This window comes from Gigantopelta aegis, chromosome 4, assembly GCF_016097555.1.
Source record: "Gigantopelta aegis isolate Gae_Host chromosome 4, Gae_host_genome, whole genome shotgun sequence".
NCBI classification, from domain to species: Eukaryota; Metazoa; Mollusca; class Gastropoda; order Neomphalida; family Peltospiridae; genus Gigantopelta; species Gigantopelta aegis.
In genome coordinates this window covers 50,727,552-50,779,851 of record NC_054702.1, presented here as the reverse complement: position 1 = coordinate 50,779,851, position 52,300 = coordinate 50,727,552, and the positions used below count along the sequence as shown (strand labels likewise).

Here is a 52,300-nt window from a genome sequence, read left to right as displayed (position 1 = left end):
ACTGGTACGACAGTCAATCCAATAAAAAAAGAGAAAGAGATCGTCCGTAGGACTGGTAGTTTCATTTTGTAGCTCGTCCGTCAGAATTTTCTCTCGCATTTGGCGAGCAAGCGAGTACTTTCTGCACCTCTGCACACTGACGCTGGGTCTGGGTCTGGGTCTGGGTCTGGTGAGTGTGGCAAAGACAGTGATAGTATCCACATTGATTATTGCCTTTCCTGTTGTTTATTAAGAAAAATTAAAAAGTAAGACTCTAGCAGTGTGTAGCCTGCCAATCTCGCAGGTGAAAATATAACGCATGTTCTATGTCGTCTGTTGCCAAATTTGTAGTTTGCGCAAGATTGCGGTGTGTTTTGTCAATTTCAATTTAGTGGGGTTTTTTTTTCAATACTCGCCAGATCTAACTTCGTGTGTTTTGGACCTAACAAGACACAGTATAATTACATAAATGTGTGGCATTTGGCTAGGTGTTGGGGGAGCTACGCTTTTGAATGGTTTCAAGTAAATTTTAGAGCACCCCTCTTCACCATCTCAGAAAACCCTTTGCTCTTTGTCAATACTTATTCACAAATATACTAGTATTGGTCTATTATGAAGGGGGGGGGGGGTAGTACATATCCTTACGTCAATTATGGAGTGTCACCCAAGTACGTTTGCTTAAATGTCAATAAACCTAGTGACGTGACCTCGATTAATTTACATCTAATTTGCAAAGTTATCAAATTCTTAAAGAATGTGATCTGAAAAATATCACATACTTTGATTGCACTGTTATATATATACAAGTATCGTTAGTCTTTAGTTTTGGTAAGTCAGCACACCTTTAATCTTCTGACTATTGAAGGCTACACAGATGTTTGAATAAGGGTATTTGGCGGCAATCGGTAGATCAGTGTAGTGACTAGTGCATGTTGGCATTTGATAATTACTAGGCGTTTTACCGTGTGGTTATTAAAACAGGAGATATAATCGGCGGTAATCATTAAAATCAGTTGTTGAAAGAGTCGTATTTCTTAAACCAACTGAGGGGCGGGACGTAGCCCAGTGGTAAAGCTCTCGCTTGATGCTTGGTCGGCTTGGGATTGATCCCCGTCTGTCAGAAATTCAGAAGATGCTTTGTATGTGGGAGATCTGTATCAAGTGCCAATCAAGATCCTGCTCACCTGATGAGGTGAGGAGGATTTATTATACCTGATACAAGATGCACCAACTTTCAACGGACTGCTGGCAAGGTAGTAGATGGTATCTTGTGTACATACGCAAGGTAAGAACATACCATTAGTAATGTAAACGTCTTTAGAAATCCGTGTAAAATGCCTATAATCATGATGATCGATCCAAATTTTCCTATAAAACTCCTATATTTGACCTCAAAATTCCTATAAAACTCCTATATTTTGGTATGCAAATTCCTATATTTTAATATGTACAAGTGACTAGGAGGCCTGGTTTGCGCACTGGGCTTGTTTTCGTTCCAGCCAGTGCACTGTCTGTGGGAAGGTGTATATAAAAGATCCATTTCTGCATTATGAAAAGAATACCGTTCCGAGTACACAATTGCAATGAACCCGGGGGAAACTGAACAAAAGAATATCGGCCTCCCCCAAACAAACCCCCAATACTTGCTGCTGGTAATAACTTGGTACTTAGTGATGCCTCGACCAAAAGTGGTCAGGCCCTTATAAGGGCCTTATGGGCAACACCACAGCATCGTAAAGGTCTAAAATTAACGAGCTACTCTCGATTCCCTAATATCAAAACCTATATTAGCTCGGCCATTTACCTTTCGACCGAACGTTCAAAATTGCGCCAAATTCCCTCAATCAAAATTGCGCACCCTTTTCTCCTTGGCATTTAACTGCTCCATTCAAATTCCATAGCACCACCACCACCCCCACCCGCCTGCTGCCGATTTGATCGGGCTGCTGGTGCTCCCTTGCACCTGCCAGTGCAGGCGGTCCCTCCTCTCCCCCCCCCCCCCCCCACACCTTTCCTGTCATGGACGGAGGAGCCGGCTCTTGTGCCCACGACAGGCGTGCGCTACAACAGCTTGTTCTGAATGTGCACGTAAAACCCTATGACATGACATTACATTATGAAATATGTAGCGGTTTACCTCTGATGACTACGTGCCAGAATTACCAAATGTTTGACATCCAATAGCTGATGATTAATTAATCAATGTGCTCCAGTGGTGTCGTTAAACTATTTTTTTTAAACCAACTGGAGTTAACTATTGAGCAAGATGACTTCTTTAGCAAATGAACAGTAAATGTTGACCAGTGACTTTAATTTGCAGAACAGTGGTCCGTTATTTTAATTGTGTTATGAAACTCCTTTTTTTTTTCTCCATATAATAAAATTAAAATTGGTTGTAGATAGGTATTTGTTTTTATTTTTCTTATTGAGAAACAGTTCTAGCATAACGATGAAATCTTATGATATGACGGCCACCTCTCTATGACAACCACTTTTGCGTGATGCCTTGAATGGCCGCCATAGACAGGTTCGACTGTGAAATGCCTGACGTAGATGTTTGTGTGTGAATGAACTTTCTACTTTCAGCCAAGTATTCTTAAGAAAAGCCATGCGTGTTTACGACAAGACATCATATTTTCAGCACATCACAATTTTGATAATCTCGAGTTAATTATTCAAAGACCATGCGTGGATTCGATTAATTTATACTTACGATTTCACACACAAGTAAAGACCGGGGTCAAACAAGGCTGCTAACAGTCTCCGTTCCTGCATGGATAACGAAGGCAGTGCATAACACAGTATGAGATCGTTAATTAAGTACTGTACTAAAATACACACCACCTTATAAATTATAAGATGATACAGGCCTTTAGTTTGGTTGTTTTGGAGTTAAAGTTTATATTTCCAGCTGTATGCAAACTGAAAGAAAAAACCTACACTCTTATCTAGCTGAAACAGTCAGCCGTTTCGGATGAGGTGTCGGATGTCTTCTTGTAGGATTTGTACTGGTCATGATTAACATGTAAGTTTAATGTTATGCGTGGGTTTGAAAAGGATTGAACCGAAGGCCCGTGGCGTCAGATATAGATAATGATGTGTATTTTAGACACAATACTTGACCACCCTTTGTTTGTCAGAACCTGACAAATTTTAAAACAAAGCGTTCTTGCTTTATCCTGATATGTAATCCCGGAATAGAGCTAGTGGACTTGAATATCCTTGAAAGCATAATTTTGCCGTACCATGCAGCATACATGTAAATAACTACTACTACTGCTGCTGCTGCTGCTGCTGCTGCTGCTGCAGCTACTACTACTACTACTACTACTACTAATAATAATAATTAAAGCTGCAATATAGTCTAATCGAAAGTTTAAGTACTACTTCATAGCAAAAACTCAGTTAATTTCAATACTGACAATAGACTCGTGCTATTATCAACTGGTTACGCTATAGGACAACATAACAAATGTCGTATGGCTCAGTGCTGATACATTCAAAGGACTTGCTGTTGATGTCAATACGATATCATCGATATGGCGCTCAGAATGTATGTTACCCAGATTAGGAACTGAAGTCAACAGAACCAAAGTATGTATCATCAAAGCTTATAAATATTAAACCTATACCCGGGACTTTTACTTAATGTAAAAAGATAAACAGAAATGCAATCTAGATGTACTTTATGTTTAAGCTATTGACAGTTTGCACTGATTTTCGATGGCTTTAAAAAAATAAGCGATCTCATTGTAAAATAAATTACAGAGGGCGCGCAAGCACACACATGGGCGTATGTAGGGGCAATAGGGACAAGCGCCCCCCCCCCCCCCCCCCCCCGTAGATCTAGACATGAAATTATTTGACCAGTTATAGTATACATATTTAAAATACTGGCATTTAGCAACACTTGCCATTATTAATTTATTGGAAGAAAGGATATCGAGGAAATTGCATCTTAGAACATCAAGTTTTCACAATTTTCCTACATAGTAATTCGATTATTTTTAATAATATTTACGACTCTAATTGTAAAGCGTGTTCCAATTTATCAGCAGTTGTGATGATGAATTTTATTTGTAGAATGCAGGAAAATGCATTTTTGAACATCTAAGTTTAGTTTCAAAACTTTCCGGGAGAGTATGCCCCAAACCCCTCTAGAAAATCAGTCAGCCTCCCCCTCTCCCAGCCTATGTTCACGTACTTGTAAGAATTCCTGCCCCCCCCCCCCCCCCCCCCCCCAACGCACACACACACACACACACACACGTATACGTGCAGCCACGTACACACACACGCATGCGCGCATGCACACAAAAGTTTAATTAAACATATTTAATCAGTTAATCTGTACATTGTAAGTGACACTTCACTTTGATACTGAGTTCTGTGAAACTGTCGAACTGAATCGTTTGAGACGAACATCACCAAGGAACGAGTTTATTTTCGTTAGAATCTTGTCGTAGTTCTTGATTTCTTCGGACACTTTCCGCTGTGCAAACATTTGCTTTTTAACCGATGCAGGGTCTTCCTTCGTCGAGAGACGACCTTCTGAGCCGCTATATGTCGTCAGAGTGCCTCTCGAATGGTTGAGAGGCAGAGGCAGAGACAGAGGCAGGGATTTTGCCCTAGACAACACATACGCCGACTGATCGATGGGAGGACGTGGGTTTATCAACGGTAACGAGATATTATGCTTGAATACATTGATCGAGCTCGATGTCGTGTCTGGAAGAGATGGTAGACTGTTTCGTCTCATCTTCAACATCTTCCTCCGTAGGAGAGAGCACGCGCCATCAGTGTAGATGTCGGACTCGCCTTTCTTCTCTGCATTCAGTCGTAGCATGTTTTTAAAGTTAAGTCTGGCCCCGTAATTAACCCTCTGCTTTCTAATCTCCATATGCTCGTGAAGCTTTCGTACATTTTTGGCTAGTCTGAGAATTTTCCTAATATCCGGCTCACAAGAAGTCTCTGTGGCGGGCGTCCCTGGTCTGGACAAGCCAGGTTTCACTTCTTGCTTTGCTTCCTCCTCTTTTGCAGAAAGAGAGTGCAGTATGGACGGAATAACCTCTGCAGTTCGCGTGTACTCAGTTAGCAGGTATTTGCTCACGGGATTTTTCTGAATTCTAGCTTCAAGTTGAGGGGACCACGACAATGTTTTGGTTGGTGGTACCAAGGTACGAGTGTTGGTTAATGAGAGATTTCTCTGATTTAATTTCATCTCGTTCTTCATCTCATTGCACTCTAAATCAAGTTCCTTCATTCGGCGATTGGATTTGTTACAGATATCTGTGAGTCTTCTTTCCAGGACTTTATCCTCGACGATGTTTGCCAGTAACATCTTTTCAAAGCGCCTCGGCCGTGCTCTCTTGTTTTTCACAAATGTTGGCAATTCCATTGGATTAAAATTAAACGTACACGACGTGTATTGTTATCTGTATGAAAAAATAAAAACAACACCACATTAATTATTACTACATGTGTAGATTTTTATCATTCAATTTGTGACACATCTTATAACAACATATGTTATGGTTTAAAGTGCACAGCCAATCGTGTTCTTTATATCTAGTATGTTAAATATCCTAGAGTGCAGTATGGACAGGACAGAAGCATGTGCAACATATTTACTTAATAAAACGAAAACACACGGAGAAGCAAGTGAAAACGATTTTTATGACTTGGTCGGCTATAAAACATACTATAGCATATTAAAATAGAATAAAGAACCACGAGTCAGTTTGAGTAAATGATATATTAAAACAAAATACCAAATTTTTCCTCCTTAATTAGGGTAAACTGGAATTTCTCCTCTTTCTCGATCTGTAATCTAACGGTATTATCAGATTTTAAAATATATTTATATATTTTTTTTTATCGCGATATGAGTTCCTTAAATCACGTTATGTAAACTGATTTTAAGGTTTTTTTATTCGTCGAATCTAAATGCTATCCCATGCCAGTTCTTCAAAAAAGTTTTAAAGCCCGGAAACAAGGCTTTCATAAAGAGACGTCTGTAAAAAAAAAAAAAACCCCAAAACCTATGGGCCTAGTTAAAAATTGGGGACACATCTCGAGTCCAAAATATGGTTTTATAAATACAGGTCCTGGGACTTAAATTATTCTGGTTGGCTTTCCTCAGATAATTGACAGATACAAAGAAGGCTGGAAAGTAGGATCCCATTTCAATAGGACTACTGGATCTGTTACTGGATTATCTTTCATATTTTATACACTGCATTTCCAATTAAGGCATAGGCCTATTTGTTAGTTCGGCTTTATTCAAATATGGGACAGTCAAGGCTCTGTATATTCTCTCAAAAATACATTAAAGTTGAAACAAGAATTCCAGTCAAAAGATATACAAATCTGGTCAGATACTATTCAAAACAATAATTCTAAACTCAGAACATACAACCTCTTCTAATTAGAGTTTAAATTACCCCCCTACACACACACGTCCCCCCCCCCCCCCCCCCCCCCCCCCCCCCCCCCCCCTACCTGATGTACGTTTATATTCTCGTAATGTTAATAATTGTGAGGCAACCCTAACTATACTGTTACGGATGCGCATGGCTTGAAGATCGATATATTACACAGTCGTCACTTACCTTTAACATAATATTATTGTGGTCTCACCAAATTTTTGAAACTGAAAGAAATAGGCACTGTATAATAGTGCTATTAAATTAACCCGAAGCACATTTAAACATTTCGACAATGCACGATTCATCCGTTGCCCCGATAAAGCCTATGCACATTATAATTGAAGGTAACAATGCAAACATACGTTTTGAATGCTATCGATAAAGTGTCGCTCAACATAAAAAGACCACTCGGGCATATTGAAGATTAAGTGAGCATTGGTATGGGGCTCCCCCCCCCCCCCCAACACCTCTCCCCCTCGTCTGACTTTTATCATACGATAATACACAGCTAGGGTTACCCACGTATAGGCCTACATACATAGCTTACGTGAGGACAGGGTCTAACTAAATGAATCCCTGTCACTTGCTGAACACGGTATGCGTCGAATGAAAATTGCGTAACAGAACGTAGATCAAATGCCAGACAACAATGAAATTATTGACGACAAAATAATTTTTTTTTTTAATTGTGGACCTGGGGCGGAGTCTATGGAGGCTGCCCCAGGTCCTACTCTAGATAAATAAAGATAAAAAGTTGGCTTGTGCCCCCCCCCCACCCCTCCATTACACGATTAAGATAGTGTTCCCCCTCCTCAAATGTCGATTTGACCATTCATCATGACGTCATATTTTTTTTTTTTTACAAAGCCATTGGTCCGTTAACATTAATACTGTCCAATTGTTTTGTACAAAGTAATATTTCATGTGGTCAAATATGAACAATATTACTCGGTGATGATCAATTGCTGCGCATAAACTTGAATTTTTAAATGTATTGACCTATATGTATATTACATAGGCCTGCCTACATGCGTCAAAAACTTACCCCATATCGAAATTCGTTCTGGATGAACTGCAGAGTACATGAACACTAACAAAATGTAACTAGAACTAGCCAACACAATTGTTGGGTCTATATTAGAGCAACAGCTTCATTTACATTATTAATTATTTTTGTAAACATATTCAATGCACATTCAAGTATGACGTCACGCCGTGGCAAAACATATGACATCATTAACTTGATTAAGCCTATGTAACCGCTGCAAAGGGTCTTCTTGACTTAAGTAGACGAAGAGGTCATTTTGCAACTAAAAGGCCACTTTTTAATTTTTTCTAAGGGTGCAGCTGCCTTCTTGCCCCTAAGTAATAGGTAGGCCTACGACTCAGACCGTGTTCATATCTTTGAAACGGTCAATCTCGCGTAGGCTATTTATCATGTGTAAATTGTAGAAACATATTATAGTTACACACACACACACACACACGCACCCGCGCCTTAAACATGCAATGAATGGTGGATGCGCCCTATGTGGATAGTCCATTAATTCTTTTAGCCTTCCAATAATTCTACAATTAAAAACGTCACCATTAGTGGGAGCAAAACCTTTCTGCTCATAAATGTCATGAAGTTTGTCTACATTTGCCAACAACAATCAATAGTAATTTATTTGTATGCACTCCTCCCCACTACTTCCCTCCAGACAGCTCTGGGCCCGAGAGGTCATGCTATTTAGTTGTTTATGAACAAAAAGACTTAATAATTGAGAATGTATGCGATTTTGCCACCAATACGTTTAGATTCCCACGGGTCTCATTTACTACTATCATAAAAACCTAATCAAAATTATGCTAGTGTTTGCTTATTATAGGATTCATCATTAGGCCTACTAAATATCCTGGAAATGAAAACGTAACTGTATTAACATTTTAATGGCTGGTTTCTGCAAACAAACAACAGGCCATGATAAACGTCCAGAAATTGCAGTTTGTAAGTTTGATCACTTATTAAACTGTGTACCAAAGGAAAATCCCCCTTTTTTGAAAAGTCAGGGCTGTTATGTTAACCTGTTAAAGGCAGTCACAGATTTATACTAGTTAAGCATACACAGTGGCCAATTAATTTTTAGCAAACATTTACCACTTTATAAACATTTCCCTTGGCATGAACACAGATTAAGGGTTTTATTGTATTTTTATCTATAGCCATGTAGCCAAAATTCAATAATATCCTGAAATACTGGTAACAACTGGGATATGACAATTTTATGTAGTGACTGAATATAGTATGGGTACTTTTCAGGACATGTATAATAGCTTATGCATATATTTTCAGGCAATATTTTTCTGGCCGTATATTAGGTCAGTTGCCATGATACTTCCCAGAAAACAGTGTTGCACAAGCCTTTAATTGCACCAAAGTCAAGGTGATAAACGTTGTGCCAAATATAAGTAGGCAAAAAATAAACACACCCAAATAATGAAGGCTTTAATTTGATTAAAATAACTTGAAATGCATTTAATATCTACAACCCTCCAGCAGTATTTAGTAGCATTAGAGTACTAAAAGGACCTCGCTGTTCTCTCAACAAAAACACTTGCTGTGCTCAAATTGATTGAGATCTTAAGGTCTGTGGTGTTGGCATAGAAAACATTCTGCAAATTTAAGTCAATGTCAACAGTTTCACAAATTTGCTGTAGCTTCTGTATTGGTTTAAGAAATTAACACATTAATAAGAATAACAACTTGTACTTCCTCTTTTTATTGCATTTGAATGTACAGTGACATTGTAAATATTATGCATTAATTTATAAAATATAACACATCACAAATACTCCACACACATAGAATTATCTGTCACAATATTATTTGTAAATCACAAAATTATATACATAGACAACAAATTATCTGTATTTCACTTGGACACCAAATACCAATAAAAATAATAACTGGTTTAAATATACACATTTACACACCAAACATGATTTCACTGGAGGGATCTTATTTTTGTCCAGAGTTTGCTGCTACTGTAACATGTTTCTGGTAAATACTGCCTCAATTTCCCTATTAGCTCAATTGGTAGAGTGCTAGACTCGTACTTAGAAGAAGTAGTTGTAGTTTGTTTTGTTTGACAACACTAGAGCACATTGATTTATTAATCATCGGCTACTGGATGTCAATTTTTTTTCCATTAGTATCAAGGGTTCTTTTATATGCACCATCCCTGAGACAAGATAGCACATACCACAATTTTGATATACCAGTCGTGGTGCACTGGCTGAAATGAGAAATAGCCCAATGTGCCTACCGACGGTGATCGATCCTAGACTGATATCATAAAGGTCTGTGGTTCAAAACCCCTCAGTGGAGATACATTTTTCTGTTACATATACAAGGTGTTCTTGGTGTCTTAATGTCTGTAGTAACCCAAAGTTGAATTTACTTCCAGTAATATATATTAGGAAGCAAACTGAAATTTTATCTACTACAACCATTAGAACAAGAACCACATTTCTGTCTGGTGCAGGGAATGTGGTCCGAAAGGTTTTCAAGAGATGAGAATGTGTTCATGTTACGGTTCTCAAATTCCACACTACCTCGCACAGTGGTGTGACGAGAATGGATTCTCAGCCATTCATGAACGCAGTCTCGAATACACAGATTGTGAAAACAAACACTTGTGACTGGCATTTTAAACAAGAAAATATACTTAATATGTAATTTGAGTCATAACTGAGTCATTACAAAGGTTCTTTTAGTCGGAAACATCTTACAAAGCAAGCAAACTCATCTTGGTCAAAACGGTTGACAGTTTGATGCAAGCAGCGAAATGCAGGAACTGACCAATTACCCAGAAAAGTGAGAAATTAAACCACTGACAAGGTTTGTCCATAATAATTACCATTCACAAAAACATAATTAAAAATCCCCATCATCAGTCTGGTCGTGAACATAAATACACACATATATACATGAATACATTGCAGCACATATCTCCATGTTTTTCAATCATGTGGGTAGACAGCTTTTAAAAATGGCCGGGCTATGTACTGAGCACCATCGAATGTTTCAAAGTAATCTTCTAAAATGGGGTGTATCACCTGAAAAGAAATCAAATCAGATTCTTTCTGTATAACTAATAAAAATATTCAAATTAGAATAAGGAACCATTAACAACTATTAATATTGTTAAAAAAACAACAAGTTTTAAGAGATAAGGGAGTAACAAAAGAAAATATAAATAAGAGTGAACAGACCTTCAAGATTGTCTAAACTTTGAAACATTAATGCCATAATGAACAGTTGGAAATCTGAAAGACAAGTATTTTAAAAGAGACATAAAACAAAGGCATTATGACATTATTAAAAGTTATTGATAAAAACCCCCAGGAAACACGATAGTTACTTTTTTTCCTAAGTAACTGTTAGATACACAGAACATATCAGAAATACCCTAAGAATTTGTTTCCATGGACAGTCTAACAAAAAAGTTTATATTATTCACATTTCCATATCTTTGTGAATTTCATTCTAAAATCCTTAATAAAACGTTCAGAGCATTATAAAATTTTGAAACTAACTTGCATATTGACGATCACTTCTATATTGTCTTGTGGTATGTATGTTATCTGTGGAACTTGGCGATCGCGGTTGTCAACGAGGATTGAGTAGTTAGGCTGATTCCTCCAAGACTGAAAAGAGAAAGGCAGTTTAATAATACAAAAATAACATAAAGAAGTACATAGGTGTCGGAAGATGCCGTCAAATGGAGGGGCCAGTTATATATATTAATCTACCTTTTATCTAGAAGGGGCAATGCATGATATTTCCATGTGAAGGGGGTGCCAGTCTTCCCATGCTATCCTCCACTTCTGATGCCTATGTAGTATATTTGCCAATATGAGAATTATCGCAAAAATCATCTGTGGCACCTTCACTTTAAGAAACCAAATGTCAAAGAGTTTAATAAATTCTATGATCAATGGATGCTAATTTAAATAGATGTATTAATCTGCGAAGAATTTCAAATATTCCACTCAATTTTGGTTTTTAAGTTGCAGTCTCAGGAATCTTTTAAATAATTATTAGGTACAGATCATCCATATTATTTTCTTCCTATGATGTACCATTATTCAATATCCTTTGATTTTGGTTACAATAAAATCTATTAACACATCATTTGTGGACAACAGAGAGGTTTAGACTGCTATATGCGTATGGTAATGTGTACTCGTAACATCATTTTACATGTACACATAATTGACTTGTAAAGTTGCCGTTTAGTAAAGCGGTGTCTGCATATGTACATGTAACAGCAAGCTATGACTGGATGGCTTAGCTTTACAATAACCAATTAGGAATCAACCATTTTATTACCAATTTTAAAGGAGAAGGTGCTAATTATTCCATCAATGTTTCATTCTGTTAAACAAAAATCACGACGTTCAAAATGAATGGGATGAGGTGCACTACCTCTTGAACTGCCAATTTTATACAGGAATATTTAATCTGGCATTTTAATTCATGTATAAACAGGGCTTAATATAAGATGCGAATGGCTAGGTTAGGTGTTGGTTACAGTCATCGAAAAATCCAGGAACGGGGGTCTGTTTATGCAGGGTAAAAATACAGTAATAATAATACATAATTTATTAGAAAATGATCTTATAAAATGTAACTATAATATTATGTTCTCCAAATGATGCCATATAATACTGATATTGACAGACTATTAAACAGTGTTCGACAAATGTTTGAGAAAGTAAATGTTTGAGAAAGTCACTATTACCCACAGTAGCTTTGAAGGTGCCCTATGTATTATAATAATACAGTAGATAATTTCCACTAGCCCAGACCACAAATTCACTAGCCAGGAATGAGAGCCAGTGGCTTTGTCGAACCCTGTTTCACTAAGTTTACTTCTCTCAAAGAAATGTTAAAATTGACCGGAACTTACTTCTTTGTCACTTGGATGATTCATCTTTATCCAGTTGGTTGGAGCCTAAGATTAGAGGAAAATAATATTTAATTTTTTTTAAATTATATGTATCAAGTTTATTTTTATTTACAGTAAAACATTTTCACAACTGAAACACTAAAATGCTAAGTGTTCCTAAAATAAACAATACAGAAACATCACTTTATGCACATGAAAAAGATACTGACATGAAGTGGACAGTGAAATGGGTGTTAACAGATCAGTTTCACTTGATGACATCCATTATCTGGGGTCCCGAGTGGGATGTGGCCCAGCGGCAATGTAAAAGTAATAGAATAGATCCCATCCAGTGACAGAATGGGTTTTCCCTTTCCCTATTAACTATCCACGACTGGTTAATCTGTGGCAAAGTTCTTCAAAAAGATGTATTGTACTATTCAATAGCAGTAGCCTATGTGGTGGAAGCAGGTTTCCTCTCTCATACTATTAAAACAACAATTTGTTAAAACACCAAATGGCTGTAGTTATTCCGTGTTATCACATAACTCGAGTGTCACGAATAATACAGTGGTTATAATATACCATCAGTCTTAAGGCTGATAAGTACTGAATAGTCAGTGAAGTCCCACTAGGGACATACTGTTAGACTAGCTGAATAAGACACTAACACCAGCCAGTGTGCCATGATAGATACATTTGTATATCAAAAACTAGTATGTGCTATCCTCTATGTGGGAAAGCATGCAGAAAACGACACCTTTCCTGCTACCAAGCGTTGAATTTGGGTTTTATTTTGTTAGGATTCCGTCTAATAATCTGAAGCTTTCAATAAAAAATCTGGGATTCACAGAAACATGGAATCCTGCAAAAGTTGCAGTGTCGCTATGTGTAATTACCAATGTAAAGTAGATGGAGGTATGTCACACTGACTTTCCTCTCAAACTAAGCCATTAAAATATGATGCTAGAACTTACTCTACACGTGGAGTCCCAGCCAATTATAACCCCTCTGTACCCCCAGAGTTTGTGTCGGATCACTTGACCTATTCTGTATTTTACACTAGATGGTCTTGGACTGCGTGGATCTAGGGATTCTGAAAAAATAGACATTAAAGTAGCACATGTACCTTAAAAGTTGTCAAATACATAAAAAAAACTGAGAAATATGTCTCTTTTCAAAAATGGTTTGATGTAACTCAACAACCACAGGACTACCAGTAAGCAGTTATGATTTTAAATTGTTTTCTTTCATTTTTTTAAAATATTTAATTTCATTAAAAAAAATAATCATCAAAATACATGTACCTGCATTCCCATTACCGTATATTGCAGTGTATTAGCAGACTCCTTGGGTAAGCCGACCTCTTAGTTTGACCCTAAATATCTAGTACAGAATCATCGGCCTTGTGTATAAGCCGAAGTCATCTTTTGTCCAGTTGTATGTTGTATCAATTTCAATAATACTGTCAACAAATAGACTTGTGCTTTTCTTGTTCATTATATTTGTTTTCCCTTTAATTATTACAAAAACGGTAATTGTGATCGCAGTCAATGCGGCAATGCTAATATCTACCACGCCGTGAAAAATAATTTAGAACTGATAAAGCATAACAGAAAAATAAATAATTCAAGCTGTAACAACATATCACTGCACACAAGTAATTAATTTATTCACTGGACAGCAAAAAGTAAAATCATTGAGGAATGTTTAATCCCCCACCACACACACAGAAACAAAAGATCATGCTGTCCGTGACTGCAGCTGTTCACTGTATATGGTATGGTCATGTGACAATTGTGGGAATAATTATCGTCCTGAAATTCATGTTGTTTTTTCAGTCGGTAATGTTAATAATGAGCTTAATTTATTTATGGCATTACTTTACAGTTTAATGCGCCCTCCCAACAAAACAATAATATTAGAAATATAATACTTGTTTGAAAAAAATATACTGTTTTGTATCTTAAATTTGCTATATGAAAGACTAGTCCCAGCACAGGTCAAACAAAGATGGTGGACAGTTGGAAAGAATACGTTTTAACCATTGAAATGACAATAAAACAAGTAATTTTTTTATTATTACTCATCAAACTTATAGTGCATTCAAGAACAGAAAACTGCATAATATGGCATGCTGGGGTGTTTTATTTATACTGTCCACAAATTATTGTTACATAATCTGTGAAAGGCTAACAGTCTGATCAAAATTTATAAGTTGCGGTCGGGAGTATTTTTGATCGGAATTTTACGCTCCAATTTGTTGCCTCCGTGTATAAGCCGACTCTCTTCGTTTGGAAAGTGTTTCTAGACTTCAAAACTTGGCTAATATACGGTATATAAAATAGATTCTTAATGTAGAATACAAATATAACTACAGTTTTAATAAACTTCTGGGTTTTTTTTTAAATACAGGCACATGCATAAAATTAATGTAGGCTAATTTGGTCAAATACTTTAATATGACAAACAAGCCTATCTCAAGTGTTTTTAACACTAAATAGAGAAAGCATACTGCATTTTGAGTGTTAATGGCAAATTAATAATTTTGTGACCTATATTATGATTTTATATCTTCTTTTTTTTCAATTTAATTTAATTAAATCTACCTGCATCCCCATCATATAAAATACTTTCGAAATGTAGAATACAAGCATAACTATAGTTTTAATAAACTTCTGGGTTTTTAAAAAAATATATATATATGTATGAAATTAATGTATTTGGTCAAATTCCTTAATATATCAAACAAGCCTGTCAACGATTTTTCTGACACTAAATAGAGAAGGCATTTTGCATTTTTAGTGTTAATGGCAAATTAATACATTTAATGTTACCTATATTTAGTGACAGCATCTAAAGGATCATGGAGAATGGCATGTCACAAAAAAAACCATAATATGGATGATCTAATCTAGATGGTTAAATAAACACAAAGGTACTCAAGATTTCTAATTTAACAATGATATATGACATTGTAATAATGCCTACCAACAAACTGAATGTTATATCTGTTATTTAAAGTACAGCAAATCACTTTATTTTTAAGGATGGCTTCAAGTACATAATTTTTTTAAGTATTTACTTTGTTCAAGAATGGATATATTTTCTACTATATAACTGGAATAACCTTATAACTGGAATAGTTCTTTCCAAAACAAGTTTGTGTGACACAAAAATAAATATGTAGATATACACATGAAGTGTACTCCAAATTTATTTCTATTTAAAACATTAATGACCATTAAAACATTACAAAATATACAGTTGCTGCATTCCAGCAATGTTATGACTGGACGAGTTGAGGAGGATATGTATGTAATTCATAGAAATAGAAAAATCTTTAAAAAGAAGGAATATGACGGCAAACAACTTTAAGCCGCTGCAAGTTTTTATGGGTAGGTAAAGTCCCAACTACTATTTAACGAACTGCTTACGAGCAAAATATCCTTTTGGATCCCTATACTGAAAGACTTCAACAGCTGGGGATTCCCCATTTGGGTCATCTTGACCCCCAAAGTCTGGTCGCTTAGGATGAAGTTTTCCCAGTAGTTCTAAACACCACTTGTGCCAGGAGTTCCAAGACAAATACTTGTTTTTGAAACCGAGGGCACCACTGAGTAAACTGAAATAAAAGTGATATATCGGTATATGTATACTTTACATATATTAGACTGGTTTTTTTAACCATACATGTACACAAATTATTACACCTCAAAAGCCATTCCTCCAAACCCAAGACTACACAAGTTGTTATTTAAAACAAAATATATCTTCCCATAAGCAGGGGGGGGGGGGGGGGGGGGGGGGGGGGGGGGGGGGGGGGGGGGGCAACTGCCCTACTAGTGCTAAATCCTAAAATTTGGGCAAAAGATTGGAGATATTCTGGCAAAATAAGCTTGCCAAAAATCATTTCACAATGTATTTCGACCATTCTACCGACAATATTAGTTATAATCACGGTAAAAATTATTAGTGATTCATTTGCAACTTCTACATGTATACAGCTGTTTGGCAGTAATGCTAATTAATACACCTATGATCCATACACACCAGATGGTACATGTACACTATAAAGTTTACAATGGGTGGAGGGGTTTTCAAGACATAATTAGCGTTATAAATCTACTCCTAAAGACTGACTATAATGTTTACACTGGGGGGGGGGGGGGGGGGGGGGGGGGGGGGGGTTCTTCAAGACCGTAGAAATATAAATCTACCCCTTAAGACTTTCACTCCTGTGTGCCTCGGACGTTGCCAGGAACTTCGATACCAGATACTGAGCAGGAACAGCCAGCATCAACAAGCCAAGATGGAGATAGGCCCGTCGATCAATGGGCATCACTGAAAACGGAAATGAGGATATCACCATTACAAAAGAGAAAATATCAAAACAATGAATAATGGAACCGAAACATGCAGTGGATTTAAGCAAACATGACAATAAATGTAAACCATGAACTTCTCTTTTAACTCCATTACAAAAGAATTGTGACAATAATACTAACAAGGAGATCCAAATACAGCATATGGATTTTGAGTTGTTAAATATTTTTATAAATTAAGTAATAATATTTCGTTTTAAAAACAAGAAAAAAAGGAGAGATTTGAATAGAATTTTAATGCATAAAAAAATAACACAACCCTTAATAGTACATCAAACATCCAATCCATGGCAGTTCAAGTTGACCCCAACATTGTTAGACCATATTAGACAAGTTGACAGCAAGCATACAGTCATATGACTATACATGTATATATATGCCAACATATTACTTTTACTAAGTTTTAGCATACAGTGTACATAGCTGTTTGTTATCTTTTGATTAAGTAAAATAATTTACATCATACCACACTTGATAACAAATAAACAAATTTGAAATACAAAAGTTTTGGAACAAATTTGAACAACCCCAAATAATTTACTAATTAATACAAACCTGGTTTTAACAGTTTGAATCAGTTAACAATGTACACAATGTAACATGATCGGATGATCACCATTACACCTATCACATTCAATGTAATTTCACACCTTATTCCCATACTATACCAAACAGAACAAATTACAGGGACAGGACAATCTCATTAGGGTGAAAATCACAGTGGAATATGTGAATGTTAGAATGCAGACTACGGTAGTCATTAAGATCCATTGAATCTTCAGTGATTATCAGGAACATGTACACAGGTAGCATGCTCTACGTTACCTGCGTACTTCATTAAAAAAAACGGCCTCAGTGGCGTCGTGATAGGCCATTGGTCTACAGGCTGGTAGGTAATGGGTTCGGATCCCAGTCGAGGAATGGGATTTTTAATCCAGATACCAACTCCAAACCCTGAGTGAGTGCTCCGCAAGGCTCAATGGGTAGGTGTAAACCACTTGCACTGACAAGTGATCCATATCAACAAAGGCCATGGTTTGTGCTATCCTGCATGTGGGAAGCACAAATAAAAGATCCCTTGCTGCTAATCGGAAGAGTAGCTCATGTAGTGGCGACAGCGGGTTTCCTCTCAAAATCTGTGTGGTCCTTAATCATATGTCTGATGCCATATAACCGTAAATAAAATGTGTTGAGTGCAGTCATTAAATAAAACATTTCTTTCTTTCTTTTCATTCAAAGACTACATGCAATGTACATACTGTATAACTTGTACCTTTATATATACACATGCAAAAACAGAATAATATGTTTATAAACGAGAAAGCATCAGTGAGTATTGATTACTACACAGAACAATTATCAGATGAGGATATGTAACAGGTGTTTTACAGAAATGGCATGTACATGTTTTAATATATTATGTACTAGAAAGTGAAAAATAAATCAGTTCACAGATTTTTTTTGGTGAGTGGAAGCATCAGTCTTAATTAACATTGGTGACTCAAACATTAATTGTCTATGAAAATACTTCTGTATGTCTAAATCTGTTCAGAACTTCCTTATTAATACGACATGTACATAACAAGTACTTCAAGAGTAATTAACCATTCATCCTAAAAACGATTTGCTCCTTTTATTTTCTATAGTCGTTACTTTAATTGACGAGTTGAAACAGTATGAGTTTTGTCAAAAACAGCATGGCTTAACTCCCTTAAAAATGATGTCATTTATGGGGGTTTTATTTCTCAAAATAGAAAACTTGCACCAACATAAAGTAAAATTTCAGGGAGAAATCTTAGGAATAGGATGGTACATATATATACTGATTGGCAACCAACTGCTGCTACACCACAAAAACAATATATTTGTATGAATTTAATTTATTCACAACCGTGTTTCATAACTAAAAATAGCAGTACAGCACTACTATGTATGTATGTATGTATGTATATGTATCATATGTATATGTATATGTATATGTATATGTATATGTATATGTATATGTATATGTATATGTATATATATATATATATATATATATATATCTTATTTAGTATGCATGTGGGAACATAATGCATACTCAGTCCGTGAATTCTTTGAAAATTATAACTTTTGTGGGTATTAACAAATATGTTATACATGTACTTGTTTACTTTCTATATATGCAAAGCTACATGTACATATTTAACCAGGGATCTGTTGAGTTTCGTCCTTTAGTATGTGTATTAGTGGTTAATAAGTGACACCTAAACATTCCTTCATTCATAGTGATTAATATATGAGATATTTGTAATCTGCTAACTTGAAAGTGTATGATACTTGTTTAATGTCAAACATAGGATAATTGCTGTATTTGAGTGGAAATCTTTGCCTACTGAGCCTACTCGGTGGTAGGCAGAAATTCAATGTTTTTGTTATAGAGTTGTCTACTAATGTAACAGTCCAAATTTCTGTCTGGCTAAAGTCCAGTGTGATTCTGTGAAAAGAAATTAACATAAAACATCCTAAAATATGTAATGCATAAATCCAATTCCTCGTCAAGTTAAAAATTAATTCTGCTAGTTTTAACAACTGAAACAACTCTCAAGGACGATGGAAAACAAGAAACTGAAAAGAAAAAGCTTCCAAGACAGTGTTTCTGCCAGAAAGAAATATTTGCAGGGGCGTAGGCTGAAGCAAATGGTCCGCTTTCAGTACTAAAACATACAGGTTTATAAATATGGAGTTTCAGGTGGTGCAAAAACAAAATGGAAAAAGGTCCACTTGGTTCATATTCGAACCCCCCAGGTCCAGATGATGGTACGCCCCTGATTTGGGTATGGCACTATGGAATTGAATGCAACCACAGTCAACAGGGGGTAGGGCCTATGGGAGGCTTCCCTATTAATAGGTTTGCCCCTAATAGAAAGAAAATGGGTTAAGTTTAGGGTTAGGGTTAAAAAAATATAGATTAATGATAAGATTAATTAATTTGATCAAAAGGTTAACTTTTTAAAAACAAATCTGCCAAAAAATTTGGGTATGGTGCCATACCCATTTCAGCCTCTGGCAGAAACCCTGCAAGAATGGCAACATGTTATTATTTATTTATTAGGCTAAACGTCAGTTGTTCTCACCAGCGATATACGGCCCTAACCACGACCTGGTTTTCCTTTCTGTTAGATTTATTCCAATTCTTTTATCAGCCCTAGTACGCTATCCTTCCCTGGCTGTGTATTTTCTGTCATTGCTCATGTCTATTTCATAACCGAAAGCCACTTGGCAATTACAAGTTCACACCATCTACTATCCTTGCTTGCAAATCGAATTTTGCCACGATCGCATTAGTATACAAAGACCACCGTACGAGATGTCGCAAAACAGTGTAATTGCAACATTTTGGCACAAAAAAGCATCGCAACATAAAACAAAAAAATATTTTGTAAAAATATGTCGGTTTTTAAGCGTTGTTTTATATATTACTTATTAATGGAATTTGTGCTTGTAGTTTCATTCTTGTACGACATTAAGAAAAACAAACAATTTTCATTTTTTTGTGGAACGTTGTTTCAGGTTCCATTAGACCAAATCAATTCCTATTGCCGATAATGTTAACGTTTACTAATAAAACTGATATAAGCAGCGTTTCAACACACCCAGGAAGTACAGAAATAGAAAGTGTGGCACCTCACATCTAATCTAGCTGCAAGAAAATGGGGGTTCACGTATCATTTAAGAGATTTAATTTATGTTTTTAATAGCAACCGTCATTTTTGCTGAAAATTGCAGTTTCATTTTTGGGGGTACCCCGCATTAGTTTCAACCTCTGGTATATACTGCATAACAACTGTATAACAAATAAAAGTGTATTTATTTATTGTCAATGGATAATAGTATTTGCACAAATAATCAATGTCACATATTACTACCAATCACACCCACAGCTGCTTTTACTCCGTAAATATTTGAGGTGCACGTCGAACTTTGACACGGTACTCTCTTCTTTGGTACTATGCAACCTTCAAGAGGTTTTTGTTGCACTAAATCAATTCCCATTGATGATAATGTTAACTTTTTCCCACAGAGCTAATAATTATACACAATATATCAACAGAGAGAGAGAGAGAGAGAGAGAGAGAGAGAGAGAGAGAGAGAGAGAGAGAGAGAGAGAGAGAGAGAGAGAGAGAGAGAGAGAGAGAGAGAGAGACTGGGGCGGATCTAGTGGGGGGGGGTGTTCCAAGGTGTCCGGACCCCCCCTCAAATTTGAGAAGTGCCCCTTTTATTTAGGATTTGTAGGTTTTTTTACAAATTTATTTATTCTGTCAATGTATAGAACACTGTAGAATACGTCTGTCAGCGTCCCTGTTGTAGCACTATTATATTATGGTCCATGTGAACCGTGTGTAATTTTTCAGTAGTGCCTTTTCATAATGTTATGGTGCCCTTTTTGTCTTGGACCCCCCCCCCCCATCAGAAAAGCTAGATCCGCCCCAGAGAGAGACCACGACACCACCAGAGTACATTAATTTATTAATAATCTGCTATTGGATGTGAAACATTTCGTAATTTTAACAGTCATAGAGAGGAAATCCAATACATTTTCAGTTATATGCACCATCCCACGAGCAGGATAACACATACCATATATTAGTCTTGATACACTGGCTAGGACGATAAATAGCCCAATAGGCCCGCCGACCTGGACCGGCACGCATCAGGCGAGCGCTTTACTACACGCCCACGTCCCACCCTTAATCTTAATAAATGCGGACAATATTAATGTATATATCATGAAATTCGATTAATAATTATAAACCAGGGCCGTACCCTGATCAAAATCCTAAGGGGTGTGTGTGTGTGTGTGCGGTGGGGGGGGGGGGGGGGACTACTTTTTATAAACATGAAACACTATACAAATTAAACCATGAGATGTGTATGCTATTTTCTGGAGTAAAAAAACCCCGAAGAAAAAACCCCACGAGATTCTCAGTTGCCCCCTGCCCACCCCCGGTGGGTACGGCCCTGAAACCTACAGAGAAAAAGATACATACTAGAAGTACAGTGATGGGGGTGGGTGCCGCCATACTAATAAGCTACTATTTCGAACTCCTTCCGAAAAAGCAGAAAGGGATATTTTATATGCACCTTTCCATAGAAAGGACATTACATACCATGGCCTTTTTTTATCTACCAATCATAGAATTGGGATGTCAACAAAACCCGAGTCAGTCGAGAGTGATATAACGATCCTACAAGCCAAGAATGAGATACAATGAGAGAGAGAGAGAGAGAGAGAGAGAGAGAGAGAGAGAGAGAGAGAGAGAGAGAGAGAGAGAGAGAGAGAGAGAGAGAGAGAGAGAGAGAGAGAGAGAGAGAGAGAGAGAGAGAGAGAGAGAGAGCTATATGTAACTATTTAGCTTTAGTAAAATTTTATTATTTAAAGTTGCGTAGTCCGTGGAATGTACAACTCCTTAATATTTACATCATAAAACAGTTTGTTTATCTTATTTAACGACACAACTAGATCACATTGATTAATTAATCATCGGCTATTAGATGTAAAATATTTGGTAAATCCGACACGTAGTCATCAGAGAAAACCCGCTACATTTTTCCTAATGAAGAAAGGGATCTTTTATATGCACATACCCCGACTTTTGACCAGTTGACAAAAATCCCAATCAGTTGAATGTATCCACCGAGGTGGTTTTATAACACAGACGCTCGAAATACATTAATGTTTCAGGAAATGACAAATCGAATATATAGAAAAAGCTAGAGTATATCGAATGACGGTAAACGCCCTCAGGAGAGGTTATTGCGGGAGTCGCCCAACTGTGCAGAGCTAGAGCAACCACTGGAAAAAAGAATTCGTTTTGCGTCTACATCCGCCACACATAGGCCTACATTGTTTATATCCACACGAAGCCAGAATGTGGTAGTTATATATACATGTATATCACTATAAGATCGTCAAAGAACTTGGTTACATATTGATTGGAGAAGAATAATGGGATAATTTCCATTCATTGATATGTGACTTCACCCAACAGGAAGCATGGAGTGTGTTGGCGTAGCCCATCGGTGACTGACGACAGGGAAGTCAGCTGCACGTAATTAAACAGGTCGGTTTATAGATGATATACTAGCTGGTATATTTATATGTGCTTGTAGTTATCAATTTCTGTCTGTACACACACACACACACACACACACACACACACACACACACACACACACACACGTGCGCACGTACGTACATTCTCTCTGTCTGTCTCTGTCTCTGTCTCTCTTTCTTCCCTCTCTCCCTTTCTTTCTCTATCTTTTTCTCTTGCAGTCTGTTTTCTCTCAGTATATCATCTGTTAGTTTTAATAGTGTATGGTAACAAAGCTGTTTATATGTATATATATCTATGTAATTATATCATATAAGTAAACAGAAATAAACTATTTATGTTGTATTCCATTGTACTATACTGTGCTTTGCTGCGCTGCGCTGTACTGTACTGTACTGTACTGTACTGTACTGTACTGTACTGTACTGTACTGTACTGTACTGTACTGTACTGTACTGTACTGTACTGTACTCTCTCTCCCCCCGTCTCTCTCTCTCTCTCTCTCTCTCTCTCTCTCCCCCCCCCCCCCCCCCCCCCTCTCCCCCCCCCCCCCCCCCCCCACCACCTAGACCCCTGTTTACTCTGTTGCGTAACTATAACCTTTTCTTGCCCAGTGGACTGAGTTTTTATTAATCATCGGCTATTAGATGTCAAACAATTTTCACTGGCTGGAACGAGAAATAGCCCAAATGAGCAAACATTAGTTTGCAAAATTAATGTTTTGTTACTGTAATTAAATGGGCAAGAAAAAATCAATCGCCATTGTAATGTATAAAAAAGGTAATTGCAATTCTCGGTAAACCTCGGCTTTCACAAAAAACATTTTGTTCCTTGGCTTGGAATTCATTAGTCACCTCCAGCCCTCTCCTCGAGGTGACTCCTTTACAAAACGTAGGATCTGCCCCTGATAACGTCAACCCCGTTCAGGCGACCACCACTTCTGAGCATCATCTTGTCGTGAAATGCCTCCTTACAATTTAATTATCCCTGCAATTATTCATTTAGAGAGTTCCAACCAGTGCTAAAGCTGTGGTATGTACTACCCTGTCTGTGGGAAAGTGCATATAAAAGATCCCTTTCTACATTAGGAAAAAATGTAGCGCGTTTCCTCTAATGACTACGAGTCAGATTTACCAAATGTTTGACATCCAATAACCGATGATTAATTAATCAACGTGCTCCAGTGGTGTCGTTAAACAAAAAAAAATCCCCCAAAACAACAAACAACAACAAAAAATCAAACAACAACAACATTTAGAGATAATTTTAATACTCTCATGTTTGAGTAAGTACTTAAAATATCTGGATCAACTATGAGCTCATAATATAAGCCGAAGTTACCGAAATCGAGAGAAAAAAAAAAATCAATAATCTATTATATTACGTTGTTTTCGAAGTACGTAATTCTTATAATATAAAGTTTTTAATTTCCTTCATTAACTTATTAACATATACCCAATACCTGTAGTAAACTAGTATATAAATTAGCTACATAGACAGCACACACACATTGTTGGAATTAAGATTGTGACGGTAGGTTATACATAGCACCTTGACGCGTGCCTCACTGTAACGACCAACACGTGTGGTGCAGATCCGGGGTTCTGTTTCGACGCGTCGTCCCACTTAGTTGACAGATGGGTTGCTGTTCCCCAGGAAAACACTACACGTACTTTTGTTTCGATGCCAACGATTCTTTGACCGAGAAACGGTTTAGCACAGGAATTCGTGTTTCCGTGGTTTGCTGCTACAAGACTGTCATTTGCAACATTTTTAGTTTGCTATAGACCCAAATCAGTGTAACTGTTATATATTTATATATATATTTATTGATGTATGAATATCTATATATTGTATGTATGTCAAGGTTGACTGTTACATACATAGATATTAACGCACTGGCGCAGGGGATAATTAAATCCTTTCTGGCCTCACAAATTGTCCCATACCGTTACTGAGACTCGAACCTGTGGCATGTATGTATGTATGTATGTATGTATGTATGTATGTATATACAAAATTTTAATAGTATATATAATTATTATGCCAATAACGGTTCAGAGTTACTGGAATTTTGACCTCTTTCCCGATGAGTATTTGAACATTTTTTTTTACTGTGACAAAAGAAACAACAGCAGCAAGACATGAAAGTGGTAATCTACAAAACCTGTGAAAATTGAGCGGAACCTTTCGAAAAAATTGGATTAATTCTTGAATGTTTGTGATGTACGCATTACAGGTTATGTTTCGGAAAGTAAATATATATTAAATTTACTGGAAAGAAAAAAAAGTCTTAAAATGAATGAATGAATGAGTGAGTGAGTGAGTGAGTGAGTGAGTGAGTGTGTGAGTGTGTGAGTGTGTGAGTGAGTGATGATGATGTCGACAACGACTATGATGATGATGACCTTATATAAGTTGTACATTTGAACACAATTCTCACAAATCTGTAAGAGCAAATCCAAAAACCCAACTACATGTACATAAACGTAATGCTAGCTAGTAAAATGAATAAATGAATGTTTAACGACACCCCAGCACAAAAATACACATCGGCTGTTGGGTGTCAAAGAATGGCAAGTAAATATTTTAAAAAACGGGGGAGGGGCAAGCTCATTTTCCGTAGAAGAAAATCTATAGGCCTAAAGGAGTTATCTTTCAGTTTTGAAGTACCTTTTTTTTTTTTTTTTTTTTTTTTTGTTACCTTCAATTCGCTATAGTATATGGTTTTCAAGAGCAAAAAAACAAAACACCCCCCCATCCCACACACACCCCCCCCCAAAAAAAAAATTAAAAAAAAATTCCCCCAAACAACAAACAAAACACACAAACAAAACCCCAAACAAACAAATGTTTTTTTTATTATTACCTTAGGCCCAGGAAGAGATACGAATTTTTATAATTACACCATCAAAAATCAAAATCCATCACATGAATTATAAACCTTTAAACACATGGCAAATGTCACGAAACTGAAGAATATATATCTAAGTTGTTAACAAAGTAAGTGATAAACACATGTGCATGTGAAAGAACGAACTACCCAAAGATTTAGTGTTTTACAACAATTTAGCTCGAAGAAAAAAGTTGTCATAAATTTGGAAGGTACTTATTTGTGGCAACACTCGTAGTATCTGTACTGAAGACGAATGACAGGCCACAGATCACAGAAGTTTTCTCATTTGGTTGGCATAAATCCGGAAATTCGTTCCCACAAGTATGCTGTTTGAATCTGGGTAATGTGGGTAATTCCATCAGATAACTGTTCAAGCACATCTGTCGTGGGCACAACCTCTGACTTCGCCAGAGAGTTTTGTCCATGTCAGGGGTTTGACTGTGATTATTTCATGGCAGATATAGCTTTGCTGTGGTACTTATTGGACTCAAGTTGATGGAGGAAAGTATGTAATTTGCAAACGTGTATATCACATTAAAGACTTCTTTGTGGCAATTCCGGCTCATGCAAATGTAATATTTTTTAGTGTAAAATTGGTGTACTCCGATCAGGTTTAGTCAGTGTACTTGTTTAAAGCAATATATGGGGGGGGGGGGGGGGGGGGGGGGATTACAACCGGCTTCGGTGGTGTAGTGGTTAAACCATCAGACATAAAGCTGGTAATTATTGGGTTCGCACCCAGGTACCGGCTCCCACCCAGAGCGAGTTTAATGATATCAATGTGTAGGTGAAAGGTCACTCCACCGACTTCTCTCTCACTAACAACTAACCATTAACCCTTTGTCCTGGATAGACAGACCAGATAATCGAGGTGTGTGCCCAGGACAGCGTGCTTGAACCTTAATGTGATATAAACACGAAAATAAGTATAAATGTATAAAGTAATGAATGAATGAAAAAAAAAGAAGAAGAAGATAACTGGAGAAGATGCGTTGTCCTTTATAGGATATGTTACTCTCAGGTAGGCAAAGGTGAATGGAAACGTTCACGGGCCTACTCTTATTAATAAACTAGCCATTAACGCTATATAGTAACACAGCGTGTATAATTGTGCTCTCTGGCCTTTTGAGGGCCTGCAAGCCCTTCATAACTACCAAGGTCTCCAATTAAAAAATAAAATAAAATGTCCAATGGATGAAGAGGATGAATCCACATGTATATATATATATATATTTTTTTTTTATATAGGGGATGCAGTATCATAGTAAGCTGAATAATTCTAGTGATGAATACGAAAATGCATATTATTATTGTACTTTAAAAAACTGGTCTTAAGCTAAACCCTTTCACTAAAAACATCCTTTGTTTATATCGAGTAATAATATATTTACTATCTGTCGTTTACAATTCGCACCTCCCTAGTATCCGCAAAACATCAATGTCGACCCGCTTCAGTAGGCCCAATAGTTGATTTCTCCGATACAACCAACACCCAAGAACTGGTCTATGAAAGACGTTTGCTTTTTGTTTCTACGTGATCAACGATACTATAGATAATAATTCTAACACTTTAAAACATGTGAACGTCAGTTGGCACAATTCGAATGTTAGTTAGTTAGTTAGTTTTGCTTAAGGACACCACTAGAGTACAGTGATTTATACATCATCGGCTATGTGTAATTCGAATGTGTTTCACTATTTTCAGTAAATAATGGTATAACTAACATTCTAGTTAGGCCTACTCCTTGATTAAATTATGATTACACGACACAGTTTTTCTTAAGCCTGAACTCTTCATATATATATATATATAAAAAATAATTTATTCACTTAAACTTATTGTCCGATTAAGGTTCAAGCATTTAATGTCAACTTATTTTCGCGCTTATATCCAATTAAGGTTCAAGCACGCTGTCCTGGGCACACACCTCAGCTATCTGTCCAGGACAGTGGGTTAGTGGTTAGTGGTTAGTGGTTAGTGAGAGAGAACTCCCTCTGGGTTGGAGCCGGTACCGGGCTGCGAACCCTGTACCTACCAGTCTGTAGTCCGATGGATTAACCACTGCGCCACCTAGGCCGATACGGTTCAAGCACGTTGTTCTCTGTAGAGAATGGTGGTTATAGTGACATAGGAAATGCTATTAATTTACCTGTTAAACCTCGCTCTGGGCATCTACCATTGTCATGTCCGATTGCTTAACCACTACCGGTACAAAACCCACAAAAAGCCTGGTTTCTACAATTATTATGTAGACACAAGTGTGGTTAGTCATGCATGCATCCTTTGTTGACAAAAAGACCGGCGTGTCTCCTTCATATTTAAGTATCAGTGAAGTGAACTAAAAATAGAGTGAATTTCCAACATCATGAACACGTCAACTGAAAATGGTAATGGACTTAGTAAAAAGTCGTGATGATAACGAGCCCACGATCATCAAACGTAAGGATGAATCAAACATCTGATGTCGTCAATGGTAGCCGGATAGTGGTTTGTCACGATTGAAGTTAGTAAGTAGTAACTGGTTGTTAAAAACCGGGATTTCTTAATGCCAATGGCATAATTTAAATGCAGCTACAGGCGTGTGAATAGTAATGTTTTTTAAAATTTAATCTGTCCTATGCAGAGCAGCTGGCAATGTCAGATTCTGTGCACAAGATGATATGTACATATAAATTAACATATACATGTATAATTAAATACGTTTGTTTGTGTGTTTCTGTGTGTGTTTCTGTGTCTGTGTGTGTGTGCGTGTGTGAGAGAGAGAGAGAGAGAGAGAGAGAGAGAGAGAGAGAGAGAGAGAGAGAGAGAGAGAGAGAGAGAGAGAGAGAGAGAGAGAGAGAGAGAGAAGAGAGAGAGAGAGAGAGAGAGAGAGAGAGAGAGAGAAAGAGAGAGAGAGAGAGAGAGAGAGAGAGAGAGAGAGGGGGGGGGGGGAGAAAGCGAGTTAAAATAATTAGGGTCGGCACTTTTGTCTAGATAAGGTCGGATTCCATGAAACACACACTTTGTTTTACGCCTAACATTCATACACAAAATAGAAATTCATAATAATAGTTTATTACGATTACCTATTACTACTATGTTTATTAATCTAATATTTACATCCATTTGCATTTGTATAACTGAACATATATTTCATACCACGTATCATTATTTAACGTTACCATTATTTTTATTTATAGAACTTGAATGTCACGTACGTGTTACAAAAGGACACTGGAATCTGGACAAGTTTGAATACAAAGTTTCCAATTGGAGTTAAACGAGTGAGGACATATACTACAGAAAACATGTGGAAGAAATACACAGCACGTCAGAAGTTATCAAATCAAATAGCCGGGAACTCTAACGGTAAGGCAGTAAAATGTATTGGTGGTTTATATCATTCAGGTCAAATAGGGCTTAATATACAATAATTCAATATTATAATTTATACACACACACACACACACACACACACACACACACACACACACACACACACACACACACAGACAGACAGACAGACAGACAGACAGACACACACACACACACACACACAGTATATGTAAGGCCAATGTATACGTACGTACACACACAGACGCACGCACGCGCGCACACACACACACACATACATACGCACGCGCACACACACACACACACACACACACACACACACAACACACACACACACACACACACACACACACACACACACACACACACGCACATATAGTATATGTCTTAGCCAGAGTAAACCGACACGATTTCATAGTACTGCTTGTCCAGAAATCGTTAATCTATTAGCAATCAAACTCTGCCTAAACCGGATGCTGTCTTTTCCGGATTTCGGATGCAAAAGCTTCTGAGTGAAGAAGTTGATTAGCGAGAACGTCCTAATTGCTCCCCCCCCCCCCCCACCACCACACACCCTGGGACTGTACTCAACATACTTGGCCGTATGGTCAAGTACAGAGTTCAGCACGATGGTAACGCGGCCATTGTCACCCGTATTTACGGTGACAATGGTCCGCGTCGATCCACCAGTATAACAGACCAGAACAGAACACAACTTTATGAGACTCAGGCCGTTATGCAACAGCGTAAGAGGAACATACATATTCTGATTTTGACAAGATGGTTAACAGTAGGATACAAATAATAATACATTGCTTGGTACATATATGAATACAAATACAAATACAGTACATGGCATTACATTATAGAGATACAAAATATATGTGTATTAACAATATAGATACATTCCGTGATGTAGAGATATATTGTAAAACATAATTATTCAGAATATTTCAGTTACAACTGTGTACTTTACAATTCTTGACATCACAATATATAGATATAAATATTTAGTGTATTTAAATTTTTATAAACGTGTATAATTTGATGTAAAAAAATAAATAAAATAAAGTTTAACACTAAAGACGTAAAGTATATCAAGTATAGTTGTATGTTGACCTTTAGTTTCATTAACTGGTTAAAGTATGGTGATTTTGATTGTTGTTGGGTATTTTTCAATGTTGTTTGGCGTTTAAATACTTGAAACATTGTATTCATGAATTTTGCTAAAAAAAATGTAAGTGTGCTTATTCTAAACATTCTTTCCGGGTATTATTGAAAACGAACTTAGTCATTGGCGACGTCAGAGGTTAAGCCCGGTGTAACGGCCCAAAATATATCCTCCGCCAAACTATACCCGGTGTTAAAGTGGGCTAGCCTGTTTTATACCCCTAACCCTAACCCAAACCCCTAACCCTAATCCTAACCCTAACCCTAACCCTAACCCTAACCCTAACCCTCATTTTTTATTACTAACCTGTATACAAAATAAATAAATAAATAATCTGGACTAGAGAGGTATATTCTGGGCTAGTCCAGTTTATATCCCGGGGTATAAAACAGGTTAATTTGGCGGCGGGTATATTTTGGGCTATTACACCGGGACAGGCGTGTTCGAAACTGTAATGGTATATGGACACGTAAAAAAGGTTTCAGTCAGTCTAATGCAAATTCACAAACAAAAGACGTAGTAGTAATTAGCTCTGTCCTCACCGGCACGCGACTTTACCTTTTGAACAATGACGTTAGTTGCCCAGTAAGTAAGAAACCAAAGTGAAATGAAATATTCTCTCCTCTTTGAATGTTAATTGACAATGAACCGCCCGTATTATTATTGTGTGTTCATACATATAAGCCGTCCCATTCTGCTACAAAATGTTTTTTTTTTTTTTTTTTTTTTTTTGTAAATACTTTCAGTTTGGTTTGACATAAAAAGAAAGTAAAGTGTTTTGCAAATAACAAACCCACAATATGTTTGTGTCCAATTTAGAAAATAATCAGCTCAGAAATAAATAACTTGTATTAAATTCCATAGTATGAAAAACAGGCGTTCCTTGTGGGACGGACTATAAGTGCATTGTCTCATTATCTTATTTACGTTGGTATTTTCCGCTTACGATATCACAAGAACCGTAAATGTATTTATACCGGCACTCTGTATAAACCAGTGGTGGATCCAGAAAATTCATTTAGGGGGACCCCAGTGACATGAGGCAGAATGCCAAGGGAACCTTGGGGGAGGTTTGGAGGGGGGTGAAAATTAATATATAATAAAACTATAATTGTCGCAAAATTTAGGGGGGGGGGGGCGGGCCCCTGGCCCCCCTAGACCCGCTTCTGTAAACCGGCATACTTCATCGATCCCAAGTGAGTCCACTGTATATGTTAATGACTGCCTATAAACCGACATCGGTGGTATAGTTGTTAAATAGGTACTTGGTTCGCATCCCAGTACCGGCTCCCACCCAAAGAAAGCTTAATGACTCGGTGGGTAGGTGTTAGGCTACTAGACCGACTTCTCTCTCACTAACCACTAACAAACTAACCCACTGACAGACAGTCCAGATAGATACGGTGTGTGGCCAGAACAGCGTGCTTGAACCTGAATTGGCTATAAGCACAAAACTAAGTATAAACAAACCAACACTGCCTCTCGACTATATGGGTTTTAACGGCTTAATATCGAGATGTAAGGTCGATATGCCAACATCTTTCATTACTAACCATAAACGTCTGATTCTAATCAGTCCACCACGACTGGTATATCAAAGACCGTGGTATGTGCTATCCTGTCTGTGGGATGGTGCAAATAATAGATCCCTTGCTACTAATAGAAAATATAGCGAGTTTTCTCTCTAAGACTATATGTCAGAATTACCAAATGCTTGACACCCAATAGCTGATGTTTAATAAATCAATGTGTTCTAGTGGTGTCGTTAAACAAAAACAAACTTTAACATGCACCACAAATAAATAACGACTAATCAAGCTGTGACAAAACTGATAATTTAGCGTGTGTACAGGTCCGCGTGTCTTGCCATAACAAATATTGTTCACGTTCAGTTATATTTCACTGAAGAATGAACACTGTTTCAGACCCAGGACAGCTCTGTGCGAACGACCTTGAGATGGCAGACTTGCCCTCCTCTCAGTCGATGGCTGATATCCTAGGAGCAGACGTCGGTGAAGACGTCTTTCAGAAAGAGGTAGGTCAAGGTCATCTTCTGACCCATATTTTATATATGTCATATGTGCGAATGTTGTGTTTTGTTTTATAATGTAATAATTATGTTAATGGATATACATACTTTTGAACAAAACTAACTCAAAACACCGATTGTTACAATGTGCAAAGATAAAATTGCGGCAATAAAATATGTGGAACATTTAAGTCTGTTTTGTAAAAGAAAGAGGCAAAAATAGCTACAACAAAGATCAATACTTTTATTCACTAATCAGAGTAATTATTGTCGTGTTCACCAGAATAAGACTACAAATTTAGCTAATTTACCTCTAATATAAACCCAGTTTTATTTACATACATATAAAAAGAAACCCAAAATCTAGATGATTTCTTATATTATTAATTAGTTAAAATGTTCGAAGTATCATTATTTTAACTTTAATCTATTTCTAATATGTCTTTATTATATAGTTTTTCCGATTTAAACATAACAATTTATTTTCAACAGTCATCACTACAACACTTTTTAAAAATTATACTGAACTAAATATTTTGTACAATGAAACAGTCTGTAGAGTACAGTGGCGGATCCAGAAAATCCATTTAGGTGGGGGGCCCAATGACATGATGCGGAATGCCAATGAAACTTTGACATTATTTAGAAAGATGGGGGCATTTGGACGTTTGATGATCTATTATATATGAAACTGTCTTGGGTTTGGGTTTATTTGTACGCGTATTATAACACACTGAATAGATATTAAAGGTAAACATTTTTTTTAAACATGATACTAGTTAAGAAGATGGGATGGGATATTCCACCAGAATCTTTTCAAGCGCACTTAGTCTGAGCTATATTTCGTCTATACCCCCCCCCCCCCCCCCCCCCCCCCCCCCCCCCCACACACACACATCCCTGGTCATGTTTTCTGAACTGCTTCAATTTCCCAGAGCTTTGACTACATTGATAGGCCAGGATTGTATCCAGGTTTCAAATGTGGGGCACAGTATTTGACGTGAACCTTTGCAACCTTAAATTCTCGTGAACCGTCAATTTGTTATGTGATAAACAATGACCTTCTAAAATTAAATGACGCAGACTTCAGAAGCACCTGTTTGGACACTTGCAGTAGGCCTACCTCAGAAGTCAAATTGATACTATGTCAATACAAATCAGTGTGTTTATAAATCATACATTTGGAACGTTGAGGTAATACAAAACCTTAGTATTGGTATGTTAGGAATAGGTGATTCACCGGTTACGCCAATACTTTTCATGTAACCGTCGGTGACATAAATATTTAAATCACGTGAACTATTTTCTTGTTAGCTAAGATGTACACGCATATTGAAACCATCTTAGCCGCATATGTCAGCATGCAAACATCAGCTTTCAGATTATTCCTAATTAGTCCTGTTTGGACCAATCCAGCTAATTCAAAGTATCTAATATCTGTCAGTGTCTGGCTGAGGATTATGCCAGCGTCATCCCCAATGTAACTAAAAGACAGTTATTCCAAAGGTTCAAATTAAGTATATATACTGACATACAAGCAATATAGGATGAAGATCATGTTTAGAGCAAAGTAATCCCTGTGACCTAAATCATAGTTGATGGCTGCCATATTTTTTATAGTTTACTTTTGCGAATATTGTGTTTTGTTTGTAATGGAATACTTATATACATATATGTACAAACTTTCTAAAAACAACTAACTCAAAATCCAAAAGAAAGGACTTTATAGAGTCTATAATGAGTTGTTCTGGTCGAGAACCTCATGTTGGGTTTGTGAGCAAAACAATATGAAAGAGCTGTAACGGCGTTGTCATGGTTTGGGTGGTTGCAGGTGGCGCTCAAAACTCAGACTCAGTACGTCGGTCGTCAGGAGGCAGAGACTGAGGTGATGATTGACTGGATCATTAAAAAACACGGAAACAAGGACAAGGCACTGCTGTTCGTCGTGTCGGAAGTCTCTACAGAATTGAAGGTAGTTGTGTTTTAAAGCTAATACACACACCGCCCGGAGATTGCTGTCATTTTCCAGCTAGCATTTTTAACGACTAAGATACATTTTTTCGTTTAGAACATCAGCGTCTGTACGTTTAATGTGTTACTCATCGCCCTGATGTTTGTTGCTGCTTAAACCTGATTATATTTCCTAATATATACTCTTCAAAATAAATGGGGAACCTGAAATATTAATGTTGATATCAACTATTAGACCGAACATACGTTTTGACCACAGACATCCTAGTAAAGAACGTTCAGGTCTGTTTATCATCACACCGAAACACATTCCATAATTTGCACGTGCATCACGCAGTTGTCCCGTACACGTGCGTGGGGTGTCATTCTCGATTTTGACAATTTCCAGGAAGGTCGATTAATCACCTCGTGAAACATTATTTCTGTCAATCTTTTTCATTCTGTTGATCATACAGTTGTTATTGTTTTGTTTTTTAGTCATTTTTATTGTTTGAATTTGCGATTTACTGATAAAAAAAACGTCAACTTCCAAATTTCACTTTTGACCCCAATCGTCCTTCAAGATCTTTGGTGGTCATAAAACCTACTGTAATACTGAACCACCGGTTGTAATGTTTGCCCAATTAATTCACTATTTTGTCACTTGTAAATTCTTATTAGAGTTCCCCTACTTTTAAAAAAAAATATATATGGTTTTTCGTAAATTATTAGAAAGTAAAATTCAGTTAGAACTACAAAATATATTAGGACCACCAGAAACATGGATATACAATGTAAAAGACAGGAAAATGTATTAAATGCGTAAATGAAGTCGCTAGAAGAACTACATTAGTTATAATGGCAGGAAACTCAGAACAACCTCTTAGCACAAATATTGTGCGTGTTAACATTAGAAAGATAAAAAGATTGCTCGTTCATTGGTTGTTGGTTATTTGTTGGGTGGGGGTCGGGGTGGGGGAGAAGAATGTTAAACGAATGTCTTACATTATTATGAACTCACTTTTAAATATCAATCGTTTATTAAACACTGTCAGGTATTTTGACTTTTAAAAAAAAAAGTATTCGTACTTATTCTCTTTTCACCGACTCAACCTTTTGCATAGCCGTACGGGCTCCCATTTTTGTAAGGAGCATCATGCTTTTTGCCCGAATTGAACGAAAATGCTCGGATCTGATCAACAACATTTATTCATATTAGCATTGTGGGTAGAATGATGCAAATAAATGGTGAAATGGTTTCATGCCAGCTTATTTTAATCGAATATCTCTATCGTGTTTGCCCAAATTTGAGGATTTGCTCCAATCTCGTACGCTTATGACCTTTTGCAAGTAGTATTAGAACATTATAGGTATGTCATGTGTTAGTATGTACTCTCAAATCTGATGACAAACAACAGTCTATGTCTATATGGTTGCTGTAGGTTTCGTCTCTGATTCTCTAGATCACGTTCTAGACATTACCAATCATAAATGGGACTGTCCTCAGTGTATTGCCACTGTAACATGTATACGACGGACAGAACCTTTTTAACAACCACAGGTATATATCAACTGCATTTTGTTGTTTAGAATATCAGTGTTTATATATCCAATATGCCTCTGATCGTCTTAATATTTGTAGTAGTTCAAACTAAATTGGTCAAGAATTTCGTGCCTGCAAAATATCGGTATATGTATAATAGGTAATAAAATTACGTTTGAGCTACTACAATCATTAGGTCGACCAGGAACACACTGAATATACTAACACTGATGTTCTAAAGTAGAAAATGTATTTAATTTAGTCATTAAAATGCCCTTTTGGTCGGAAACAATTCAACAATAGCAGAAAATTCAGGATAATCTCTTTAATTGAGTTGTGTGGGTGTGGATAATATTTGGCATGCTTCCATCAGAGAATTGCTCAAGTACCTCTGTCGTGGACACAAAAATCTGACGTCGCCAGTTCTGTCCAAGACAAGTATTTTGCTTTATGGGATCAGATATTTGTGAACAACTTTCTCCTTCGTGTTGTCAATGCGTTCATCTACAGGATTCCTCCCTGAATTATAAATCATTAACTGAGTTGTCTGTACAGGTTCAGATATTTGTGAACAACTTGCTCCACCGTGGTTCGAACCCGTCCATCAGCGACTGCGAGTGGCAGACCCCACTCCATCACGCCGTCAAGCGGAACTTCAAAGGCGTGTGCGCCAAGCTACTGGAGAGTGATGCCTTACCGCACGCACGAGACAAACATAAGAAGATGCCTTATCATCTGGCTGTTGAGTCCGGCAATGATGAAATCGCCGCCATGTTGCTCAAATACATGCCAAACAGACTGTAAGTTGAATGAATAAAATGTAATTACTTAAATATATTTTTTTTTTTACAACAAATCTTGAAGGAGGAGGGTGGGTAATGTATGGAAAAAGACGTAGCTACGTTTAAATCTTGATTCATCATTAATTATTTCAAATTAGCGATAGTAAGAAAGTATCCCAGTTAGTACTGTGGGCTCATCACCTTGTAGTTGTATTAACATTAATATTTCGAGTTGAAATTTTACTAACGTGTTATAGGACCCCATGTTCAAATGAAATACTTAATCAATTTTACTAGCGTGTTATAGGACCCCATCCCCCTCGCCAGCATAATGTCTCATCTCTAAGTAATATTTCCGTAATATTTGCCAAAAAGCTAATTTGAAAATCAAATAAATACAATTCTTTAAAGAACCTTATTCTGTGACATTTTGTTTGGCTAACTACTAATTTGAATTCAACTAAAGATTTGTTGACACAATTCTTCAAACTGCTAATACAGTGTAGTTTCGTTTGTGAAGCTTAAAGCCTAAAAAGTCCGTTTTAAGCAGTATTTTGATTGCTCGAATGAAAGGACGGATATAGTTGGAGTTCTCGGTAAGATAAGAATTTATTGTCAAAATCATATTTTAAATCGAAAACAAAAACATAGGAATGTCGTGTTTTGTTATCAAATTTAACTCCAAACTTTAATAGTTAGGTCTACTATTAACGTTGAAAGACAATCGGTGACCATCAAAATAAACATCACTAACACTGAGTACATGTGTATTGTTTTGCTATGTGATTTCCTTTCAGTGTCAGGGAACTCCATTTAGCGGACGACAACAAGTTAGCCGAGTGTAGTCTCCATTCTTTGTTACACAAAGACATGATGGTAAGATTAATAATTAATAACTACATAGATTTCTCAACTAATTTCTAACAGTCAGTACTTAGACGCTTATCTTAACATTCACGGACAGACTGGCAGTGTTTGTTGTTCCACGGCACATTTGGGATCCTGATTTCTATGATGAAAATTTTGAATATATATTTTCCATAATAGTGGATTTGCTACAAATTATCTGATAATTGCATTGATTAATTGGCATCTTCGTAGATTTTTGTGGGTTCTAGGCTCCACTAAATTCATTTGAGAGGTGGGCTTAAATTGTTTGGCTGCTCAGGTCTTTCGTTAAAATTCTAGCGAATTTATTTAAACGACTGTGATCTATATGATTTCACAGTATACAACTATTGGACCACCATGGTGCATCTTGTCAATAAATATAGTATGAAGAAGCCAAATCGACTATTTTGTTAATGTTAATACGACACGCGAAGGTGCCAAAAACATAACAATCTCAAATGCATCATTACCACCATCACCACCACCACAACCATTACCATCGTCACCACCACCACCACCAATATCACCACTACTACCATCACCACTACCACCACCACCACCAATATTACCAATACGACCATCACCACTACCACCATCACCACCACCAGAACCAATATCACTACTACTACCATCACTGTCACCAAACCAATATCACCGCTACCACCGACACCACCACCACAACCCATATCACCAATACCACCATCACTGTCACTACAAAAACCAATATCACCACTACCACCAGCACCACAACCAATATCACCACTACCACCATCACTGTCACCACCACAACCAATATCACCACTACCACCACCAATATCACCACTACCACCATCACTGTCACCACCACAACCAATATCACCACTACCACCACCAATATCACCACTGCCACCATCACTGTCACCACCACAACCAATATCACCACTACCACCATCACTGTCACCACCACAACCAATATCACCACTACCACCATCACTGTCACTATCAAAACCAATATCACCACTAACAATATCACTACTACCACCATCACTGTCACCACCACAACCAATATCACCACTACCACCATCACCACCACCAGAACCAATATCACTACTACTACCATCACTGTCACCACCACAACCAATATCACCACTACCACCATCACCACCACCAGAACCAATATCACCACTACCACCATCACTGTCACCACCACAACCAATATCACCACTACCACCATCACCACCACCAGAACCAATATCACTACTACTACCATCACTGTCACCAAACCAATATCACCGCTACCACCGACACCACCACCACAACCCATATCACCAATACCACCATCACTGTCACTACCAAAACCAATATCACCACTACCACCAGCACCACAACCAATATCACCACTACCACCATCACTGTCACCACCACAACCAATATCACCACTACCACCACCAATATCACCACTACCACCATCACTGTCACCACCACAACCAATATCACCACTACCACCACCAATATCACCACTGCCACCATCACTGTCACCACCACAACCAATATCACCACTACCACCATCACTGTCACCACCACAACCAATATCACCACTGCCACCATCACTGTCACCACCACAACCAATATCACCACTACCACCATCACTGTCACCACCACAACCAATATCACCACTACCACCATCACTGTCACCACCACAACCAATATCACCACTACCACCATCACCACCACCAGAACCAATATCACTACTACTACCATCACTGTCACCAAACCAATATCACCGCTACCACCGACACCACCACCACAACCCATATCACCAATACCACCATCACTGTCACTACCAAAACCAATATCACCACTACCACCAGCACCACAACCAATATCACCACTACCACCATCACTGTCACCACCACAACCAATATCACCACTACCACCACCAATATCACCACTACCACCATCACTGTCACCACCACAACCAATATCACCACTACCACCACCAATATCACCACTGCCACCATCACTGTCACCACCACAACCAATATCACCACTACCACCATCACTGTCACCACCACAACCAATATCACCACTGCCACCATCACTGTCACCACCACAACCAATATCACCACTACCACCATCACTGTCACCACCACAACCAATATCACCACTACCACCATCACTGTCACTATCAAAACCAATATCACCACTAACAATATCACTACTACCAATATCACCACTACCACCATCACCACCACCACCACAACCAATATCACCACTACCACCATCACCATCACCATCACCACAACCAATAACACCACTACTACCATCACCGTCACCACCAAAACCAGTATGGCATAACTGACCACCAAAACCAACAGCACCACTACCAGCATCACCACCAAAAACAATATCAGCACTACCACCATCACCACCAAAACCAATATCACCACTACCACCATCACCACCAAAACAAATATCACCACTACCACCAAAACAAATATCACCACTACCACCATCACCACCAAAACCAATATCACCACTATCACCATCAACACCAAAACCAATATCACCACTACCACCATCACCACCAAAACAAATATCACCACCACCACCATCACCACCAAAACAAATATCACCAATATCACCATCACCACCAAAACAAATATCACCACTACCACTATCACCACCAAAACCAATATCACCACTACCACCATCACCACCAAAACCAATATCACCATCACCACCAAAACCAATATCACCACTACCACCATCTCCACCAAAACAAATATCACCACTACCACCATCACCACCAAAACAAATATCACCAATATCACCAATATCACCATCACCATCACCACCAAAACCAATATGACCACTACCACCATCACCACCACAACCAATATCACCACTACCACCATCACCACTAAAACCAATATCACCACTACCACCATCACCACCAAAACCAATATCACCAATATCACCAAAACCAATATCACCATCACCACCAAACCCAATATCACCACTACCACCAAAACCAATATCACCATCACCACCAAAACCAATATCACCACTACAACCATCACCACCAAAACCAATATCACTACTACCACTATCACCACCAAAACCAATATCACTACTATCACCATCACCACCAAAACCAATATCACCACTACAACCATCACCACCAAAACCAATATCACTACTATCACCATCACCACCAAAACCAATATCACTACTATCACCATCACCACCAAAACCAATATCACCATCACCACCAAAACCAATATCACTACTATCACCATAACCACCAAAACCAATATCACCACCAAAACAAGCAATAAAATTTCAAATGATTTCATATTGTCACAGAAATCTGTTATGGGTATACTGGACTGCATGATTGATCCTATCGGCAAAACCGGCCATGTTCGAGTATTCTATCACCTCTTGGAATCGGACGAACATGGCAGGACCCCTCATCATCCAGAATTCAGTTCAAATTCCAAGTCATGTCTGCATCTTATATCCAAAGGGGGATTTAAGGTATGTCCTGCAATAAATGTCACACTAGCCATAAACTGGTTGTTAGTAAATTCCTTACTCTGTGATCATGAAAGTTTGTTTTATTAAATTTGTTTTAGCTTTATTGTCATATTTATTGTTCAATCTATTCTATTATGTAGCCAAACCAACTTAAATATTCACTTCTGTTAAGCAGCCACCTGTTTAAAGAGACCAGGAAACTAAAATAGCCTAATACTAGTATATATAGGACAATGGATCTGCAGTTTTGTAGAGGCCAACTTTTAGTACAGCAAGATGTTATTCATCTTCGTCTCATTATTATTAATACATGTTTGTTATTATAATAATGAAATTGTTATTATTTTATATAAACTTGAATTATTATTATATGTTGTAGTCTATTGTGTACCATGACGTCGTTCGACTTCTTATCCGTAGAAAATGGAAGCTGTTTGCTAGATTTAGATTTCAGTAAGTTTTTTCTCTTTTAATTAAAATTAACTACCAAGTTCACCGCATTAAATTCATGAGGATTTCTCACATACTGAGGTTTAATTTTAGTACTGTAAGAAGGAAAGCTGAAAATGGCCGTATTAGTTTATGTGATTTTGTCTCCAGATCTCTTGTTCTTTCTCCTCCATCTTTTTCACCATTTGTCTCTTTCTCTGTTTGTCGTTTTTTCTGTTCCTTTCTGTCTGTCGCTCTTTATCTCTCCTTTTCTGTCTATCTCTCTCTCTGTCTGTCTTTGTTTCACCTTCCCTCTTATGATTTCACCAATAGCAGATGTATTTTTTGTGCTGAGATGTCTTTAAGCATTAATTCGTTCTTCCATTAAATTAATTAATTAATTCAATCATTCATTCATTCGTTCATTCATTAACTCATCGTATACATAAACACTGACTGTCTATTGTTTTTTTTTCTTTTTTTTCAGAATGAACACGTTCATGTATTGTTTGACGCTAATTGCTATGACTTTTTCTGTCATAGTTGCTACTATGGCGACGGAGCCTGCGTCCTATGTGGGCGCTCTTCAGATTTCTCGTGCCGTCACTGAAGTGTGGACGTATCTTGTTGTGATGACGACATTCTTCATTGAGCTCAACCAGTTCAGAAAGTGAGCACCTTCTCTATACTCACACAGTATTTTACAACAGCTCAGCATCAATTTAGATATACATGTCAGGGGTCGAAATGGTACCACGAGTATTTGTCTTTTATGTTTATGAAATGTGTTTTGTTTAACGACACCACTAGAGCACTGATTAATTAATTATCGGCTATTGGATGTCAAACATTTGGTTATTCAGACACGAAGTCATCAGAGGAAAACCCGCTACATTTTTCTTAATGCAGCAAGGGATCTTTTATATGCACTTTCCCATAGACACGAATGCACATACCACGACTTTTGACTAGTTGTGGTGCACTGGTTGGGACGAGGAAAAAACCCAATCAGTTGAATGGATCAAGCGAGGCGGTTCGATCCTGAGACGCAAGTACTTCAAGCGAGCACTCGACCAACTGAGCTAAATCCCTCCCCTATCTTACGTTTATATTCTCACATTAGTTTGAGTCAATCAGTTTTGATTCGGGCTGGTATATTTTGTAGTTTACCATAATAATTTTGCTGTGTAATTAATGATGTTTGTCCTTCGTTAATGCAGGCACAAACTAGATTATTGGAAAGACCAATTCAACTGGATAGACCTGAGCTCGTCATGTCTACTGATCGCTGTTTTGCCGCTACGCTTCACGTACAGACAGGAACAGTGGTTTGTTTACTCCATAGGCTACCTGTTGTGGAGTCTCAGGATATTTAAATATGCAGCTGTATTTAGGTAATTGAAACAAATATGTATTGAATCAATCTCTCTCTCTCTCTGTCTCTCTCTCTCTCTCTCTCTCTCTCTCTCTCTCTCTCTCTCTCTCTCTCTCTCTCTCTCTCTCTCTCTCTCTCTCTCTCTCTCTCTCTCTCTCCCCATTGAACCCTTAAGAACTCGCTCTAGGTTGGAACCAGTACTGGGCTGCGAACCCTGTACCTACCAGCCTGTAGTCCGATGGCTTAATCACGACGCAACCGAGGCCGGTTATCCATTCTCAATACGTTTGTTTTCTTTTTCCATTTAATTATTTAATTCCTACTTCATGCGGTGTATTGTCATAGTAAGTGAATCTACATATGTTAAGCGGCAATTAGATGCATTCTCTCCTGGGTTGTCATGCCACGATCAGAAGAGATCAGGCCCTTTCTAAGGGCCCTATGGGCAACATAGGGAGACACCCTACAGCACCAAGACGGTCATAATAAAGAGCCACATTCGGAATACTAAAAGCAAAACCTATTGGCTCTCTTCACTATTTCAATTAGAACGACCATCAAAATTGCGCTAAATTTCCTTCATGTAAACGCGCACCTCTTCCTCTTTGACGCTTGCCAGTGCAGGCGTTCCCTCTCTACAACCCTCCCCCAACTCTTTCCTGTCCTGGACAGAGGGAACCGGCCAAGGCCGGTCCCTGTGACCAGGATAGGCGTGTGCTACAACAGCTTACTCTGAATGTGCACGTAAATCTCTTTGTCATTGTCATTGTCAGATGCATTCCAGTCCTACTTTCTTAATTGATACACAGTTGAGATGTCGGGACTGAATGGGTACTATAGTATTCCCGAAGGTGTGAAGATCCATTATTTGCTGCACCTTAGCGCTGTTGTTAAAATATCTCTTTTATAGACCAGTAAACATTTACTGTGGCCGCTTAATTTGGGATCCGATTTATGTATTGCTGTAATGAATGTTTTATTTTTCTTTAAATCTTCTTTTGTACATACATATAATTATATCTATCTATATCTAACTTGAACATATAGAGAATGTACTGTATATACAAGATGCATTTGATAGCAGACGTATTGTTTAACCCAGACAGACGGGAGCCTATTCACAGATTCTGTGGCGAATCCTCGAGCACGACTTCATCCAGTTCACGATTCTGTTCGCCGTCATTCTGCTCACGTTCAGCGGGTCGTTTGTTCTAGCCCTGAGAGGGGAGGAGTCGCTTCAGCTACACTCAGAAACCAGGTAACATTCTGATTCAGGCTTTTCTTTATTATAAGTTTTTAGTGTTCACATTCAGTATATAATTGTTAATTTCCATAGTTTTATAGACCTTTATATCACGAATGAATGAATGAATGAATGAATGAATGAATGAATAAATGAATAAATGTTTAACGACACTTCAGCACAAAAGACTCATCGGTTATTGGGTGTCAAACAATGGTGTATGATGAAGATTAGTTTACAATTCTAAAACTATTAATGAAATAAACGCTATGATTAGACCATGGAAACAGTGTATGTAGCTGTGGTAAACAAATCAATATTGCACCAAATCAAAATAATGAAAAACATATTTGAAAACAGATGCATAAAGAACTTGTTCAAAAACTCCCAAGAGATACTGAATATATGCTGTATTCGCCACTCTCAAGGAAACCCATCAGAATGTTGCCACCCCTGCACCACGATGGGGTCTATATCACAAGAGAGAGAGAGAGAGAGAGAGAGAGAGAGAGAGAGAGAGAGAGAGAGAGAGAGAGAGAGAGAGAGAGAGAGAGAGAGAGAGAGAGAGAGACAGTGATGGACAGAGAGAGAGAGAGAGAGAGATACAGAGAGAAATGGGGAAAGAGATATTGTTGAAAATGTTAATGTTTTTATTTAACTTATACTAATTTTTCTAATACTGATATTTTTACAGTAACTTTTGGAATATTCTCTTCACGGGTGTACGTTCCCTGATTGAGGCGCAGCCAGTTGTAGAATATACCGGTCCGGATGGATACAAGTAAGAAACACTCACTGAACTTTGTTTTGATACCAATATGCCTGTCAATAAGAGAAAAGTACTTTGAAAAAGAGGAGGTTGCCTTTAAGTGCAGAATGTTGTATGAGATGGTGAATTTTATAGACTGCACAAATTAAAATGCATTATTGAACTTAATTATTAACTAAATAAATGAACTGAATTACCGTAATTCAGTTTAGTTATTCAGTTAATAATATTCAATTAATTCAGTGGCTAATTGTTTGGCAACAGGTATTTTCGATTCAGGGTAAGCCCTGATTAAGGAAGTGATGTACTGAACTGAACTGAATAAAAAAACCCTGAATTACGTGAATTCAATACTAGTAACTGTTCAGTTCACATTTGTTTTGTTTAACAACACCACTAGAGCACATTGATTTATTAATAATCGGCTATTTGATGTCAAATATTTGGTAATGTTGACATTTAGTCATAGAGAGGAAACCCGCTACATTTTTTTATTAGTAGCAATTGATCTTTTATATGCACTATCGCACAGACAGGATAGCACATACCATGGAATATTTGGTAATGTTGACATTTAGTCATAGAGAAAACCTGCTACATTTTTTCATTAGTAGCAAGGGATCTTGTATATGCACTGTCACACAGACAGGATAGCACATACCATTGAACACAGTTATCTTAAAAAACAACCCCACGGAATTACTGAATCGAATTATTGAATTGAATAACTAAACTGAATAATTTCTTGATTCCATTATCTGAAATTCTGCATTCCTGAACTGATGGGCGAGACGTAGCCCAGTGGTAAAAACGCTTGCTTGATACACGGTCGGTTTGGGATCGATTCCCGTCAGTGGGCCCATTGGTACACCAAAGGCCGTAGTATGTGCTATCCTGTCTGGGATGGTACATATAAAAGATACCTTGCTGCTAATCGAAAAGAGTAGCCCATGAAGTGGCGACCTCGAGTTTCCTCTCTCAATATTTGTGTGGTCCTTAACCATATGTTCCACGCCATATAACCGTAAATAAAATGTGTTGAGTGTGTCGTTAAATAAAACATTTTTTTCCCTCTTCCTGAACTGAATTTCCAGGACTTTGAGCACGATCCTGATGGTGGGTTTCCTCTTCACGTGCTGTGTGATTCTACTCAACATCCTGATCGCTCAGGTCAGCGACACCTACCAGAATGTCCAGCGAGACGCTCAGCGTGGCCTGGAACTGAACCGGGCATGGATCATCACCAGGGTGGAGCTCAACAGCCTCTTCATTGGCAAGGTAACACAACCGGCCTCGGTGGCGTTGTGGTTAAGCTATTGGACTACAGGTTGGTAGGTATAGGGTTCGCAGCCCGGTACCTGCTCCAACCCAGTGCGAGTTCTTAAGGGCTCAGTGGGTAGGTGTAAGGCCACTACACCTTCTTCTCTGCGACTAACCACTAACCAACTAACTCACTGTCCTGGACAGACAGCCCAGATAGCTGAGGTGTGTGTGCCCAGGGCAGCGTGCTTAAACCTTAATTGGATATTGGCACGAAAATAAGTTGAAATGAAAAAAAGTAACACAACAACACTTCTTATATGCAAATGTGGAATGTTCATATGCAATCAAGTTTATCATTATCTTTATCTTATGCATCAGGCACGGCGGAAGCAGTAAACATTGGGGAGGGGGGGGGGGGGGCTGACTGAGATCGAGGGCGCAAAGCAAAGTTTCTAGTGGTTTCGGGGTATGCTCCCCCGTACAATTTTGAAAACTAGATTTCTTGAAATGCGGTTTTTCTGCATTCTACAAGTAAAATTCATTTCTGCCTTAATATTTGCTACCAATAATATATTTTTTATATTCAGAATTATTGTGGGGGCTAGAGCACCTCCCAGTTTCCCCTGCTGCGCCGTGCCTGTGCATTACAACTGCAGACAGACAGACTAAAATTAATGTTTAACGACACTCCAGCACAAAATACAGAACGGCTATTGGACAGACAGACAGATAATCTATTGATGCCTCACCTTCACATGCATCACAAACATATACAAAATATAAGAAATATAAATATACATAAGCCATTTTATGGAACTATGAGAGATAAGTCACGAATATGAAATATGAAATAAGTAACTAGTGGTGCAATACATACTTGAATACCATAGGTCTGTTTCGGAATTAATTAATTTTGTTTTACTGGTGAATAATAACAATATCCTATATTGTAAAAGTAAGTTTTCCATCTAACATTCACCGGCGAAACTAGTTAATTAACCTCTATTCTGAGTAAACAGTCTGGACAGGCAGGCGACATCTGTTGCCAGATTAGGTTGCACAAAGTTCAGTTCAACATAACGACCAATACCAGTCTTGGACAGAAGTCTGACGAAGTCAGAGGTTGTGCCCACGACAAGCGTGCTTGAACAGTTTTATGATGGAAGCACTCCAAAAATTACCCATACCCATAAACACCAGCCATTATCTGTGTGTCCCAGCAGCGTGTTCAAGAGGGCGAGCGCTTCTAGTAAGGAACAGCAAGCGCTCGCCCTCCTGAACGTGCCTAATGACTGTATTCCATGAGCTCAGACTTTCAGGCGGAACGAGCGCGATTACCAAAAAATTGCGCTGCTCATACTGATAACCACAGCATCAAACTGTCCGTGTTCCGCGCCTGTACCGCGCCCGCACAGCGCCAACAACTGCGCACATGCAAAGCGGCCTTTACCTCGTGTTCTATACAGATTCACGTAATTGGCTTATTTTTTGTTCCAGTCAGTGTACCACGCCTAGTATATCAAAGGCTGTGTTATGTACTATCCTGTCTGTGGGATGGTGAATATAAAAGATTCCTTTCTACTAATGAAAAAAAAAAATAATAAAAATAGTGGTGTTTCCTCTCTGAGACTATATGTAAAATTACCAAATGGTTGACACCCAGTAACCGATGATAAATGAATCAATGTGCTCTAGTGGTGTCGTTAAACACAAACAAACAAATTTATGTCAAAATTACCAAATGTTTGACACCTAGTAGCCGATGATTAATAAACCAATGTGCTCTAGCTGTGTAGGTAAACAAAAGCAAACTTTAACAAATAGCCGCTGATTAATAAATCAATGTGCTCTAGTGGTGTCGTTAAACACAAACAGACTTTACCTTTTGTTCCCAGAACTCGCGGATCAGCAAGTACGTTGAGATGGAGGAGCTAACGAGTCCGGGCGACATCCTGGAGAAGTGGGAGAACCCCCCGCTCAACGAGATCAACAAGTACATCAAGGACATCTGGGACAGCCTCGAGTCACACAAACTCACGCTGCTCACAGTCACAAACCGCCTGTCTCGGCAGGAGTACGCCCTGGCCAGGATTGAGTGAGTACATATAACTCGCAAAAACGCCAAACTTATTTCAGAATCATTTCTCCGTACAAGAGAGCGTGACGTATAGACCAGTGTTAAAACGCTCGCTTGATGCGCGGTCGGTCTAGGATTGATCCCCCGTCGGTGGGCCTATTTGGCTATTAATCACTCCGTCAAGTGCACAACGACTGGTATAACAAAGGTTGTGGTGATTGCTATCCTGTCTGTGGGATGGTGCATATAAAAAAAAATCCCTTGCTACTAATGGAAAAATTTAGTGGGTTTTCTTTCTACGACTATATGTCGAAATTACCAAATGTGTAACATCCAATAGCCGATGATTAATAAATCTATGTGTTCTAGTGGTGTCGTTAAACAAAACGAATCTTTAAACTTTCTCTGTACAAATTACCAAATGTTTGACATCCAATAGCTGATAATTTATAAATCAATGTGCTCTTGAGGTATCGTTAAACAAAACAAACTTTATCTTTCTCCGTCCACGATAGAGGATACTGGTAACAATCATGTACGTGACACATGGTAACAAAGCACATATTACGAGATGTCTTCATGAATTCTTTCACCGGCCTCGGTGGCGTAGTTGTTAGGCTATCAGTCTACGGGCTGGTAGGTACTGGGTTCGGATCCCAGTCGAGGTATGGGATTTTTAATCCAGATACTGACTCTAAACCTTGAGTGAGTGCTCCGCAAGGCTCAATGGGTAGGTGTAAACCACTTTCACCGACCAGTGATCCATAACTGGTTCAACAAAGGCCATGGTTTGTGCTATCCTGCCTGTGGGAAGCGCAAATAAAAGATCCCTTTCTGCTAATCGGAAAAAGTAGCCCGTGTAGTGGCGACAGCGGGCTTCCTCTCAAACTCTGTGTGGTCCTTAACCATATGTCTGACGCCATATAACCGTAAATAAAATGTGCTGAGTGCGTCGTTAAATAAAACATTTCTTTCTTCATGAATTATTTTATTTGAATTTGGTTCAGAAAATGTCAGCAACTGGGGCGGGGTGGGGGAGCATTTATAGATATTTGTCTTTCTGTCCTGAGTGATGCCCCTGACTATCCAGAGACAGGACCCGGGATAGACATGCTCGAAAACTTAGTGGTATATGAGCATGTTAAAATTATCCGCATAATATTTGGAGTTGGGAGTGCAATATCCCGATGACTCAGTAAATGTAGAATTTTTGTATTATTTGCTTTGAGAAATTGCCTACAGAATCACCATTCATTAACACTAATTTAGATATTTTATCATACATATTGTTATTCTAGAATAACATTTATCAAAATTAAAGAAACGTAATTAGATACGCGAAATCACATTTGTCAACAACAACAACAACAACAACAAAAAACAACAAAAAAAAACCCCAGAAGAAAATACACCTCCACCTACAAACGTAGCTCATGGCATTTCCAGACTTTTCATCTATAAGTGATACCTGGTATTCTCGGGTTCCATGACGGAAAATACTAAATGAACCAATTATCCAATGTACTCCATGTGTCTTGAAATGATAAGAATTTGATTTTCTTCGTGTTTTTTCAGGAACAACCTGTCTCGTCTGCTCCAAGACAACGACTCGATTACATCTACCGTGGAAGATCAAACTAACATCGAATCACAGATATTGAATCCAACTAATTTAAATATCCATATTTCACCAACAGATGACCCTTCACAAGCCACCAGTAGTAACTCAACACAGGAACAATAGATGATGAATTTAAAAAGAAAGAAGAAGAAGAAGAAGAAGAAGAAGAAGAAGAGGAAGAAGAAAACCCCCATTAAAAATCTTCGCAGGAACTTCGAAAATTGATATGTGATATTGTACGTCTTCCAGAACTTTTTTTTATCGGATATATTATTCTTTAACTTGCAGTGCAACGTTATTGAAGAATAATTTTTATAAGAAGCCGATTTGTTTTTAAAACATGAATATGTATGTACTTAATGTCACTTTGTTAATCATTGGCTGTTGATCACATCGTATGGTGTTGTCCGTTAGTGACGTCATATGATATTGTCTGTTAGTCATGTGGTATCATGTCATGTGGTTAGTCATATATCTTATTGCCTGTTAGTCATATTATATTGGTCAAATCAAATCATAGGCTGCTTATCCTATTGTTGTAAAGGCAAAAGGTCATTAGATATGTCCACTGACATTGATTAGGGATTTGACACGATAGATTGGGGATCGATCGTACGACCCATGACACCTCAAGCGAGTATTTTAACACTGAGCTACATCCACATTATTAATTAATATGTAACAGCCACAGTACACTTTCTGTTTGTATAATTAAAATACTTTTTTTTTAAATCGTTTTTAAATGCAAACAAACAAACAAATAAAACAAAAAACCCAACCAAATAAACAAAACACAAAACACAAAACAAAACTAATTACACCAAGGTTAATAAGCTCGTGTGTTGTTCCTATACTATCAATAAACATCGTTAAGTGTCTCGATGCATTTTATTTAATCTCATCGATTTTTTGCTTTTGCGCTCAGCTTATTTTACGCTTTTGCACTTAGCTCCTTTTCGTAAACTTGATACTAACTGTGTTCATCTCTATTTACTTTTTACTTTTTATCATGGCTTTTGTATAAATATATCAATGTCCTAGTAAGTTGGAAAAAAGTGCCTAATCCATTTGTGTTTCTAAATGTTTTTAAAAATGTGTTTCAATAAAAAAAAAAAAAATTAAAATATAATTAGATCTATTTCAATTTCAATTTAGTTTCAATTTGACCAAAAGAGAATTTGTATGTAATCTATTATAATGACGTAGCCAGTATGAGACATGAATTTCCCCAGATTTATTTTATTATTCCCATGACACTGATATTTATTTTACAGGTCTGGGTTTGCCTCGGCATTTTTCCCTCTCTGGCTACGCCCCAGGATTACCAAATATTTAACAACCATTAGCCGATGATGAAAAAATCAATGTCTCTAGTGATGTCGTTAAACAAAACAAACTTTAACTGTAACCTAGATTAAGAATATCAGTTAACGGAAATTGAAGAATAACTCGTCATAGGAAGAAAATTAAACTGGGCTGTCTTTTCTAACTAATAGTACTAATATATTAAACACTATAATTTGAATGGCAGCTTTAAATTCCTTTAATGCATTTGTCCTACCATAACCAGCATTAAGTACTCGGCTACGTGTCTGATAAATAGTGCACAGAATATTGTCATTTACTATGGTTAATCAAAATGAACTGGGGTATTAAGGAAATTTTTATATTTTTTGTTTATATACAAACATTATATTTATATATTGAATAACGTTTTATGCATTTTTACGTTAACATAAAAACAAATCTGGTACGTTTTACTATTTTAATAAACATGTTTTTAAAAAATTTTTATTCTGCTGTAATGTGTTATGTATTTCATTAGATTTGTAGTTGTGTTCAAATTTTGTGTTAATAGGTTTGCTTTTCAGTTTCCACTGAACATTCTGTTGTGTTACTGTACAGGGTTGTTCTCATGTAGTAACGACTTGTAGCATGCAATTTATAATACTTTATATTGTATGCTACTCTTACTGTGTAAGTTGTAGCTTGGGACCAAATTTAGATACATCTGAATTACATAAAACAAATCATTACTACAAGTTGCACAGTATGAATGCAATTTTAAACACAGTTACGAGTCAGAGTGCACAGACACGTTAAGACGCATAGTACTTGTGTACAAACTGGTTTTTATAAATAAAATGAATTTGATGGTTATACACATTTATTTAATTTTTTAATAATTAATTTTCTTTTTAAAAAAAGGAACAGAAAACAACAAAAACAACAACAAAATGACTTGTCTAACAATCTTAAATCTAGTAGCGTTTAATATTATTGTTGTGTGTATACCGATCAACTAAAATTGCGACCAGGATACTAAAATCACCAACTACGACATTTAATATGCGAGTCCAAGGGCGGACTCAAGAACTATTGATTAAAAAAAAATTGACATATTAATCACTAATACAATCACTAATACACACACTACATGAAGAAATCCGACTGGACCCCCTTTCTATAATGTTCCGGTTAAATACGTAGTTGCTAACGAGTTTCTTCCTGTAGTGTGAAACATGTGTTGTCAGGGAATTCGAAAATTATCGATGTAACGGTATTTAACGTCATTCATAGGA

The 52,300-nt window shown here is 37.6% G+C and overlaps 3 protein-coding genes across 6 annotated transcripts; 1 reads left to right on the top strand and 2 right to left on the bottom strand.

Annotated features, from left to right (window-relative positions):
• Positions 1-3,889: 3,889 nt before the first annotated feature.
• Positions 3,890-7,621, bottom strand: LOC121370688. 2 transcript variants are annotated; one of them, XM_041496090.1, is made up of 2 exons: positions 7,453-7,621; positions 3,890-5,414 (listed from the first exon to the last, which is right to left on the bottom strand). In XM_041496090.1, the coding sequence occupies exon 2, from the start codon at positions 5,375-5,377 to the stop codon at positions 4,349-4,351; it is 1,029 nt and encodes a 342-aa protein (XP_041352024.1). In that variant the 5' UTR covers positions 5,378-5,414; positions 7,453-7,621; the 3' UTR covers positions 3,890-4,348. The 2 variants fall into 2 exon arrangements, with proteins under 2 accessions (XP_041352024.1, XP_041352025.1); XM_041496091.1 differs by lacking the exon at positions 7,453-7,621 and adding an exon at positions 6,591-6,705.
• A 1,525-nt stretch (positions 7,622-9,146) lies between these two features.
• On the bottom strand, positions 9,147-20,050 carry LOC121370687. Its single transcript, XM_041496089.1, has 7 exons — positions 19,845-20,050; positions 16,564-16,687; positions 15,781-15,968; positions 13,321-13,439; positions 12,365-12,409; positions 10,989-11,099; positions 9,147-10,508 (listed from the first exon to the last, which is right to left on the bottom strand). The coding sequence occupies exons 2-7, from the start codon at positions 16,683-16,685 to the stop codon at positions 10,413-10,415; spliced, it is 681 nt and encodes a 226-aa protein (XP_041352023.1). The 5' UTR covers positions 16,686-16,687; positions 19,845-20,050; the 3' UTR covers positions 9,147-10,412.
• A 2,527-nt stretch (positions 20,051-22,577) lies between these two features.
• LOC121370686 lies at positions 22,578-51,873 on the top strand. Of its 3 annotated transcripts, none has more exons than XM_041496085.1 (15): positions 22,578-22,832; positions 28,900-29,068; positions 32,150-32,259; positions 34,085-34,225; positions 36,302-36,546; positions 37,326-37,404; positions 40,768-40,941; positions 41,321-41,394; positions 41,858-42,040; positions 42,591-42,764; positions 43,848-44,003; positions 44,683-44,769; positions 45,852-46,035; positions 47,916-48,115; positions 49,673-51,873. In XM_041496085.1, exons 2-15 carry the CDS (start codon positions 29,008-29,010, stop codon positions 49,839-49,841), a joined length of 2,037 nt encoding a protein of 678 aa, XP_041352019.1. In that variant the 5' UTR covers positions 22,578-22,832; positions 28,900-29,007; the 3' UTR covers positions 49,842-51,873. The 3 variants fall into 3 exon arrangements, with proteins under 3 accessions (XP_041352019.1, XP_041352022.1, XP_041352021.1); XM_041496087.1 differs by lacking the exon at positions 22,578-22,832 and adding an exon at positions 28,094-28,227; XM_041496088.1 differs by lacking the exon at positions 49,673-51,873 and having other exon boundaries at positions 47,916-48,119.
• The last annotated feature ends 427 nt before the right edge of the window (positions 51,874-52,300 follow it).

What these genes read in the sequence shown, in the direction of transcription:
- LOC121370686 (XM_041496085.1), top strand. Translation starts at nt 29,008, where the DNA reads ATGTGGAAGAAATACACAGCACGTCAGAAGTTATCAAATCAAATAGCC. An exon ending in AAGACGTCTTTCAGAAAGAG is followed by an intron (nt 32,260 to 34,084) that starts GTAGGTCAAGGT and finishes GGGTGGTTGCAG; the next exon opens with GTGGCGCTCAAAACTCAGAC. An exon ending in ACCGGTCCGGATGGATACAA is followed by an intron (nt 44,770 to 45,851) that starts GTAAGAAACACT and finishes CTGAATTTCCAG; the next exon opens with GACTTTGAGCACGATCCTGA.
- LOC121370687 (XM_041496089.1), bottom strand. Translation starts at nt 16,685, where the DNA reads ATGCCCATTGATCGACGGGCCTATCTCCATCTTGGCTTGTTGATGCTG. An exon ending in GCTGGGACTCCACGTGTAGA is followed by an intron (nt 12,410 to 13,320) that starts GTAAGTTCTAGC and finishes CTCTAATCTTAG; the next exon opens with GCTCCAACCAACTGGATAAA. An exon ending in ATCATCCAAGTGACAAAGAA is followed by an intron (nt 11,100 to 12,364) that starts GTAAGTTCCGGT and finishes TTCTCTTTTCAG; the next exon opens with TCTTGGAGGAATCAGCCTAA.
- LOC121370688 (XM_041496090.1), bottom strand. Translation starts at nt 5,377, where the DNA reads ATGGAATTGCCAACATTTGTGAAAAACAAGAGAGCACGGCCGAGGCGC.